General features: G+C 34.6%; 1 long non-coding RNA gene across 1 annotated transcript; it reads right to left on the bottom strand.

Moving 5' to 3' along the window:
• Positions 1 to 17519: 17519 nt before the first annotated feature.
• LOC145242479 (uncharacterized) lies at positions 17520 to 62947 on the bottom strand. Its single transcript, XR_013862744.1, has 2 exons — positions 60216 to 62947; positions 17520 to 17952 (listed from the first exon to the last, which is right to left on the bottom strand). It is a non-coding gene; the product is annotated as an uncharacterized LOC145242479 (long non-coding RNA).
• Positions 62948 to 72089: the final 9142 nt, after the last annotated feature.

Raw genomic sequence — 72089 nt, 5'->3', positions numbered from 1 at the left:
GTGTACCTCAGGGGTCAATCCTTGGACCTTTATTTTTCCTGATATTCATAAATGACCTCGCTGATAAAATAGACTCTAAGATGAGTATCTTTGCTGACAACACCATGCTCTATAATAAGCACTAGGGGAAAACGAATGAACACATATGCAAGGCAATGGCGGAAACCCTAGAGGAAGATCTCCAGTCTGTAGGGGAATAGGGTAAAAAATGAATAGTAAGGTTTAATGCTGCCAAGACTAAACTTGTTTCCTTTAATAATTACAAGAAACCTTTTCAACCACCAATAGCTATGGCTAAAGATACATTAATTGAAAGTACTTCGTCCAAACTCCTTGTCTTAACGTTCACAGGGAACATGAGTTAGAACAGATACATCGAGAGCATTGCCAAGGCTGCTGCGAAGAAAGTGGTCTCTCTCTAGTGTGCTGGAAAGTTACTCATGCCTGAAAGTATTCTGTACCTCTACAAGGCGACCATTCGCCCATGTATGGAGTATTGTTGTCACATTTGGGCTGGTGCATCTGCTGCTGGTCTCTCACTCATGGACAGAGTTCAAAAGAGTTATCAACCTGATAGGTCCTGAACTGTCATCTAAGCTTCAACTTCTGTCCCATCGATGAAATGTTGCATTCCTCTGCCTGTTTTACAAGTATTTTAATGGTGGATGCTCTGACGAACTACAAGCTCTCATACCCCCTTGACGTAATTTCCCCCCCGACAAATCCAATGAGCAACAAAGTTCCACCCCTACACAGTAGATATTCCTAGATGTAAGAAAGCCTTCTACTCTCATAGTTTCTTCCCCAGAACTGCTAGACTTCCGGGTTCCTGCTTCCCCAACTGTACTGACATGCAGAAGTTCAAATGTAATCTGAACAGACCTCTTGCTACTCAACTCCCTACATAGTATCCCTACAACTTATGTTCCTGATAGTAACTCCCTACATCAAAGTAGCACTGTGCTTTGTTTGGGGTGAAAATGTAATAAAAAAAGAAATTTGTAAAAGCTCTCAAACTGGGACCTCACCAATCGATGTTAGAAATTTAATTAAAATTTTAAAATGTAAAAATGTTTGGCAAAAATAAATTATAAGCTGGGGCAGTTAGGCGTTAACAAACACTTTGCCCAGGGTGTCTGAGATAGTTTAGTTTTGCGTCGAAGACCTTGAACTAGGTTTTAAAAAATCTGAAAATGTATACTTTGTAACATAGGACTCTTCCTCCGCTTTCTGCCATTAATTGTAGTTTAGCATCATAGGCTTCCAACTGACCGTCACCATGCTTTAAAGTTTAAAGTTAAAGTTTGGGATATCTTCAAACATACATTCTTTTTCTTTCAATGTAAACAGAAATAAGAGAATGCACAATCAATCATGGCCATACTCGTCAATTGAACATATGCTTTTTAGCCGAGGTAGCTGAATATTATTATGCATTTGAAGTAAATTAAAGGACTACATTGAGGAACGTACGCAAGCCTTTTCTAGTCTCACACAAAAACATGCGTTCACATCTCAAGCTATATTTCTTGTCATATACATACGCGCACACAAACATATGCGCACACGTACACACACGTAGATATATTCACGTTCATGTAAATACATCCACATTCATGGGCATGCACACACACGCACACGTATGCACACATGGGCAACGTCACTTCCCCTTTCAAAGGAAATCCACACATCTGCAAAAGACCATCGGAAACAACTATAAAAGCAAGAGACAAACTGTTTCCTACCCTTTTCCAATTCGGCTTCCGAGCTGAGAGGTCACCGGACCAGCCGCCTCTGTTTCGGCACCCGCGCGCCTTACACCATCTGCTACTATATGGGGCAAAAGCTAACAGACAGTACGTACACTTTATACACTTTCTCTCTCCATGAACTGGATTGACTTTCTCACTCTTTTTTCCCCTTTTGCTTTGGTCCATCAACCAGACAACTCTTCTACAACTCGCGCCTGAAAACACCCCCGCGTAGTTGACTGCTAACATGGCGCGCAACTTTACTGGTATCAACCCTTTCTCTCTCTTTCTCTTTCTACATGCCGGACTGCCATTTCTCGTTTCTCTCCTCCATTTCCTTTTCTTGCCACGCGCGAACAAACGTTGGTGACCCGAACGTGAGATGAACACGCATTTCCTTTTCTTTCTATACCACCAGTCCCGCAACAAACAATGGTGACACCCGAATGCAGAGATGAACACGTGTTATACCTAAAACATTCATCTTTCAACAGAAAATAAACGACACGTCTATTTTATCCAGCAATTGAGTTTTTGTTTCCTTCTTCCCATTCGTTTCATTATTTTCTTTTGTAGCGAGTTAGGATATTTATATCCTGGCCCGCAACAAATGTCTCATGATCAAATTAAATCCATCAGAATGTATTTCGTTTCTTTTTAAATCTCCCCCCCCCTTTCACTCACACACCAAAACCTTAACCTATATTATACGCATATAAATCTGGTATTTTACATGATAATAAAAAGTCGAAATGATTTGAACATTAACTGGGGAGCAAGCCTCAACTTGTCTGTTATCTACTGATCATAAAACCGCTCATCCGACCCCCCTCTCTCTACTTCTCCCACCCCTAGCAAAGCTTCCGGCACCTTTTGCACTTTACCCCACCCCTACCGATCGGCTGCCGACGCCACCATGGGGCCATCTGTTCATTGATACTTTCAGTTTTCTTTGTTCTGCTATTTTGCTTTTTCTCTGCTTTGATCGGAACTGGAACAATATCGATCAACATTGCTACAACCGCAAGTGAAAGGTCCCTACATGAATAATACCGGTTCATCTGTCTGTGTGTCTGTTAGTCTGCCTCTCTTATATTTAACATGCTGTTATTTTGTGAGATTTTAAAAGTTGGACCTAAATAGCATTTGAACTGACATATCAAACTTTCATTCTGGTTCGCCAATTCTCATGCTATATTGTTGTACCATGTCATTTGCACTATAATAACGCACTTATTTATAAAATTATGCAACCCTTTAATGGGCAACTGGTCATACGGAATCATTTTTCAATTATGATTCGAAAAACAAAATATCAAATCAAAATCAGTAAAGGTAATAATTCATATTTTATTATTGAATATTAGAAAAAAATTGTCTCTCTTACAACTAAAATTTTATCTCTTTTTCTGTATAAGTTTGAAAAATATGTAAACAAATGAAATAATAAAAACTAAAATGATTGCACTGTTTCGCACCATTTTTATGCCCCTTTTATGAATATTAAAATGAAGATATAATGTTATTAAACCTTATTTCTAGATTCAAAGGCTGATCTTCATAAGAGAACATAAACGTTGTGCAAAACTGTTGTTTTGGTAATTAGTTTGACAGTTTTCTAATATATATATGCGTGTGCGAATGTGTGTTTGTGTGTGTGTGTGTATATGTGTGTGTGTGTGTGTGTGTTGAAATTTGCTTGTCTGATTGATTAGATCATACATTATTACAACTGTTCAAGTGTATCAAAAGGTTCTACCTTAGTAAGCTATTGATTTCTTTCTCTTTCTTTTCTCTCTTATCTCTCTCTCTCTCTCTCTCTCTCTCTCTCACACACACACACACACACACACACACATATTAGTTCTATACGTTAGCTTGATTGATTAGATCATACATTATTACAACTGTTCAGGTATATTAAAACATTCAACCAAGTAATATATTTATCTGTTCTCACGCATATATATATATATATATATATATATATATATATATATATATATATATATATATATATATATATATATATATATATAAAATGGGTTAAGAAATTCCAACGAAAGAAAGATGTATATTTAAATAAGGGAATAGTCACCAACAATGTGGATTTTTTAACATTATTTTATTATTCCGTGTCTTGGTTTTTCATTGAGAATTATGTTTGGATCATTGTAATAATGTTTTTAAGTCATTGAAATCGTTTTTACGCGCGTTTCAGACGTTCTGTGAAGCGTCCTCGTCAGAAATTATTTTCAAATGTGTTGGAGATATAAAAATGGCAATTTTTGTAGTTCATTTGAAGTGTTTCCAAGGGGTGGAGGCTTGTAAGTGTTTATTATTCATTGGCATGTTCAATTTTTATTGCTCTTTTATTGGGCTTGTCCAGGCCGCTGACCTGGTTGTAGTCACTCTCTCTTTCTGCTAGTGTTTTTTTCTTATTAGATGATTAGTTCTATTTTACTATTACACTGAATTTTATTCATGCATAGTTTTTACGTTCTGCATAATCGCATAGAATTTAAGATGAAAACATTCTAGCACACGGAAATCTAATATATAGAAGCTTTATGTCTGTCTATCTATCTGTCTGTCTCCATATATTCGAACTCTATCTCCTCCGAAACTAAAAGTCACAGAGTGGCGCTAGGAGACTCAAATGATTTTATTTTTTTATGGACCGTCCTTCAATGGGTCTTTAGCCGGTTAAAATAGTTTGTAAGGGGTCAAAAATGGGTCAAAATTGAGAAAGTCGTTATTTTATGAATTCATCTTAGTTTATTTTTAATTTTTAATCAGTTCATATGCGTGTCACGTTGGACAGTGGTAACGTCACCAGCTTTGAATGCTACAGTTTTATTTTCGGTTTCGATTTTAGCTGCTGGCACCCAAATTTTTATTTTTTATTTTTGAAATCATGACTCTATAATAATATATACGAAATCTGGACACACACTTCTGCTGTTGTCGGTACCTGGTCGAATTTATACTTTGCATGTGGATGTAGTTTAAGACACAAGAGCCTTGAACGGTAAGGAGTTTGTTTATTTTTTCTCTCAGATTGTGTTAATTTCTGTGTTTTAACTCACGGTAAAGAGTTATCTGTCTAGGGGATATGTTGACTTGCCCGTTTTAGATTAATGCTGATAATTTTGTGAATATATTTGAGTAAAAATTATACTCCCACGGTGTCCACTGAATTAATTATCCTTGCCAACACACGTCCTAGGAAACTCCTGAACTGTGATGTTCACATTTCAGACTTGATTGTTTTTAAGCCGAGTAGTTCTGTCTAGTATTTTTCTTATTAAAATCAATTGTGGATTATACTGATAGCATGGACACAGAAAAAACAGTTTTTGATGCCCTTGTATGTGTTAAATATGACTGATTGGTTTTATGTTAACAAAGTTCGTTTTCAACGCTGCTACTGATGTCACCATCGCTGCTTCTGCTAATTCTGTATTTTGTTGGTACTGCTGTTCACGTTTTAGGTATGCAAATTTGAGATATGCAATAAAACAGACCCCTATACAGAGAGACCTAGACATATAAGGAGAGTCCTAGCATTCAAGATCTCTCCTGTGAGCCTTCAAGTTCTCTCCAGTAGGCATTTAAGTTTTCTCCAGCACTAGAATGCAATGTGTTTAGACAAACTTGCTGCTTTGGTTCCCTCTCGACAATCAACAAAATCCCCAACTTAACAATCAACAAAATCCCCTCCATTCACACATTTTGAAAGATTTTCTACTCTAATAGATTCTTTCCTCAAACAGTTAGTCTTTGGAATTCCCTCCTTACTCTTTGTTAACCTAACTGTATCATGTAGAAATTTAAATGTAAGATCAGCAAACATCTTGCTACACAACTCCTCGATTAGGATAATAAATCAGGCTCTTAATTCACAGTAGCTACTTAGATGTCAGTGGTAAAAAGCCTTGTTCAGAGTGAAGTATTTCCTGTTATTCTTGACTTAATTGCTGTCTTGACTAAAATATACATTAGCTGATCTAACCCGTAACAATGATGTTATACAGTATGAAATAAGTTGTTTGAAAGTAGTGCCAAATCCTATTCCACTGGAAATAATAACCTTAAACAAGAAAATTTGTTTATCCAACATTTGGGCGAAATGGTTTAGAAAATTCAACAGTTTTCATAGAAGCCAAAAATGTAAAAATAAACCAGGACGGAGTAATTACAAATCATGGATTGTTTTTATAATCTTCATCAAATTGAAATTATCTCCGCAATAACGACTAGAACGACGATAATAAGAAATAAAAGTAACTTCTGATATATTTCCCTTCGTTTTAAATATCTTTAAAATACCAATAAATAAATATGAATTAATTTTGAAAAGACATGTTCTTTCACCTTGTTATTTATTTGCCTTAATTAGAAACTCGAGATTATAAGATTAAGGAAATAAACAAATTACTTAACGCTAGAAATGAAATCATGCTAAACTGCAAGCACTTCAGAGAACATAGGCTGAACTAGTTTTGAACAACCAGCATTAGTTGCCCACAACTGGAAAAACACCTCTCCTCCCACATGGAGAGATAATCAGAGAAGACTTGAAAAGAGCAGGTGCATCGTCTTTGCTAGAGTTAGGGATTTGTAACTATAAAATGAGGTGTGCTAAAAGGAATGCTGGCATGCTACTTGCAATAAATTGTAATCTACATATAAAATAATTATTTTTTGTTTTCGATTTCTTCATTTCTGTTGCAACGCCTTTTTGATTTAAGGCCAGTAAAGAACACAGGGACAAAGTGTTTTTGTATTGACTGTTAAGATTCTCTGGAAGATCAGCGGAAGGTAGAGGCTTGAATAGACGATTTTTTTCAGACAGCTACGGCACTTATCCAAATAATGGTCGCTCGCATTACTGCTCAAGAGATTCCATATGTAACTGACATACAAGTTCAGAGATAAAACATATTCTCTGCACATACAAATCGACGTAGAAGGCAAAGTTATCAGGTTGTCATCCAGAGGCGATTTAGAAGGGCAGCATGAGGGAAATCTGTTTCCTCCTATTTATGTGTGACTGCAATACTATAAAAAGTTCCTTACGATTTATAAATCTGATTATTTGACCACTTAAAATATATTCCTACTCAAATTATCAATAATTTTCCATAAAAAAAACATTTTGAAGAAATTCTAATACTTCTAACCTTTTTATTTTTGCTTTTAGATTCTTTGTGTGGGGAGGAGGCAAACAGGTTTTATCGGGTGTAATTAAAGTGTAAAACAGTAAACACAAAAAAAATTTGGTTTAAGAAAAACAACATGACCGACAACGATTAAAGCACTGAATTAAAATAATATCTTTTAAAAAGTAAATTAAACATTTTTGTTTCAGGACAAAAAATATACAATTTCAGAAAAAAAATCAACTTTATCCAAAATATGGCCGAAATAGGCAGGGAAATCCATTTTTATTTGTGTTTTTTATTTACATTTTTGTCTTTTCTACCTACTTGTTTTAATGCTTAACAAAATTTTGTTTGTCTAATTAGGTGATTGAGATAAGATGGGTTCGTTAGATTTTTTTTTTTTCATAACACAAAACAAAAACAACTAAAATGGCCCGAGGACAACTAAATGAACATTTTAAAAGAAAAATTAATTCATGAAATCAAAAAACAAAACAAAAAAAAAACATGAATGTGTGTGGGCATATGATCGAAGACAAAATGCGGAGGATGGGGATATCGTCTGCACAAGATTTTCAAACAAAGTTCTCATTCAAAACAAAAAAGAATAAATAATGAATGATACGAAAGCATTGTAAAATCTGGAAAGAAAACAAAAATGTTTAATCTAATTAAATTTTTAATGAAAGAAAAAGTAAAAAGAAAAAAAAAAATCAAACAAAAGAAATTATTCTTAAATTTTCCCTCCTTTTTTTAAACCTTTTATCCATTATCTCTACCTGTAATCAACGATTAAACCTACACGGTTTTTTTTAAAACAATTCGATTGTCTCTGTATTTTTAAGGTTCCAATTTCATGTCGTCAGAAACAAGCCAAATATTGTAAAATATATTTTTCATATTATCTATTGTAATGGTAAGAGGTGGATATGCCATTAAGCAAATTTCAGATTGGAATTTCTGTCGTTGTGCAGACGAAATATTATCATACAACCCATCTATACTCTCTTGATTCGTGCATCGCTGGTCTTTCCTCATTGTTACTTGTTGATACCTCTCTTGAGTGTCTCCACTAATATGTGAAACTCGGCCTTGGACTTTTTATTGTATAAGATCTCGCTTCTTCTAGTGATAGTGCCGCTCTAGTATTTCCCACTGAGTGCATGCAGTCTTATACTACGTTCTTATGTTACAGTTTTGAGAAGTTTTAAATGGAAAACTCTGCCCAGCACTACCTTCACTATTGGAATGTTCAAGAATTACCTTCTCCAGTTGTGTTACAATCAGAGTCTGCACATACTTCCTCTAGACTCACGATTAATCATTGACAAGTATTCACCTTCACAATACTGATAGTTAACCTCATCCAATTATTCATAGTTTCAATCTCACCAGAATCATTTAGGGTTAAGGCAAGGTAAATCGATTGGCATTTGACACATTTTTTTAATTCCAATTTGATTTCATGGACAAAGCATAAATGTTCAGTCCACTCGATATTAATCTGCCTTCTGTGAAGGTAAGATGTGATACTAGGGTCGGAAAATGATATTATAGAGCCAAAAGAGGAGCATGCTAGCCTGCAAAAAACGCCTGGTAGCCTCGTTAGCATTCCATGATACAAGCACCTCAAGTGATTAGCAATAAACTAACCCCTTCTCAAAGAGTCAAGGTAAAGACTGAGAAGGTGAACCTCCTAGAACTGCACAGGACTAGCAACATACCACAGTCAACATCAAAAGGGCCATTTCAGAAATGATATAGAATTGATTTTAGTGCTAAAGAAAAAAAAAATCCCCGGCCACTCTGATATGGTGTACTCTTCTAGTTTGCTATTATAATAAATACAATATACTAGTTTGGTTTTGTTTATTTTACGGCATATCAAGCCTTTTCGGGTTATTTAATGCCAAATTCAGTAATTATGGAAAAAGGTTTTAATTCTTCAAGTTCTTTACACCTTCAAATATTTATTCATGTGTTTATTTGGTTATTTTGTAAAGGAAAATTGTTTTCATTATCGACATTGCAGAACATGATCAAGTTTTTCAAAAGAAAAGGAAACAACAATAACATCAATGCTTGGTGCATTTTATGTCAGAATGGCAATATTTTCAGACAGCCTGATCTGGTAGCGGTAGGAGACAATATACTGAAGTTTCTTTCTCAGCCTTAATGACCAACAATCTTTTCATTTTTTTCCGAAAGCATAAAGATTGTATTTATTTATAATCCAAACTTTGATCAAATTCAATCAATATTCCCAATCTTCGTTTCACTATCACCATAGAGTCTACCAAATTTAGTACTGTGACTGCGAATGAATGTTGTTTATTACAGCATCATCTATATTATTATAATCATCCTTTTTTCTGAGCTAAGCTTCATCTTCTATCACGAAACCATAAATTTCTAAGGCTATACCTGTACCAACATTTTTTTTACAAAGGAGTTACCACTTATCAAGGCCCGGAGGCCATTCGAGAATAAAGATTAATGAGTGTACAGTAGTCAATGAGAAAATATCGTAGTAATGGTTAGTAATAGAAATTTGGTAAATTGGATTAATTAAGGGGATGGCTCATCAAGAATTTGTTTATGTTAAACTTGAAGACGACCATATTGTAGTCAGTTGGAAAGCAAGAAAGCGGAACAGATGAACACTGGCTATGAAAATAGTGATAAAGCAGAAACAGGCTCGCAGTGTCTCTTCTGTGGGAAAGAGGTCGCAGGGAAGAGAAAAGGGCACCCCCTCCACTAGGCTACAAAGTCTATTTTGAACTCTGTCAAGACAGGATAAGCTGTTTCTAGCAGCTCCTGCCAAGGTGTGGCAGCACTACTCTATCCTTGGACGTACTTGGCTCTTATACAGGTAAAGAATTGTATCAGCAGTAGAAGGAGCGGTAGAAGGATCCCACCATTTTTCCAGAAGCCTTGGCAATGGATTTGATGTACATGTTCCATTTCAGATCAGGAGTAAAGGTTAGGCCCAGAAGTTTGTCAAAACATGGAGTCATCCCAAGTCGAGAGCCATTCATTTCAATTGATACCAGATCAGAGCATTGATGATGTAAAGATAGAAGCTTGGTTTTAGATGCATTAAAATTAACCAGCCACCTCTTTCCCCTACATGCTCAAGACCACACTACACCTGTTTTTGATTCAGAGATGTGCCAAATCTCATTCATAGTCATCTCTCTTCACCTCTGTTAAGATTTCTGTAGTAGTTTCATCATCAACTTTAAATTTCCCACTGATATCACATGCTTTTCTTTTCGTAACTGCATGCTGGTTGCAGCCATTCCATAAGAGGATAATGCCCACCAGCTTGCCACAAACCAAGAACAATAATCACCTACTCATCTCCTAAGTCAACTTAAGTACCTCATTGCTTTTCCCAAATACGAGCTCTCCTATTTTTCATCTCTTCCTTCTTGCAAATGTTCTGATGGTTTTATCATTAACATAAATTTTAAAAAACGATCTATCACTTCCTGTTGTAAGCTTTGTATATCTGTGAAAATAGCATCAGTATACAAGTCAGTTGTTATATAATGGATGATTCTATATTGGATAGCAAATACTTCAGCGAGTGTTGATCTTGACAAGTGTCAAACTAAGTGCAAGTTAAAGTAACACAAAGTTTGGGAATATTTGGTATGTCTCAGAATGCTGCTACTAAGTAGATTACTGACTAGCTTGTTGTTGGAATTCATAGCTTCATTCCTCATCGTTAATTTCATATGAAATCTTATTCTCATCCCTAGTTTTCATCTGTTTGTGCTTCTGCCATTGTCCAACGTAATCATTACTTTAATTAGTAGCATCATGGTGGTTTTGAGATTTCTAGGCAATCCTATAGAAGGGCTAGCAATGATGCAAGAGAGCAATTTCTGAATCTAAGTCTAGCAATTCTCAAATGATTCATGATTCTATCTCATCTTAAAAGGCAGGCTCTTGTGATTTCTGGAGAATAGTGACAAATCTGCTATTCCTTCTCTTTTTGATTTTGATTTGATTCCTGTTGTTGTGCTTAAATGTTGTGCTCCTGTACTTTCCATAATCCTCTCAAAATTATTCAATCTCTATTTTTTTCAGTTCTGTGTCTCTTCTTATTTGAAAGAGTTCTCTGCTCTCCCTAACTTTAAAAATGCCGGTAGCCGGCCTGACCTAAGTATCGTCCTTGTGGATTATTGGTAATTGCATCGGAATCAGGAAAATATTGGAATCGTCCTATCACTATAATTACCCTTTTCTATACAAATAAATATTCATGCATTAAGATATTTTTAAATAATGAAAACCTTACACAGGTCATATCACCATTCATCGACACAGTTTTTAGGACTATTTCTATGATTTTTAGTGTGCCGTAATCGTGTTAACACACTGGGCATTGCTTATGAATTTGGTACTCCCGGTAAACTTCCTTTTTCAAAGGAAGTCAACATAGCCCAACCAGAGCTAAAATACTACACCAGGTATTATCTGTCCATTGACTTAAACACCAACCAAGCTAGAAATTAACTTTGGACCTTACATTGCACCAAACTAGTATTGCTATAATTTCCCTGCAAGGTGTAACTGCAGATAGGTCAACTTCAGGTCCATGATTGTAGTTTTTCCTGCCATCTGTCTCGGTACACACATATATTATGTCCCTCCCAGTACGACAGGCTACATAGTTGTGTGATGTGGTTCCTGGCCTTCTACAGCCATTTTAGATGAAAATAGCGTTTTTAGGTCAACTAAGAACGACACTAACATTTAATTAAAAGTATACATAAAATGTTAGGTTTTTGCAAAGGAAGAAAACGAAGAATATAAACAAGCATGCAGATAAAAATGGAAATAAATGAAGCATTAAAAGAATAGAAGGGTCACCAGGTAGCAAGTGCTACATAAAAACCTAAACAGAATTTTGTAAATGAAAATTTGAGAAAAACGAAATTTATGTATTATGTAACGCCTCCCTCAAGGAGGTGGCTAGGACTCTTACTTCACTGGATCTCGGCACGTGTCGTCTAGGCTCCTCGGAGGTTGTTACATAATCTGGTATGCTGAAAGCAAATATCAAAGCGGCAGGCAGGAAGAAAGATAATGATTGTAGTCTATCTACAAAAGCTTAATTCTCATAAAATTATGTACAAATGTTTTTACAATTCTCATTCAGATTTTGTAAGTTCTTTTCAAAGTCTCAACTCTCTTCACAGACAGCGACCGACGGATGGATGAGGTGGGGAGGGGTCCTCTCTCCAGGGAACGGCGTGTTTATACGACCTGTTCTCCCCGAATTCAACGAGCAATCTGTTTAATTTTAGAGCACATCGACCCGATGTGGTAAGGTGGAAGTCTCCCCAGCCAATCAAATCACGCTAAGCCCCAACGATCTGAGACCCCCATTCAAGACTAAAAATCACATAACCTCGAGGTCACCAACCATCACTCAGCCAGTACAATATGTCCATCTGACATCCTCGCATTTCCTGTTGTTGAGTTTTTCACAAATAACAAAATATCTCAGGTCTTCCAACCCCCAAAAAACAAATATATCCATTTCGACAGTGAATTAAAATATATCTATATTTATCTTCTCTATCTTAAATCCTTGGGTTATTTGGCGTCACCCAGGAATACAAAGCTACCTCAGCGTAATTCCAACGCTCCTCAATGGGGAATTACGTTACATTATTATTATTTTTTTTTTGAGTGCTTTGAGATGGGGCTTCATAATTTGTGTATCCATTCTTTTTGAGGACTGTTATCCTCATCTTCATAGTTGTTTTAGTTTTACCATGTTTCGATTAACTCATCCTCTAGCCTTTTCCAGGTTGTTAACCGCGATTGGATAGGAATGCTAAGTCTTGTAACTGTATCCCAAGTAATTACTGCCTTCCATAGTTGTTGTTGTCTCACCACGTTTTGGGCAAACTAATCCTCTGGCCTGCTTTGGGTAGGATTGAAACTGCTATTTTCAGATAATGCACCATGGCGCAGTGGATAGAGGCATTGCATCTCTACGGTTCCAGATGCTGAGTTGGCCGAAATGTGGTGAAACAATAACAACTATGAAGATGAGGATAACAGTTTGCAAAAAGAAGGAAGATGAAATTTTATATTTATTAAACATTATTATAGAAGAGATAAGAATATAAAAGTTATTTTCAGTCATTTCTATAAACAGTGAAGAAAGTTGTGTTTATAATTCCAACATGTTCATCGTGTGAATACATACATTTATAACTAATATATCAACAGTACTTGTTTCTCTTAACTGGCATGCAATGAGGCATCTTAAATTCACATCATGTGCCTATTTAATCGTTATTTCTTTATGCGTATTGAAATGATAATTATTTTTTAGAAATACACAAAACGCCATTGTAGTGATATCATGGAACTATTTTCATATGCGCAATAATAGTATGAATATAAACAAAATAAGACACTCCACGCTTGGGCATGGGTTGACTAACATGCACGCTTCTACCCTCATGTATAAATATATATAAATTCTATAAGTTCTATAATGATATGTCTTTGTTACATTATACCACACGTCAATACAACAACTAAGCATCTTTATTTTACATGGTGGCAGGAGGGATAAAACAAAACATTCATTTAGGATAAACGAACATCAGTGACCGTTAAAAAAATCACTTCAACTGGAAGCCGACATCGAATGAACGAAAACAGAAAAGAAAAAAATTCTACTTGTAATAACAGGCAATAAACATTTCAAATGGAAGTCGAATAAATAATGAAAAAAAATGTCCTTCATGGAATATGCAACTCAACACGTGTGAATTTTATTTTTTCGTATTGACCACCATTTTGAATCTTCTGTTCAATAATGTCCACAATGTCTCATAACGATATCATACCAGTAAAGGATTGGGACTCCAAATCCAATAGAAACTTTTAAGTTTTTTAAACAACGTTTGCAACTGTATTTTATTATTAACAAAATAAAAACAGAACAACAAGTAAACTATATACTGTAATGAAGAACTTTAAAGATTTTACACATGGTCTTTAACGGAAGAAGAAAAAACCTTCTCCTGAAATTATTTTTAATAGGTTCATAGAACAGCTAGAATCAAAAGAAAATTTCAGAGTGAATCGGTTAAAACTAATGTCAAGAAGATTTTGTAAACAGATGTAGACAACTCACACAAAGATGTTTGTTATCTGATACTGAACAGCAACAGGGAATAATTGAAGTCATCATTTCTAGCACTCCAATTCCAGATTTTCAAAAAGAATTGTTAAGAAAATACAACACTTTAACACTGGAAGAAACTGTTCGTATCGGCAAAATATATGAAGCTTCTAACATCCATTTAAAACAACTTAGGCTCATGCTGAACAATAATGAGGATAAAAGTACCACTATTCAAGCAATAAGAACGCCAACAACACATTCCAAGAAATTTAATAACTGTTTCAATTGTGGTAGAAGTCATGAATTTCGCCGTGAAGCCTGCCCAGCATGTGGTTCAAAATGTGACACATGCGGTAAAGCTAACCACTGGGCAACAATTTGTTTATCAAACAAATCAAGACAAAGACTAAGGTCACGAAGTAGAGACCATAAAAAATCAACGTCAGAACATCAACGACAATTTCAAAGAAACGAGTCCAAGAAAAGATAATCCATCGAAACCGATGCAGTATATAGGAACAATATTCAGGAATTAGACAAACAATTTGAAAGATTAACACTGTCTGTTATTCGGAGAGATGAAGCCTTTGTGTATATCAACATAAAACTGCCAAACAGATATGGCGTTCATAGGTTGCGAACAAAAATTGATACAGGAGCTCAGGGAAGCACACTTCCAATTCCTACATTTTGTAGAATGTTCCACAGAAACTAGACATTGATGGTTTTCCAAACCTAACAAACCAAGCAAGTATAATAAGAATCTGGTAGCATATAACGGAACACCAATAAAATGTTATGGTAGCATTAAAATACCATGTAAATATAATAATTCCGACTGGCATAATAGCACTTTCTATGTTGTAGATATACAAGAGCCAGCAGTTCTAGGACTAACATCACTAGAACAGCTTAAACTAATTATCCATCATTTCACAGCCCAAAAAGATGCAACCCAAACTTCTTCTGCAGCATTAAGTATTGGCCCAGCAACAAACACTTGTTCTTCAACAACAACAATCTCAACAGCAATCTCAACAGCAATCTCCTATGTTAAGAAGAAGAAGAAGAAGAAGAAGAAGAAGAAGAAGAAGAAGAAGAAGAAGAAGAAGAAGAAGAAGAAGAAGAAGAAAAAAACTTTAAGCCAACAGTAATCCAGCCTAATTGCTCAACAACAGAGCTTGGTGCAAAAACAAAAGGAATTTAACTTGCCCAGCAAAGACAACAAACAATGCTATCCAAACAGCAACTTTCTCCTATTGGCTAACATCAAGTTCTTTTCCAGCAGCAGGATCCACTGGCCCAACAGGTACTGGGGCAATAACAACAGCAGCAAAAGCAACAACTAGCAGCAGACACTTGCACAGCAGTAGGCACAACAATCAACCACAACATTCCAAGTCCAGCTGAACTTTTAAACAACTGCATTTTGAAATCAAACATAACATAAGATTTTCTGATCCTGACCATATCCACGACAAGCTAGAACATAGACAAGACATGCAGAACATGTATCATGACAAAATAGCTCATCATTTACCAGCACTTTTTCCTGGACAATATGTATGCATACTGGATAACAAAACTGGGAAATGGAAACCAGCCACAGTTTGGAGTAAATGTGCAGAACCAAGATTCTTCAACGACCAGACAGATCTTCAAAAGATGAAACAGAGTCCAAATCCGAGCAGATCGAAAATTCATCTAAAACAGATTCCCTTCAATGATCACATCACCTCATCACAAACTGGATTCAATAGCACAAACAACATCTCACACCAATTAACCCCAAAAGAATCCACACACAATATAATATGTGACCGTGACCATAGGCCAAAAAGATTTAAGCAACAAATGTATTAACAAATATCTGAAGAATTTTCTTCTTTTCTATCTGGTAAGGGAGATGTAGTGATATCATGGAACTATTTTCCTATGCACATTTTCTATAAGCCCTTGGCGTATGAGATATAGACAATACGAGGCACTTTATGCTTGGGCATGGGTTGACTAACATGCACGCTTTTACTCTCATGTATATATTGTATATGTAAATAAACCATTAGTTCTATAATGATATGTCTTTGTTACATTATACCAAACCTCAATGCAACAACCAAGCATCTTTATTCTACAGCCATAACCAACAAATGCGCACATGACATGAAATTAAGAGGGCTCATTGAATTTTGTCTGATTTCACGATCCAATAATAATATTTCTCAAACTCTTGTTTTTTTATGCTTGACACCACAGCTAAAAGAATCCTTGTGCAAAATAATAGATCAGTGCATCATTGTTAGACTGATTTGAAGAAGCTTTGCCTTGAATATTGCCGAAACATGTCCGTATATGTGTAGTCAAAATAATTGTATAAATAAAATTTTTTATTTAAAATATTACTTTACTTATTGTTGAGCACTGCTACATAAAGACAGCAGACTTATGAGATTAACTCCTATGAAAAAAATAGTACAACTATATATATATATATATATATATATATATATATATATATATATATAAAGTGGTAGTAGGAAGGCAGGCTCAAACACGTACCACAAAGGAGGAAAAGAATGGGGAAAAACCTGACGTCTTTGCTGTTACGACCACCGCCAAACTGGAAGTGACGTAGGTTTAAATTAAGGCTAGGCAATCGAAAAAAGGGGATGACTTTCGAAAATATGGGCGAAAAAAGCGACCCCTCTCTGTAGAAAAGTGCCCAGTTGAAGGTGAAGAAATTAATGCTTTTAGCCAATTTGTCTGAAAGGTCGAATATTAAAACGATACTGATCTTGTAAAAATCCGTCGCCTCTGTCGAAAGTTTTAGGCAGACATGCAAACATACATACATACATACATACATACATACATTTATATATTGGTAGCTCAAATTTTCGACCCAAATCGATTAAAAAGCTTGCTCTATCTCTGAATACCCTTTATATAAAGTTTCACATGTTCAGACCAGAAATTGTCTGAGTAATTTGGTAGAGACCGCAGAGGTCAAATTTTTTTAAAATTTGACCCCTATTATGACCCCTTAACATTTATTGTTTTGGGCTCAAATCAAATTATTAAGTTAGATCCATGTCCAAGGAACCTATATCCAAAATTTCAAGTGTTTATACCCAAAATTGTCGGAGGAGTTTGGTAGAGTTCTCAAAGGTCAAATTGTCGAACTTTGACACCTTACCAGCCAAATTTCTGGTCAAAAATGGGTTCCAAAGATTTTTCCCAAATCTCAGTACCCTGTATATCAAATTTCGAATCTGTAGACTAAAAATTGACAGTTATTCTGTAGAGAAATGTACACAAACAGACAGACAAACACTTTCACTTTTATAGATATATATATATAGATAGATAGGTAGTTGGAATATAGGGTGGAATGATAAAAGTGTCGCCCCCCCAAAATAACAACACTACAGCTTTATTTAAAAAACTTGTATTGAAAAAATCAATTCACATAACTTGATTATATAGTAGAGCTGGCATATATTCAATGTAACCACCTTCAGCTTCAATCACTGCCTCAATACGGGTATGGTACAAGGAGCATGCCTTTTCCACAAGCGCCAGTGGGAGCTTGATGAAAACTCAGCAGATGGCCGCGATCAGGCTGGTTTTGGTGTTGTGGGAGGTCATGTTGGTGATGTTCTCGATGTATGACCAAATGAAGTAGTCCAACGGGTTCAGGTTGGAGTCTCCTTGGACTTGTGGGCCGGCACCAAGTCCTGCTGCCACACCCAGGTTCTGCCAGCAGCCACTTGATTGCACCAGGAGATCACCACACTTTTCAGCACATCCAGGTACATATTGGTATTGACTTTGTAACAGACTTCGAAGTCAACTAGTAGATGGTCTGCAATAAAAAAAGAAAACCGATTTTCATGAAACGGAATGGAATCATGTCGCCTTTTCTATGGCGACAATTTTATAGTTCCACCCTGTATATCAATGCTCTATCTTGAATATTGAGTTTTTTCATCTGCTTAGGATTATCCCATAAATATTAGTATTAATATACTCACTTTAAGTTTACAGAATTATTCTATTTGTACACTTGAATTTTTTTAATACACACACACACACACACACACACACACACACACACACACACACACACACACACACACACACACACACACACACACAATCATGCTATCAAAGAATATATATTTAACAAAGCAAAATTTATCAAGATAAGAAAAACTCAACACTAATAAGAGGAGCAAACAAATATATTAAATAAAAGATGAGAAATATAAGGTATATAACTTTATTATCTTTATGATATTGTTGGGGACTTGCATAAGTCCCATGAAACAAATAAATAAATAAAAAATACACTACCAAATAATGTAAAATAAACTTTTGTTTATTTTCGTTAAAAGAAAATAAATTACATTTTTAGTATGTGCAAAGGTGGCAGCCTGTGTGAAAGAAGGAAGGGAGGAAAAAGGTGAAGACTTGAGAGCGTGAGAGAAAAAGTCCGACCGTGTTGTGGCGAAGTGAGAGAAAGAGAGAGTCAAGTAATGTTCTCTGATGTGCGAAAAAAGCTGTCATTTCAGCTACTGAATTCGCTGGATGAGTGTTCGACTTGCAACGTCTGATGTCCCTCTCTAATGAGAGAAGTTTTTTTTTGCCTTTTATTTTTCTTTAGAGGCTCCTAGAGGCTTGCAAAAAATGTTTTTTAAATCGAGCCCTAATTGGTCAAAGATTCATATTTTTGACGAAAAAACCGTGTTTTCAACTATGTCGGCCATTTCTCGAGCGTCCTGCTTTTTGAGAAGTTTGGTGTGAGTGAATGCTCTAATTCCTGCGCAAATGAATTTATAAATTTTAATGTGTGTGTGTATATCTTAAAAAATAAAATAAGAAACAGCAGAATATCACCAAAACAATAAGGAGAAGTAAAAGGGGAAATAAAGAACAAGAAACCTCTTTCAGCCATGCTATTTCAAAGCTCAAAAGGGAAAGGCCAGAATTATACAAAATGCAAATATAGATAAAACCTGGCTTAATAACATTTAGATATGAAATGAGTAAAAGGAATAGGATAAGATGGTAAAAAATAAGAAATATTAAAAGTAGGTACAATATATAAGTGTAAATTGGAAGGGTAGTATATTTGTAAGTAATAGTAAAAACAATATGGGCCACTATGAAATAATGGAGATCATTAAAAAAGAGGAAATAATAAAAGAAGAAAAGAAAAGTAGGGAAGATCGATGAGAAAGTGGAAAGGAGATATAAAAGGTAAACAAAAGATACGGAAATACATATATAAAACTAGCAGTATCTACTAATTGGCGTTGCCCCGTGGAAACGTACCCCCCCCAATCGAAAAAAAAGTACCGTTATTGTTGTTGTTGTTGTTGTTGTTGTTGTTGTTGTCCAATCTCCAACTCCCAAGCTCCTCATGTTACGAACGGCTTTCAGAATAGACACCCCTTACTCCTCATGGTAAGAATGGCTATCGGAATGGATACCCCCCCCCACTTCCCCTTGTCAAGAACTGATGGTGAAAGGTGGTTTAATAAGGACATTGAGCAACCCCCAGCCGTAAAAACAAAGAAGAAAATAATAGCGAGAGAAAAAAGAAAAAAAATTAGACGTAGTATGCAGTCCGGGTGAAAAGAGGTGAAAAAAAGTAGTAGGCAGGCAGGCTGGTCCAAATCTGTATAGCGAAGGAGGAAAAGAAGGTGTAAAAAAATAAGACATAGATTTAGCCGTCGCAGCCACGGTGACTTACGACGTCACGGGCGGTCCAAATAATATTAGTCATCGCAAGCTGTATGATGACTTTTGAGAGAGAGAGAGAGAGAGAGAGAGAGAGAGAGAGAGAGAGAGAGAGAGAGAGAGAGAGAGTCTGTAAGTTGTGATGAACTAAATTCGTGTTTTTAAAAAAGAACAAAAGCAAATACTTTATCTGACAGTTTTAAACATGGAAATTAAAAAAAAAAAGAAAATGTGGCTCATTATATATTTGTTATTACATAGTTTGGGTGAGGGATCAAGTAAAGATTAGATACCCCGTAGCAGAAGACGAATATTGGCGAACATTTCAAGTGACACCGGTTGTTTAACTTTGACATTGCCGTTGGTTGTTTGTAAACACGTCAAATAGCAGACATGGTCGAATGTTCGCGAGCAAGATTTTTAAAAAATATAGTTACAAAACTTTTTAAGATTTAAAATAAAAAATATATATTTACAAAACATGTTTTTTTATATTAAATATTTACAAAATTTTAAGGATTAAAAAAAAAACAACCTTTTTCTATTTACACAAAACTTTTGAATGTAAGTAATAAAACGAACGTATTCAAAAAATATATTTAAAATAAATAGGTGTCGTTCTGAGTGCGTTTTTATATATTTACAGACATTTTTGATAAAACTAATAATAATAATAATAATAATAATAATAATAATAATAATAATAATAGAAATAAATGGTAAATTTTTACGACATGCTCCAGCGTATTATAAACACCCCAACCTCCCTATGTTCAGAATAAACACCCCCAACGTCAAAAGCCGTTCTTAACATGGGGAAGTTGGAGGGGGTTATTCCGAAAGCCCTTCTTAACATGAGGTGGTCGGGAGTGTTTATACTACGCTGGGGCAGGTTGTAAAATAATACCAAATAAATAAATAAATAAATAAGCCAACGTTTAAACTGAGACGTTCGGATGATGTCAGTTAAAAATACATAATTTCAAAAAAAAATTAAAGAAAATTATTATCAAACTTTTTAATGGCAGAAACAAATATAAAATAACTGACTTGTTCGGATTTTTGCGACCAAGATTAAATTTTATGTGTTTTCGTTTTTTTTTTTTTTTTTTTTTTTTATCTTTCTTTGTGTGTGTTTTAATACAATTTAATATTTATTTAAAGTGCGATGTATGTAGGTGGTCAGTGAAGAAAAAATCCTTCTAGACTGAGGCAATTTTTTTCATAATAAAATCACAAGTATAAGCAACAAGTATAAACAATCGAGATTTAAAAAATATATTTTATTCACATATCTTTTATAACTTTTATTTTTTTATAAAGATGAAGTGTACTATCACAAGATATAAATCTTTATAATTTTCATTTTTATTTTAAAAAATAAAAAACTTGCTATTTGCTTACTTCTCGACAAGGGCAAATTAAATACAAGTAAGTTTAGCGTCCGAAATTCAAAAGTTCTAATGTTTTGTAATTTATATAGTCCATTCTTTTTATTAAAAAAAAAATTATTATAATTATAATTAATATTACAGAAAGGCAGCCATTTATTTAAATATATTTTGTTAAATTTACGTTCGTTTTGTTACTTACACTAAAAAGTTTTGTGTAAATAGAAAAAAGTTTTTTTTTTTTAATCCTTAAAAGTTTTGTAAATATTTAATATTACAAAACATGTTTTGTAAATATATATATTTTTCTTTTAAATCTTAAAAAGTTTTGTAAATATATTTTTTTTAAATCTTACTCGCGAACATTTGACCATGTCTGCTATTTGACGTGTTTACAAACAACCAACGGCAATGTCAAGGTTGAACAATCGGTGTCACTTGAAATGTTCGCCAGCATTCGTCATCTGCTACGGGGTATCTAATCTTTACTTGATCCCATAGTTTTTAATGCTTTCTAGTTGATCCCAAAAAATAAAGTTATCACGAGCGGTTTGCAGAAACATTTTTATGTTTCCCTTCTCATTTGTTTGGCTGTTGTGCGTGGTTAATAGAGGTTAAACAACGATAGAACGTGTATAATTTAATAGTGTCTCTGCAGTTTAATTAACCGTTGTTCCGTGAGTAGCGCGCTGAAATTTATCGTTTAACATATAAAAAAATTACGTGTTTACATTTGGGGGCGGGCGACCATAAAAAGAAAAACAATTGAAACTGTAGTAATGTTGACAGGTTAATTACCGGCTTCTTCGACTAAAAATAGTTCGTCTCAAATTTGTATTAAGAAGCAGAATTTATTTAAGAACAAAAACATGAAATCCTATACTAAGGAAATGAAACGAAACTTCTTGCTTTTTTTTTTTTACTTACTGCGATACTTGACGTTAATTATTTCACTTTTCACCGCAACAAAAACTAAAGTAGGAAAATAATTTGTAATAAAAGAAATTAGGTGCATGCAAAATAATGAAAAATAACAAATCACCGTTTTAGTTAGTTCTGGTAATAGAAGCACACAAAGAAAAACGTGACAAAGACAAGATTTAGAAGTCATCATATTAAAGGAAAATGTTAAGGTGGAAACAGTAAGAGTTTACAACTATTGAGAACTATCATTGCCGGTTGATTGGTTTTGTGTTAGGCTACCACAATTACCAAATCCCCCCCATACACAAAAATTACCAGCACCCCTCCCTTAAAAATATGTAGCCATAAAGTGGGTGCTAATTTTATATTAAATTAATATAGAAAAGTGTTCCACCACATTTTATAACTATGAATTCATTATATCTTAGAAAGTACTTGTTTCCTGTAATTTTTCTCGTTATTATTGTTTTCCGCGTCACTGTAAACCTAGAATAGTAGTAATTTCTAAGACTGCACCTTTAACAAAGAAATGAAATAGAAATAAACAAATGAAAATCAGCCCAAAAAATAAATAAAAGGACCGCCCCCCCCAAAAAAAAACAAATGGTCCCCAACATTTTATAACTACCTACAAAATGAAACAAAAATAAACAAATGAAAAAAAAAACCCAAAAACAAATAAGAAGGAAACATAAAGAAACAAAGCTTTTTCGTTTCATTTCGTTAAAATCATAAACAAAGAAGAAAATTGAAAAAGAAGAAAAGAAAATTGTTTCGTTTCATTTCGACAGTAAAAAAAAAAATGAGAAAAATGGGAGAAAAATACGAAATGGTATCGCTTTTTAATCGCAAGGTGTATGATAACTTTAAAGAGGGAGGTAGGGATATATATATATTTCAATATAGAAGGAAACACGTTATCGGACATTTATAGATATGTAAGCTCCCTCCCTCAAAAAAGAAAGAAAAACTAAGGAAACGTGGATCATATTTTTTTTTTGTTACGTAGTTTTTAATGCTTTCTAATTGAGTTCACAGAAACATTTCTATGTTTTCCTTCTTATTTGTTTGTGGGGGTAGGGGATACTGTTTAACATTTCACATAAATTCTGTGTTTACATTTAGTTGGGGTGCATAATCTGTATAAAAATCTAGATTTATGGATGTTTCTGTACCGGTAAGAGATTTTATAGTTTTCGAAGTGTTCGTTTAATACCGGGATTAGTTTTATTCTAGAATAGGAGAATGGCACGTATCAGCCAATCAGAAACACCGGAATATGTCTGGGGAGACGTTATTGTTTTTTTGTAGGGAGGAATGGAAGGTGAGTGCTATGTCTATGAGTTTAAGGATCAGTTACAAAGGGTGTGGTTTCAATATATGTACCCTGTGTATAAATTTATGCGGTATAGAGAGGTGAAAGTGGGAATTACTTCCTCTGTGGATTATTGTGATGGTGATGCTGTCACTCCTAGGATTTAATCTAGGATTTTATTATAACGAATAAATGTGTCTAAAATGTTGTTCTACAGTTACATAAGATAGTGGCTAATACTGTAGACATAATAAATTTGTACGTGGCTTCTGTTCTTATAAACCTACGGTATTTTGGTCCAGAGGGGAATTTCTGCAATCAAATTATTATATATAGGATAAAACGATCTGAAAGTAAAGAAAATAGGATCCAAAGATTTTTTAACATCCATATTAAAAAACTTTAAGGTGTTCGAAAAATGAAAAAAAATAACATAGAGAGAGAGAGAGAGAGAGAGAGAGAGAGAGAGAGAGAGAGAGAGAGGGAGGGTGGAGCATTTTAAAAGTAATAGTCAATGTTTATATAAAGATATTGGAGACATAATTTACGAGTGCTGGTCCCGTGGCCTTGGTGTAGAACTACCGATTATGGACTAGATAGATAAATTCGATTTCTGGCTTAGAATGAGTGCTAGTCTAGCTGTACTGAAGAGGTGTGATACAGCGAAACAATCTGTCTAGGGATGACTATATATATATATATATATATATATATATATATATATATATATACATATACATATATATATGTGTGTGTGTGTGTGCGCGCGCGCGCGTGTGTGTGTGTGTGTCTGTGTGTGTGTGTGTGTGTGTGTGTGTGTGTGTGTGTGTGTGTGTGTGTGTGATTTTGTTTGTATCTACCTATCTCAGTCTGTCCATATCTCTCTATCTCCCAGTTTGTTTACGTCTGTCAAATCTGGTCACAATGCGCTAAATAGTTTTACTGAATAAGAATAATGCAATCTTTTGGTCAACCTATGAACACATGTGCCGTGTGCTCGCAATAATTATGCGTAAAATAAAAAAGAGTTGTTTAAAAATCAGATTCTCGGCATTTCTGAACAAATAAATGTTTCACGTTATTGATTTTATCAATTGTGAGCAAAAAATCTGTTGTCACTTTTTTATGTCAAGCAATAAAAAAAATAAAGTGCGGGGAGAGGGAGATAATTTTTTTTTTAATTCAAAATCCTACTAAGCGGATTGGATTAACCTGTCACATGACTTCATTACAATACTATGCCTATCAGGACAGATCACGTGATCAATTTAAAATTTAAAAGTAACTGAATTTTTACTGACCAATAGGAAGCGTTATCATCTAATTTGACAACAGACACATTGGCTTCTTCTGTAAGCCTACTAAAAGAGTATAAAAAATCAAATAACAAAAATAAAACAAGTTTTTCAGTTCTAGTGTGATTGTTTATTACAAAAACCAATAACTCCTCGATATCAGCCATCTATCACGGACAGATAATCCACTATCTCTTCTTCCATCCCACTCAAATACATAAAAAAAACAGCCTTTCTTTTCCTTTACGAACTCTACCTTAAACCATCGGATTATTATTGACTGTCAATGGACGACTCACTTCTATCATATGTTTCTATTTTAAGAGAATCTTTTATCACCTAACATCACACGCAAAAAGCAGTTATGCGTTCTATGAATAAATCGTGTATTATTGCTTGTTTTCATATAAAATTGTGCAGAGGTTAATGGTGGAGAAGCTTGTTTAAAATCGCCATTTTGAAATAGGATAGCGGCGTCTGTATTTTTCTTATTGGCGTTGTTTGAAATGAAGAAAAGGGTTCTCACAGTTTTCAGTTAAAAGGAAAAACTGTCGCATTCATAAATAAAGACTTATTTTCTTTCAATGATAAATGTCCCTGATAGACGATACGGCTACACACTGACCAATCAGCTTTAGGGTGCATTAATTTCCTCTGCCCTCCGAAGAAATTCTTCAGTGTCTTTGAGAATCACTGTCGATAAGCAAAGAGAACCCTGACAGCAATGAGAAAAAAATCTCTCTCTCTCTCTCTCTCACTCTCTCTCTCTCTCTCTCTCTCTCTCTCTCTCTCTCTCTCTCTCTCACACACACACACACACACACACACACACACACACACATATATATATATATATATATATATCTTTCCTGTCCACTGAACACTCCAGCATCGACAATCTTCGCCTGTAGATAATTTCTTCACTTGGGCGCTCTCTAACTTTCTTCGAGTTAAATAAATCTGTTCGTTGTGTTAAAAGAAAATCCCTTTCCTTTACAAGCTTTACCTGAAACCATTGCATTGGTATTGACCGACAACGATTCACTTCTATCATATATTTCTTGCTTTTTGTTTTGTTTGTTTTTTGTTGTTTTTTTTCTTTCCGTGCGATGTTTTCGTTAATATATCGAAGTGCATCTCATATTTCTACAAAACTTTACAATTTGAATCAACTTTATTCTATAGTCTCATCAACTCAACATATGATCCGGAGAGAGTCATGGACACAAGAATATAAGACAGGTTTGTACAGCCGGCATATATTTTGTTTTATAAAAATGAAATTGAGTTCCCTCTCATCCAACAAAGCCATTGCTAAAGGTAAAAAGGGCGATATTGAAGACATTGCCATGAATGGTGCAAAGAAGGTGCTAGAAAACTACTCACATCATCCATGCATGGAGTATTGTCACATTTGTGCTGGTGCATCAACCACTATATTTTCTCTTTTAAACAGGATGCAAAAAGGAGTCTACAATCTAATAGGTCTGGTACTGTCAACCAAGCTCCAACCCCTTTCCCACTGCCACAATGCTGCCTCCCTGTGCCTGTTTTACAAGTGCTTTAATTAAATACACTTTGACGAAGTCATAGCATTGTGCCCCCTCAACATAAACCCCGCCTAACCCGACAAGCAGCAAAACACCATCCATTCACTGTAGGGGTCCTTAGATGTAAGAAAGCTTTCTTCTGTGATAGTTTCTTCCCTCCAACTGTTAGACTTTGGAATTCCCTCCCTGTTTCCTGCTTCTCTGCATTAACATATAGAAAATCAACTGCAATGTGAACATACATCTCGCTGCTCAATTTCCTACATAGTGTCGCTGTATGGTTCCAAATAGTAGCCATATCGATATGCCTCGTTTGGAGTGAATAAGACCAAAACACTCTATCTATATCTATGTATCGCCCTGTCTATATATATAATGTATGTGTTTGTGGGGGGGGGGCGTGGCTCAGAGGCTAAGGAATGAGAGTTGAGAGTTGAATGTTTCAGTTTCGATTCTAGTTGATGGCACCCAAATTATATATATATATATATATATATATATATATATATATATATATATATATATATATATATATATATATATATAAATATATATATATAAATATATATATATATATATATATATATATATATAATTTGGGTGCCATCAACTAGAATCGAAATTGTAGTCAGTTGGGAAGCAGTAAAATGGAACAGAGTTTCACAGACGTGCAGTTCTAAAAAAGAAGCTTTGTTCATGGAATCTATAGTTAGGTTAAGGCACAGATAAAGAGTTGGTGAAACTATTAATAGTGGTTTCAGTTAGACGAGTATTTTTCATAAATGTACGGCCAAGGTGGACCATAGATTGAAGCTCAGATGAGTATTTGTCATGAAAATAACGATAAAGCCGAGACAGGCTCACAACATCTCTTCTGTGGGAAAGAGGTTACAGAGAAGAGAAAAGGGCATCCCCCACTAGGCTACAAAGTCTATTTTGAACTCTGTCAAGACAGGATAAGCTGCTTCTAGCAATTCTTGCTCAGATGTGGCAACAGTACTCCATCCTTGGACGTACTTGGCTCTTATACAGGTACAGAATTGCATCAGTAGTGAGATATCTATTGGAATGGTAGAACCATCCCACCATTTTTCCAGCAGCCTTGGCAACAGATGTACATTCAATCTCAGATCAGGAGTAAAGATCATACTTCTGACATGTTTAATGATTGCTGTATGCGAAGTGAGTTGAATATTTGTGAGAGAATCTAACCTCTTGCAATTTAAAAGGGCCTCAGAAAGTGTTTGAATATATAATTTTGAAAATCAATACAACACAGGACTTTTTAATGTAAACATTTATTAGTTTACTAGCTGTACCCAGCCACGCGTTGCTGTGGCTCAGTTTGTTAAAATGGAACACATGTGAAAGTAGAGAAAAGTTTGATTCTTTTTTTCAAGAGAATGTACAAATTATTTTTTTTAACAGATGTTAAGAAAATAAACAGAAAAATACTTCCATCATTAATTATGCAAAAAAATAAATAAAATGTTGATTTAGTGTTTCAATATGCTCATAAATTACGATAAAACTTGCTGAGTATGCACTGTTTTACGGTTGTTGTAAAAATGGAACGGAAACTTAAATTTCGCTTCATTTTAATCTTTCTTAATTTTTTAATTGTGCCCCCCCCTCAAACGAATATAATCAAAACAGTAACATTCAACAATTGTACTTTATGTATATAAACCCAAAATATTTATTAAAAAAAAAAAAATTTAAAAAAAGTTAATAACGAAAGGGAAATAATTCCATTTTTAAACGAAAAAGTCAGTTTACCTAACTTACTGTATTAATGCTATTTTTTTTAAGCAAGAAAAAGAAAAAGGTAAATATCCAGATACGCTACTACAGAACACCGACCACTCTAATTTGTTTTTTTTATAGGTAATTGAGGTCGCTGACAACGAATCTGATAGTTAAACTTGGGGCAAATTTACCGTTTGCGTGGTATTTACCCCTGAACCCACGAACTTCTTTCCACCATTTTGCAGCTTCCGTTTATGCTACGCGCATGCACGCTGTAGCATAAACGACGGCTTCACCAAGCAAACTACGTTGGGGGGAGGGGATTTTTTTTTCCAGGACATATAATTTTCGAATTTTCAAAAATACATTATAGTGCTTTTTGGGTGGAAAATTTTAAATTAGCTGAAAAAGAAATAAAATAAGAAAAGGAAAGCACACCAAGTTGGAGTAGGGGGGGGTAATTTATCTGTTTTTTTTTTACCTGGAACATCGAATTTTCAAATTTTCCATAAGTAACGCACCGACATTTACCAATTAGAACACCATTTAACATTTTCCGAAGATTTTACTTTGTACATTGGGGGCGCAAGCGGGGGGGGGGCGGATGTGATGTTGGGGCGCACGCGTGCCCCAACATCACATTCCCCCCCCCCCAAACAAATTAGAGTGGTCGGTGTTCTGTAGTAGCGTATCTGGATATTTACCAAAAAAAATATTTAGGTTTGGCTATAAATTCCTAAACTCATTTCACCCTAAATAATTTAGGTGACTGACATAGGAATCTAATTAAATCTTTAATTTCCTGAATAGTATGCGAGAATTCATTTTTCTTCGAGTTATATCGAATACATTAATACGGACTTTAGGGGCTTTTTTTCGTAATGTTACTGTAAAAATTATTTTCTATTGTTACAAATTACGATGCTTTAAAAAAAAGCAAAAATAAATTCTTGCGTTTTTTATTTACTACTGAAAACCATAACTTTAGTAAAGGTATTTTTTGTTTAAACAAAATAAAACATTTTCACTAAGAGTTAAGTAAAAATAATTAGTTCATTATATTCTGCGATCATTATTTGAAAAATACTGCAATTTTCATTAAAATTCGTTAATTTCCTGATTTTTGGTGAATTTTTAAGTAAAGGGAGGAGTCAAAATGTGTATACACTTTGAGCGTCGGCATTCATTTTGTGTGGTTAATTTAAATTAAAGTTCAATCACATGGTTACATTATCAATAATCATGTAATTAAACCCATTGAAAATTTACCGATATTGTAAACACATTCTGTTTCCAGTAGTGTTTTTTCAGTGATGCAATGTTGTCAACTGAGATTTAAAAAAAAACCCCGCGAGATCAGGAGAAAGAAATGTCCAGAAAATCGCTAGATTTTTAACTTATCGTCTGAAATTTTCAAAAATCGCTAATCCCCCCCCCAAAAAAAAACTCCATAATGTTCCGTGTTTTCTTACTATTTGTTTCAGGAATTATATTGAAGCGGTTAGCTCCCCAGAAGGCTTACATATTTTATCAGCTAGTTTTGCCTGTTTTTTTCAGAGAGGGTATTTTTTTTTGCGGGAAACAAATCATAAACTTAAACTTTTTATAATAAAAGTTAAATTGAAATATACTGCAAATTAAACATTACAATAATGGTGCAACATATTTTGAAATTAGAAAAATAAAAAACAAAAAAACTTTGTTTTAGCATATTAAAAGTATTTAGGTTGGTAGATAATTAAATTCTACTGTATTGGTATAAGTTTTTTTTTTTGCTGTTGTTTCTTGCTTTTTACACTTTTAGATCGTATTTTAAACTAAACTTCGGAGGTTGGAATGCCCCCCCCCACCTAAAATGTACTTGGAAAAATCGATTTTATAGTGAGATTTAAGAATGGTTAATCGAAAAAAAAGGTGAAAAACAAAACAAATGATCAATAAATAATTGTTACCAAAGGCAATAAATGCTACTTTTTTTACTTACATGAATGAGTTTATTTTATGTTTTAAAGTATTTTCAAGCGCTTTTCTTTATTTTTTAATAATCTAAAATGGCGGGTGTGTGGGTGCCAAATATCTCCAGATTTTCTAGAATTCCCTGCTAGATTGCAAACGCAATCTCCAGATCTAACAGGAAAACCGCAAAATTGTAACACTGGTCACGTGACAGGAAGCGGTAATAAATAATTGTCCCTAAATAAAAAAAATGGCCTCGCGGTACAAAGAAAAAAACTATTTATCATAGAAAAATTAAGTATAATGTTATAATTAAAAAGAAATATATAAAAACACACATGGATATAGTAAACATATTATACCAAAACGTGGAAGCCATCCGTCCAGTGGTTTTTTAGACAATTAATTGCGAACGAACCAAGAGTTACATTTTTATATATATAGATTAAGAAATTATTTTCTAAAATATTTTGTTTATATATGTTTACATTTTGATAATATAGATAATCCAAATTTTCGGTGATGTTTCTCACCTTCGTCACCTTCCTTTTTTATTTTCATTCTTAAATGTGACAAACAGTCAAACAGACGACCAAGGGAAAAACCGTTTAACAAATTCACACTGCCGCGTATCCTTCTCGAGACTTGAAGATTTAAAATTATCACCGTTTAAACAACACACAGACTTCGCTCTTCTATTTTACTTTGCCACACAGAGGCATGAAGAGAAAGAAAAACAGGAGAGGAAAGTCCCTGACAAAGATGGGAGGTGTCACTGTAAATTTAGATTATAAACTAATGTTTATTTTAAAAATCCTGCGTTGTTATTGGATTTCTAAATTATAGATTTATTTAACTTGAAACAATGCTTCCTAAGAGAAAAAAAAATCCTCATCTGAATTACGAAACAGGTGTTGCCAAGAAATTGACCATTTCAACATACTTAAAGAAATAAACAGTGAGATAGTCAACATCTTGAAATTTGGAATATAAACTTTTGTCATTTATATATATACTAGCAGAAGTACCCGTCGTTGACTCGGTTCAAAAACAGCCTACAGAAAATGGACTGTGATTGATGAAAGTATGATAGGTTATGAAAAGGAGGGGGTTGTAAAGAAATAGGTTTTGATACTCAAAACTTTTATCCTAAGCAAAATATAATGAAAGTAAAGATAATTTTCGCGAAAATATATTTTTTTATATCAACTTTGTTTCCATTTGTAGCCAAGAGTGACCGACAAAATGATGTTTCCTTACAAAGAGAAAATGTTATGTATATAATAATATAAATATACAATAAATAGATGTAACCATAGTCATTTTTTTTGTATAAAAATATATAATAAATAGATGTTACCATAGTCATTTTTTTAGTCAAGTTACTTTATGGTAGAAAAGTTCATTGGTTTGTATTTTTAAGTAGTTTGTAAAAATTGTTTTTTTAATTCATGAACCGGTTTGGAAAAAAATCAAAATGGCAGCAACTTTGAAATGGAGAGCCCCGTTTTCAATTTGAAGGAGGGGCAGCTGAGCATTCTGTGTTAACAATTTAAGAGAGTTGCGTCAACGTAAGGAACATTTATAAACATATTTTAATGTTTTCCGTAATTTTTTGCTTGAGGAATATTCGATTATGGCATGTGTAGTTTATATAAAAATTCATTTAAATAGTTATCGCCTCAAATTTCGTTTTAATTTCGGTTCGCTGAAATTATTACAAGTAAAGAGCATTAAAATCTATTTCAAAACAAAAAAAAAACATGAACTGAACTTTTATTGACTATAGTAATATTTATTTCTTGTATATTTATTTTTTCGGGTAGTCGTTTGTTGGCTTTTCTGCTAAACACTCTTACTAAATAATATTAACGAAATATCGAAAAACAAAGAAACAAAAACAGTTTGGAAAAATAATGAAGCTTTACTTACTTTAGTAAAATAACATGAAACAGCAAAATGGGGTATTAAAAAAGTAAACACGTAATTACTTTAGTTTTTTAAAGCAAAGAATCGATATAATTATGAATCAGAAGAAAACGGCGTCATTTTCAAGCAGAACAGTTTCGTTTCAGTTTTATAGAATTGAACGGTGTAGTATTGCGCCATCGGATTCAGGGTTGTACTATTGTAATGTAAAGTAAAGAACACGCAGAAAGGGTTGTCATCAACTGAATTTCTTCTAGGTCACTGACAAAAATAAAACTTAAACAGATATATAAATAAAAATAAAAAAAAATTATGCAAATGTTTTTAAAAAGACACGTAATCATGTGAGCAGGAGTTTTTCCTTCTTTTCACACGATAACAAGTAACGTTTTTATTTTTAATTAGTTATCTATTTTCGAAAGAGTGCCACGTGCAAGTGGAGAAGGGAAAAACCAGACTTATGCAAAATTTGTATCGAGAATTGTCTAAAGTTCCGACTTTTTTATTTTTTTGGCTTTCACTTTAATAAGAACGTGAATTTATGAGGTGAATTTATTCGACACAATATGATTCAACTCAAAAAATAAATAAAAGCTAACTTGAATTAAGATTAAAGTTAAGGTATTATTGTGGCCCTCCACCCCTTTTAAAAAAACCTTGTTAAACTTTGTGACATATTTACATTCTATGGAGGTCAGGTGCGAACGAACACCCAATAATTTTATTATACCATATTTCTTCAAACTGAAACATAATTATCAAAGTATACTTACGCAAATAGATATGAAAAGTCTTTCTTAAAGTTAGTGCCATATTTCCATGGAGTACAGGCGCGAATGCAGACCCCACAATTTTATTATACCATCCCTATTTAAGTTGAAACATATTTATCAAAGTATTCTTATGTACATCTATATCAAAAACCCTTGCAAACGTTTTTTTTTTCATTTTTTATTTCCATACTTTGGGGGCTAAGCGCGAACGCAGACCCCACAATTTTTATGAACCACCGTTCTGCCAGATCAAAAATACCCATTCCGGATCCTCGATACATCTATCATTATACGTAATCAGTTTTTTAAAATAGTCAACCATATAGGAACCTGTTCGTGACCAGATACACACACACACACACACACACACACACACACACACACACACACACACACACACACACACACACACACACACATGTTCCGCTTTATATTATACTAGCATGGGTATCCGGCGTTGCCCGGGTGTTTGGGGGGTGTATGATGAACAAAAAAAATAAAATAAAATAAAATAAAACAAAAAACAAAAAAGGTCAATTTTTTTAACTTTGACCCCTATTATGACCCCATAACATTTATCATTTTGGGCACCAATCGAGTTATTAAGTTAGATCCATGTCCAAGGAACCTATGTCTAAAATTTCAAGTGTTTAGACCTAAAATTGTCGAAGGAGTTTGGTAGAGTTCTCAAATGTCAAATCGCTGAACTTTGACCCCTTAACAGCCAAATTTCTGGCCGAAAACTGATCATATCGATTTTTGCAAATCTCAGTACCCTGTATATCAAATTTCGAGTCTGTAGACTAAAAATTGACAGAGGTAATGCGTAGGGAAATGTACACAGACACACAGACAGACACATAGACAGACAGACACACAGACACGTTCAGTTTTATAGATATATAGACTAGCATTTTCGCTTGGCTTTGCCCGGGCCCTATGTACTGTTCCTAAGGTTATGTGCATATGTATATATTAAAAAGTGTGAATATGTAAAGTAATGCCTTTCTGTATAATAGTCTCCCTTAACTACCATAGAGAAAAGACAGACAGACATTTTCACTTTTATAGATATATAGATAGATAGATAGATAGATTGGATGCAATATATAGGAATGATTTAAAAAGTATAAAAAAAGACTCATGCGCCACCACCGAGAATCGAAACCAAAACGTTCAGCTCACGATTTAGTTTGCCTCTGCCGTAAATGACAGGGCTCTGAAAACATATTTACTGCAGGGCTAAAAATTAAAACATGAATCAATAGCTATTATGTTATGCATTCGTAATACTGGCGTTCGACCTTCACCTGGCAAATTTCGTTTTTTTTTAATTTCCACACTTTTGCACCGATTTCTCCGGGCTAAAACACAAATATAAAGTTTTGCATGGATTCACATACCTTATATGTGAAGTTTCATGTCTGTAGACCAAAAACGATATGAGGAGTTTGATAGGCAAAATTTGTTCAACAAAAATATATACGTATGCATAAATATATATGGAAACAATTTTGTGTTTACTATAAAGTTTTTACGCAAATATTATGCAAGTATAAATCATATAGAATATCCCCTATAAATTATTTGGGTTCTTTTGTGTATTGATATTCATATTAAAACCCTTTAATCTATTTATTTCAAAAGAAAATACAACTTTGTTATATATGGATCGTGGAATTGCATTAATCTGCAAAATATCTAGCTAATTTGCATATTCTTTTAAGCATTCATTTTAATTAATTTCCTATTAGTTTTTTCGGTTATCTTATGGGATGATCATCTTTAGTTTACTATTACGTGTAATTATATTCATGCAGATATTCTACATGATTTATACTTGTGTAATATTTCCGTAAAAGGTTATAGTAAACAGAAATTTCTTTCTATATATACATCTATGTATATATATATATATATATATATATATATATATATATATATATATATATATATATATATTTGTTTAAAAAATTTTGCCTACCAAATTCCTCTGTCAGTTTTCGGTCTACAGACATGAAACTTAATATATAGGATATTCGAACCCATGTAAAACTTTATATTTGGGTTTTAGCCGGGGAAAATTGGTGCAAAAGTGTGAAAATTAAAAAAATGGAATTTGCCAGGTTAAGATCGAACAACGGCATTACGAATATGCATGTGCAGTGGTTCATGTTGTAATTTTTAGCCTTACAGCAAACATGTCTTCATAGGTCAAACGAAAAACTAAATTGTAAGCTAAATGTTTTGGTTTCAATTCCAGTGGTGGCGCACGAATCATATTTTTTTTTTTACTTTTTAAATCATTACAATATATATTGGGTCCAATATAATACAATAATGAATACGAAATCTGCATTAATCAAAATATCATATTTAAGCGTATTTTACGACCGGGCAATGCCATGCGGCCTGCTATATATATATATATATATATATATATATATATATATATATATATATATATATATATATATATATATATAATGTTAGAATTAGTAAGTATATTAGAAGACGACATCCTGAAAAATGTCAGGAGACATCGCGAATGCTGCTGATGTTGTATTTCGAGCTTGTGTCATAAACAAGGTACCATAACCTTTACAGAAACATTGAAGTTCACAAACTGCATTCGTACCTTGGTAACTTATTGCTCTCCTTGTACGTGTCTTTGTGTGATTCTTTCAGACTGAAGATTCTTCCAGACTGTTTAGTGCCTAAATCAAAATTCTTTATTTACACATTTAAAAGGATGAAAAACTACCCCAAGACAGAAGAGGTATATTCAATTCGATCTTCATCCTAAATTACTGATCAATGTGGTAGGGGTGGAGACAGAGGAGATCGATAATCACTCTTTAATTGTCAGCTCAGTTTTATATCCATACGTTACGAGCTTTCAAATAGAATTTCCTTCTCTCTCACACTTTGTCTTTGGGTCATCATATCAGGAAACGACACCGAATCCTGCCAGGATGATTAACAATGCAAGAGATGATATCCGGAATCCTTCTGGGATGCTTAAACGAAATCCCGATCATGATAGAGTTTCTATTTACAATGCCTCCCCATGAGACAGCGTTAGACACCAGGGTCGTTTTTTAACGTGGACAAAAGGAGCAAAAATAAAAATTGTCAGGACTTCTCCTCCATTGAGAGAGAACAAGAAATTGAAATGCAGCATCTGAAGAACATATACTACACTTTGATCTTGACCCGAAGGCCAACTCAATATCAGATGACAACATCCTGAATTATGTTAACCTTTTTTTTTTTTTTTTTTACATGGGGATCACCACTTATCAAGGCCTGTAAGCCACTCGGGGATAAGGGTTATTTTGTGTACAATAATCAATGGGATAATATCGTAGTAATAGTTGGTATTGGAGATTTGATAAAGCGTCTTACTTAAGGGGCTGATTAATCAGGAATTTGTTTATGTTGGACTTGAAGACGTCCAAGTTGTAGTCAGGTGGGAAACAGGCAAACGGAAGAGAATTCCACAGGTGTGCACTTCTCAGAAAAAAAGCTATGTTCATGGAATCTACGTTTTGAGTTAGGCACAGATAAAGAGTGAGGGAAATTACTGACAGTGGTTTTAGCATGACGGGTGTTTATCATGAAGGATTGGCGAGGGGGGACCAGAGATTAGAGCTCGGACGAGCACCTGCCATGGAAATAATGATAAAACAAAGACAGGCTCGCAACGTCTCTTCTGTGGGAGAGAGGTTGCAGGGAAGAGAAGAGAGCATCCCCCACTAAGCCACGAAGTCTATTTTGTACCCTGTCAAGGCAGGATAGGCTGTTTTTTGAAGCTCCAGCCTAAATGTGGCAGCAGTACTCCATCTTTGGACGTACTTGGTTTTTATAGAGATAGAGAATTGCATCAGCAGTGAGATATCTTCTGGAGCGGTAGATGGATCCTACCATTTTCCCAGCGGCCCGGGCAACAAACTTTATATACATGTTCCATTTCAGATCAGGAGTAAAGGTCAAACCCAGGAGCTTGTCAAAACATAAAGCCTCCCCAAGACGAGAGCCATCCATTTCAATTGATGCTAGATGAGGAACAGAGCGTTAATGATGTAAAGTTAGGAGCTTGGTTTTAGATGCATTAAAAGTAACCAGCCATCTCTTCCCCCACTGAACGACGCGCTCAAGATCAGAGGAGAGGGAATCAGAGAGAGCTTTGTCATTTATGGCCTTTGATGTGTTGCTGTAGATGGTCGTGTCATCAGCATAGATGTCAACGAATGAATTTAGTATGTGTTTTGGGATATCATTGATGTCGATCAGGAAGAGAGTTGGGCCCAGGATGGATCCCTGGGGGACTCCAGCATTAATACTGTGGGCCTCTGATTTCTGCCCATCATCCACTACTCTTCTGAACCTATCAGAGAGAAATGATTTAATGATAGAGAGAATATTTTCAGTTATACCGTAGCTGGAAATCTTGTGAAGTAGACCCTTATGCCAAACCTTATCGAAGGACTTTGATATGTCAAGAGCAATTACCCTAGAAAGGAAGCCTTTGTCGAGAGATTCACTAATCCTATGGGATTAGCACATCAGCTGTAGATCTAGCAGAATGGAAACCATATTGCATGTCACTAAGGAGGTTATTTCTGCTGAGGTGGTTGACTACTGCTTTATTTAATATGGATTCATGACACACAAGAGACTTATTGGTCTGTACTGAGAGGGAGATGATTTATCACCTGAGTTCTTAAATACAGGCATACTGACGAGGTTTTCCAGGGTGTTGGAAAGCACTTCTCCTTAAGGCAACGCTTAAACAGTTTTGTAAGTATGGGGACAAGTTCTGGTCGAAGCTTTTTCAACACTATAATTGGAATGCCGTCTGGTCCAGTTGCTTTACTGGAATCAAGGTTCTTGATTAGTTTGGCGACCTCGTACACAGATATTTGTATGTTGGACAGGGTGTTGTCTGTTGTAGGAGGAAATATAGGGAGTTGATGGCCTTCGTCGCAGAGGGTAGAGTCAGGTGCAAAGTTCTTGGCAAATAGTTTGGCCTTGTCTGATGCTGATGAGATGACCTCAGGTCCATTGATGATGGTTGGGATGGAACGCACGTTTCTGTTCAGGATCCTGTTTGCTATTTGCCAGAACTGGTGGGAACCAAGCCGCTGCTCATCTACTTTGGATTTGACGGACTGAGCATATAGCTCTCTTGCATTTTTTATTACTCTTTTACAGTGGTTGCTGGCAGTCCTGAAGACAGCTTTAGTCTCAGTATATCTATTACGTTGGTAGCTATGGAAAAAGTGATTTCTGTGCGTAATGGCAGCGGCACATTCTGGGGAGAACCATGGGTGGCTGTTAAGTTTTGTTGGAATTTTTTAGATGGTATGAATCGGTCTATGCCTACAATTAACCATTCGGTAAGGTCTGATACTATAGAGGATACATCCTTTTTAAACATGGAATGCAGAGGTAGATCAGATATGAATGTACGGAAGCTATCCCAGTCAGCCATAGAGTATCGATATACAGTACGCTGGAGAGGTATATCTGAAGACTTATTACATTTCATTTTTATCTTAACTGATACAACTGTGTGATCGGAGGATCCCAGGGGAGATAGGACGGAACATGAACATAGCTCAGGGGAAGTTGTGAGAAAAAGGTCTAGAAGGCTTGCATACTGACCAGTAGTATCGGGCACACGGATGGGTTCATGAACAATCTGAGTGAGGTCATAGGCAATGGCAAAATCATGACAGAACCTCTCCTCATCATCTGTCTTATTTGAGTGGGTCAGTCATTCCACATTATGGACATTGAAGTCACCGCAAATGTGAATGGTAGCCGAAGGATGAGCAGACAGGATGAGCTCAATTTTCTTAAGGACAGTAACTCCCCTGTTATGGGGGCGATAGAGAACAAATATGAATGTGGTGGTGTAAGCAAGTGCAAGCCGGAAGCACATATAAGGTAAATTAGGGTTTTCTCTGTTTCAAATAGTACAAAATGAAGACACACATGAAATAATGTTAGAATATGAAAAACAAAACGAGAGCACAAATTCAGTATAACGTCTGATATTCAGTGCCTTCATAACCTCTTTACCTGCTCTTCAATTGAATATGTCTGATTAATGATGTCTCATTAATGACGTATGAAAGAATCTGACTTCAGAAATAATATTCATAAATTGACTGATATTTGATTTAACCTTATCTAATATAAGAACAGTAGACCTCAATTACACCTGATCTTCTTTTTGTAAGTTATTTTTATTGCATACCGAATTATTATGAAACTCAAAATTTATGAATTAGACATTTCTGAATTATTTTTAATCCCGTTAATTGATTGAAGAATGGAGCAAATAGAAAAATCTATTGAAATCAGACTTCAAAGGAATATTTTTTTAAATGAAGATTTAACCGGATTTATTCATAATTTTTTTTGTGCATTTTTATTTACTTTCCATGTTTCAATTTTTGTTCCTTGCACTTTTTTTAACATTTATAAATAAGCGTTTTTATCGTTCATTTATTTCTAGCATTTTATGGCTTAACGTTGCTTTTAATCCGACAGATCAGATCAATTTTTTTATGCATATTTAATGTTAATTCTAACAAACCTTTCAGACACAAAAGAAAAAAGAAAGAAAAAGACGAAAATTTTTAGAAAGAAACAAGAAAAAAAAATAGATGAAAGAATATGTTTATGACGAACACTAAATTTAATACAAAATAATATAACAGTGCAATTCGAAACTACAAGCATGGACTGAAAGTTTATGGGAATAGGAACGTCATCAAGATCACGTCATGTAATCATTCAGTCATAAAATACATTTAATCTAATGTATAATTTTATCTAATAATATCCGTACACTTTAATGAGATTTAGAAGAGAGAACTGCAAAAAGACTAACGAATTAATTAGCTCTCATACCCATTGAACGCCATTCAATTTGAAGATAGTTTCCATATAAGCAAATTTTTTGCCTCTCAAAAGAGCATCCTCATCTTTAGTGCAATCCTCTATAAAAAAGCTTATCAGAGCGTTATGAAAACTTTCGCCTCCCTTCAAATATTTCAAATCAGCCACTAATCCCTCCATTTGCCTTCGATACAATAGACAAAATATAATAGTTAGTCATAAATGTATCGTAAAAACAATTCTTTTAGTCACAGTCATTACATTTTTTATTTCAATTTCGTTTCTATCTCTGTTTATGTAAAGTTAAGTATGTCTATATATAGGATTCACTCCTAAACTCATTAACCAATTATTACGAATTTTGGAACACAACTGCTAAGCAGAATGTGGATAATTCGTCCTTTATTTAGTAAGAGTTTAATGTAAAAGATGAGGTGGAAGATTTTTGTGAAAATTCGCATACCTTTGATCTTTGTGAAATTTAAAATATATATATAGACACCAATTAATAAATTTCAGTTTTTTGCTGTTTTTTAAAGAGTTTTAAGTGGCATAATATGGGCATAATCTTCGATTTGAATATTCAATTATTTCCAAACTGCATAACATTTCGTCCATAATCAGTAGACATCTATTTATTAAGATTCTCCGAATTTCACTTTCTTCTTAAAACCCTTAAGCCTTAATTTTTAGATATTTTCTAGAATCGAACTCATGTAATGGATTTTGATTAAAATTGGAATAAGGATTCTAGACATAAAGTAAATTTTATAAGAAGAAACAAAAGTGGTGTAAATCTATTGTTTTCTTTTGGAAATGGGTTTTACCTGTCCTGAGACAGATATTGTTCCAGTATATATATATATATATATATATATATATATATATATATATATATATATATATATATATATATATATATATATATATGGGGGGGGGAGCTGGATGTATTCCTCAACACACACACGCTCCCGCAATTAATCGAGTAAACTTGTAAAAGAACTAACGAATTAACTAGCTTTCATCATTGTAACTTCACTGCAGTTTGATATAAGCAGAAAATGGTTGCATCTCAAAATAAAATACTTCGCTATCACTAGAGACCCTCTAGAGCACAACTCAATAATCCTAAAACTGACTCTATGACAAAGCAGTAGAGATATCAGTAAAATTTTCATTTCCAACACAATGTCTGAGAGAAGTTTTATTTCATACAAGTTGTATTCAGTTTCTGTAGATAAACAGATTATGTTAAAACCAGGAATGCATCAATTAATCGGCAAGTAATCGATAATCGGCCTTATCAACCACTTTGCCGATTAATCAGTGATTGGAAACGGCCGATTAATTACTTTTCTCTTTCCTACTAAATTTAAACCATTTCATCAATACCAAGTGACTCATCAGATAGCGTTGGCACATTAACACAATTTGACATTTGTTAAGTACCTGGCTACTATTATGGCTTTTTGATTTTTTTCTGCTTTATTAAATGAAATTACAAAATACAATTTCCAATTCTTAAATGAAATATGATTAAACAATTAAATTAGAAATAAAGAAATTACAAACAAACTATGAAGTAGAAATTCCAATTCTTAAGTGAATAGCTATAAGCTGAAGTTTTGCTTCCACTGGAGTATGTTGTAGTGGTTACGTCTGCTCTGCACCTGCTGCTGCTCTGCATCCTCTTTTATTTCCGTTGCTTGTTTTTAGAGTAGAGAGGAGATGATGCGGAACTCGACGGCAGAGATGAACACCATTCCAAAAGAAGACTTCCAGAGGTGTTTCTAGCAGCGGAACGATCGGTGGGCTAAGTGTGTGCAAGCACAAGGGGCCTATTTTGAAAAGGATTAGAGTCCAAACTCCGTCAGGTATGTGAAATATTTTTTCTGACCTAAGGTTGAATACTTTTTAGACAGGCCTCGTATGGATATATTGGGACCAGATCAATCGACCCCAAAGCTATCAGAGTGTAGACCATTGTTGAAATGGCTTATTCTTTGTTGGTTGAAGTATCGTTCTGGCCCAGTCCAGTCCTAGGAGGTCCAACCTCTTAGGCTTTGCCGCCTCACTGTTTGAGGAATGCTAATGGAGCTGCCCAGGCATTTTTTATGTTAAGGTGTTATTCCTTTAATGTGCTGGTTTTTCATCCCACTTTTTTTGTTATGGAAAGGCGATAAATATTTCTCTTTCTACATATAATAAAATAACTATCAGGAGGTCCACAAGCAAAATAAGGTTGGGAACCCCTGATGTAGATAAATGTTTGAGAAGCATTTGAGAATTCTTTTTTCTTTGTTGGCTGAAAATGGCAGCAATTGTTCCGAGAGGAAATTAAAGATTACTAAGCCAAATAGATTTTGCCTGGATAAAGAAATTCTAAAAAAACAAAACAAAAAAAAACTTCATTCTTTTCTTGAACAAATACGAAATGCAATTCGATATTTTGCAACAATTGTTGGCTTATCTTTTTCATTTTTTTTTTATGCAACCTTAGATTTGAAATATTCTTCTGCAGCCTCTTTTAAATTTTGCCTCAAATCAAATTTCAGAATTCTTTTTTTGCTAATCCGGCCGACTTCCATAAACTGATTCAGACTCTAAAAGGTTCAACAATGAAGTGTTTAATTCTTTTCTTTCTCTCCAGGTTATGTACGTTCTTTTATTTATTAAATTTATGTAGTTTTTTTTCCAAATGAAAAGAAGTTTGTATTGTTACAAAATAAAATAGGTTTCGATTCTATCACAAAATGTTTAATCCGAAGCTTGAGAATCTTCTAACATCGTGTAAAATTCTTTTTTTTTTTGGGGGGGGGGGCATCTGATTATCATCTTTAAAGTGATTTTTCCGTGTTTTTGACGTGCCCTTCTCATCTTTTCTGTTTGCCTTTATTCCTTTTTGTTTTGTTTTGGAAAAATGTGCTTTTTTTTTATTATTAATAAACGATCATCATAAAAAAAAAAACAGCCTGTAAAACCCAAGATAGTATTTTCATTACAGGTTGCGAAAGGGGCGTAAGGCAAACAGAGAAAAATATTGGGATTCACCCAAATAAAAAATAAAATAATAATAAAAAATGAAAATTGTGAACTGATTCTGTCTTTACTTATTGGGATGCAACTAATCAGTATATAATATTTAAAACATCATTTCATTGAATTTTTTAAAAACAATTTGGACTATATTATAAGCGATATATACCTTAAAATATATACTTTTTATATAAACTCAGAAATATATATATATATATATATATATATATATATATATATATATATATATATATATATATATATATATATATAAACTTTGATCTCAGTTTAAGGCAGTTGCTTCTTTGGCTGCACTGAAGAGCATGATTAATACAAAACTAGCAGAACCTGTGGAAATTCCACAGGGGACTGATTCATATATAATATATTGATGTTGGCATTCAGCGTAAATGAAGACGCTCTGATATTATTATAGCTTTTTTGTTAAAACTGCAAAAGTATTTATCCAAGCTAGCAGGGACGCCCGGCGTAGCCAGGTCGTAAAATACGCTTAAATATGATATTTTAATTCTTGCAGATTTCGTATATATTATTATAGAGTTAATGTTCTATCGATTTTTATATATTATAAAGTTACGATTTCAAAAGTAAAAAATATATCTAAATGACTTGGGTTCATCAGCTTGAATCGAAACCGAATCCCAAACCCGACAGATCACCGGAGTTAAGCAACGTTGAGCCTGGCTAGTACTTGATGGGTGACCATTTTGGAATTCTAGGTGCTGTATGTGCTTTCCGCTTATCTTGGTATTGTTTCCAGTCGTCCTGAACCTCCGTTTGCCACTGGTATTCAACAGTGTCGATTCAGGAGAGATGTGGTTGGAGATTGCGCAACTCTTGCCACAAAAATTTCATGCGCAGGCACCCTTACCGTGGGTATTCATAGTCTGTCAAGACTGAAGGAAGCCTTTATATATATATATATATATATATATATATATATATATATATATATAACTTTAGTTCCTTCATCTATAATCGAAATCGAAACCAAAACTTAAAAAAAATTCTTGATAAAATTATTTTGAAAAATGGATTATTGGAGTGCCATCAGCTATAGTCGAAAGCGAAACCAAAACTCATGAAGAATTCTTGGTAAAATTATTTATTACAAGAAATGGAAGTAGATAACAATTAAATGACCCAGATGTAAGCGTGACACAGAAAATAACACACACGCTATCATATTAATATTAAAACTATCGGAACCTGTCGAAATTCCACAGGGTACTCATTGATACGTAATATATTGATGTTGGCATTCTGTAGATTTTCAGTGTAAATGGAGACGTTCTGATATTATTGTAGCTTGTTTGTTAAAACTGCAAAAGTATTTATCTAAGCAAGCACGAACGCCCGGCAAAGCCCAGTTGTAAAGTACGCTTAAATATGATATTCTAATTCTTGCAGATTTCGTATACATTATTATAGAGTTAATGTTCTATGATTTTTATATATTATACAGTTACGATTTCAAAAGTAAAAAAATAAAATCCATATGACTTGGGTGCATTAGCTTGAATCGAAATCGAAATAAAAACTTATGAAATAAATATATCTATATATATATATATATATATAACTTGAGTTCCTTCAGCCATAATCGAAACCGAAACCAAAACTTATGAAGAATTCTTGATAAAATTATTTATAAAACAGTACAGATTGCTGGAGTGCCATCAGTTATAATCGAAACTGAAACCAAAACTTATGAAGAATTCTTGGTAAAATTATTTATGGTAAGAAATGGAAGTACATAACAATTAAACGACCTGAATGTAAGCATGACACAGAAAATAACACACACGCTATCGTATTCATATATAGATTAATAGCACCTTAGATTCGTTTGCATTTGATCTTGGTATAGGGCTTGGTTTTCAACTGCATCTGCAGACAGCGTGAAATATCATAAATATACAAGGTGATTGGAACTTAACTCTCTATTAAGTGATTGTAATTCAATACGAAAATATAATTCTTATAAAAAATGAATGCGATAAGAATCTGGTTTTATTTAGAATTCACTATTGGTGCTGGAATTCGCCATCAGCGTCTTAAATCGCCTGGGAACCGCATCAAGTGATTTTGCAAGTAAATCTTTATTTTTTTTTTTTACTAGTTGAATGATTACTACTATGAGAGGTTTAAAAATGATGATGATGATGATGATGATGATGATGATGATGATGATGATGATGATGATGATGATCTAGGATTAGTAAAGCAGGTCAGGTGCTTGATTGAATCATTATTACACCATTACACCAACATGAATTTGAATAAATACAGAAGCTACTGCTAAGCCTCCTGCAAAGAAGGTGGGCTCCCTCTACTACAAAGCTTCTCTCACCTGCCTGTATCCTAAATCTTTCTAAAGCCATTATTCACACATACATTGTTGCCACATCTGGACTGGTACACTAACCACTAGTATTTCACTCTTGGACCGGCTGCAAAAAAAAAGAAGAGTTTCTAACTGTTTACCAATTATCAGACATATTCCTATCATCCCAATGTTGCACCCCTGTGCTTGTTTTATAAGTACTTTCATCGAATGTACATTCTCAACGTGAATATCCACAACCAACCCAACAAGTAGCAAAATCCCACCCCTTCACTGTAGAGATCTCAGATGATAGAAAACTTTTCTACTCTAACAGCTTCTTTCCTTGGATTGTTTGCCTTTAGAATTTCCTCTCTGCTTGTTATTTTCCCGACTGTTCTTAAGACGCAGTAAACATAATGTGTACGAACATTTTGCTGCAAAACTCTCTACCTAAAATGCCTGCTTTACATCTGGTCCCTAATCACATACTCAGCATCAGTGGCAATATGTCTTGTTTGGGGTTGAATAAAAGTAAAAAAAAAACAACAAAAAAACATTGAGATGGTTATATAAAAAGTGGTTGTCATTTAAAGCTATGAAATCTGAACCTCGTTCAGAAGTCACACCAAGTAACTTGTGTAGTTCCACATCTGATTGCTGCACTACATCATGAGCATCGGTTGGTAAGACAGGTTGTACGATTTAGAGATCCCGGACTGACAAGCCTTAAAACTATGATAATCTCTGCTCAGCTATGCTGAATAAGTCACGTGATCGTCTAATGGATGAATAATGATTGCCCAGATAGATTCTATATGGAGAAAATTGATTAGTTAGTTAGATAATATCAGCAGTGTTTCATCGCTAAATATCATAAACTAGTTGTACCTATCCAGCGTTGCCCGGGATTTTTTAATATAATTTTTTTAGCTTTATTTTAATATTCTGTTTGGTTGGAAGGAGGAGGAAACTTTTTATGAATAGGTATCCAAGAAAATTTTATTCCGAGTCTCATGAAACACTTCTGAGACTGGTGAATGTTAACGAACTATACCAAACAATCTACATTATACAAACCAAAGTGTTTTTTGTTTTAATTTTTACCCTAGCACTAGCTTAACCCTAAACTAACCCTAACCTAACCTTGAACTAAGCCTACCCCAATCCTAAACTAACTCAAACCTAAGTCAATTTCTCTTTCTTGGACAGTGTGCAAAAACAATTCTTTAACCTAACAGATCTTGCACTGTCTATCAAGATTTAGTCCCAACCCATAGCTGCAATGTTTCATCCTTGTGCTTGTTTTATAAGTATTTCCACAGAATATGTTTTGACAAACTTCCTGTACTTGTACCTCGTCTGTTATGTAGCTAGTTTACCGGAAACCACCGGAAATTATTAAAATGTTCGATTATAATGAAATTAGAATAGTTGATTATTATAATCGTTGTAATATTTGTGAAAATAGAATGTTATTCTCGTAAAATAAATATTTACAGAGAAAATGGTTTATGCAAAGATGTTTAGCAAATGAAGAGATGTAGAACACAAACAATAATTTAAAACATACTGACCTCTAGAGTCTGACGAGATCAGGGATCGATCAGAAAGATCGGAAAAAAGAATAACTCAGTCGTGTTCAATCAGACGTACCTGAATAATGACTTGCTGCCAATATATATATATATATATATATAAATATATATATATATATATATATATATATAACTTTATATTATTTTATATTATTTTATACAGAAAATGGACTCTGATTTATATATAGGAATCATATATATATAAACATACACGTAGAGATACGCATATATATATATATATATATATATATATATATATATATATATATATATATATATATATATATATATATATATATATATATATATACTAGCAAAAGTACCCGCGTTGACTGGGTTCAAAAACAGCCTACAGAAAATGGACTCTGATTTATGAAAGTATGATAGGTTATAAAAAGGAAGGGTTGTAAAGAGATAGCTTCGAATTTGGTGGTATCAAAACCAAAGCAAAATATGATGAAAGTAAAAATAAAATAGATAAACCCCATAATTTATTATACCATACCTGTTCACATTGAAACACTTATCACAATATTCTGTGGATCTATATTAAAAAAAACCTTGTTAAACTTTGTGACATATTTCCATTCTGTAGTCAGACGCGAACGAACACCACATTATTTTATTATAACATATTTCTTCAAACTGAAACATAATTATCAAAGTATACTTACACAGATAGATATGAAAAGTTTTTATTAAAGTTTGTGCCTATTTCCATTCGATGGAGGCCAGGCGCGAACGCAGAGTCCACAATTTTATTATACCATCCCTATTTAAGTTAAAACATACTTATTAAAGTATTCTTATGTACATATATATCAAAAACACTTGTAAACGTTTTTTTTTATTATTTTTAAATTTTTTATTTCCATACTTTGTGAACCAGGCGCGTACGCAGACCCCAGAATTTTACTGAATCATCATTATGTCAGATCAAATATACCCATTCCTGTGTCTCGATACATCTTCTATCATTATATGTGATCAGTTTTCTATAATAGTCAACCATATAGGAGCCTATTCACACACAGACGTTCAGCTTTATATTATAGATATATAATTTTTTTTATATAACGTCATATAGCCGTTAATATATTTAAAAAGATATAATGCCATTCATATTCTTTTTGGAACAAATATGCCCGTTATAATTTAAATATAGATGTGTAATTGAAATGGTATAAGTGTATTTTGTTATGTAATTTATTGACTGATTTTATTTATTTATTTAATTATTTATTTATTATAGGTGTTTTCTATAGTGTGAGAGAATTAACCTGTGTCTAAAATTAAATTATGTTCTTTTAATAAAAGTTTACTTATTAATGGAGCTACATTATAGAAACCTCCACGTTGTTTAATCCTGCTTGAATTTGCGATAGGCGCTGATTCAAGAAGTCTCCAGCGCGGTTTATTTGAAATAAATTTAACTATTTTTGTTTGTTTGAAGTCAAAAGGATGTAATGAATGAGAAATGCATTCAGAGAATATATATCTATTTTATGTTCATATATATGTTTATATAATATGTTCATATATTATGTTTATATAAATATATCTATTTTATGTTCATTAAGCCTTTTCTCTAATCTACGTTGGGTTTCACCAACGTATATATAATGTCAATTTTGGCAAGGAACAGTGTATATTCCTGCATTGGAAATTAGTTTGTTTTGGAGATGTTTTGTTGTTTTTAATGTTTGTACGATTGGAATTCCTAGTTTGTTTAGTTTGTTGCAAATTATTGTATCATTACTGTGTGTAAGTAAAAGATGTCTGTTTATGAGAGAACTGTCTGGTGTATATCATTTTTTTCTCCAACTATGAGTCTTATAAACGACGTAGCACGTGTCCGTGGATAATTACATACTTAAAGTTGAATTACATTAAAAAATAATAATATATGTTGATCCCTACTACGAACATTACTGATGGGGAAAATTATTCTCAACTAGTTTTAAGGTAAAAATGCTTTTTTCATATAAATAATTAAATTTCTTAAAAAGTATCACGACCAACATGAATAAATAAATCTCACACACATACACATGCTAAAAAATATACTTGTGGCAAGTGAGCTACGTAGAAAGGTTTCTTCCATTCCTAAATGGATTCATCAGGCTCAATACACGGATTTACATTCTACAGTCCTTTTTATAAGTAGTGTTCACACCATTCTCATCAAAATCATTTATTTTATTTACCAGAGTCACACTAATCTCTCCATACTCATCTCCATAAACCAATAAAGTTTTGCAGCATTTATTTAGGGGTTAGTCACTATTTTTTAATTTTAAATCGTATATATATATATATATATATATATATATATATATATATATATATATATATATATATATATAAATTTATACAAATATAGCATGGTTACAGATTTCCAATCATGTTTCAGTTATAGGGTTATAATTAGCTCGACATCCTCAGGCCCTAAAAAATGGACCCGTTCTTTACGACTTTCTGTTGTAGAACAATATGATTAATATAAGTTTTAAAATATGGAGGTACAAATAATGGAATTGGGGGGGGGGTCAAGATAATTATAGCTACAAAAGGAACATGTTTCAAAATGTGTAACCATGCTATCTATGCATAAATAAAGCTTTTTTGTTACAAATAGCTCTGTTTATTGGACATTATTGTATAACACATTTAGAAATCTCCAGATTTTTACCCTGTGGATGTAATAAAAACCTTACCTTGATTACTCTGTCTCTCTCTTTCTCTCTCTCTCTCTCTCTCTCTCTCTCTCTCTCTCTCTCTCTCTCTCTCTCTCTCTCTCTCTACCTATCTATCTATATATCTATATATATGTGTGTGTGTGTGTGTGTGTGTGTGTGTGTGTGTGTGTGTGTGTGTGTGTGTGTGTATACATTAGAGAAAGGCGTTGCTAGATTTCCGAATATATAGATAAATGAGTTTGCTAATTGTGATAAATTACAAGGAAAAAACAAAGAAAAATTAAATTGATCGAAAAGGACATTAAATATGTAAATCGAATCTAAAACTAGAGAGAAGAAAATGAACGAAAGGGGAGTGAGAAGGGGGGGGGAGAAAGGAGAGAATGATATGAAGTGAAAGAGAGGGAGGGGCGTGAGATTTAGAGAGAAAAGGCGAGAAAGGAAAAGAGAGAAGAGGAAAGAGAGAAATGGTTAGAGGATAATAAAGAGAAAAAAAATGAAAACAAGAAGAACTGGAAAATAGGAAAAAGAGTGAAGAGGAAAGATGACAGAGAGAAGAAGATAGAGAGAAAAGAAAAAAGAAATGTAGAAAGATAAAAACGAAAAGATATAAGGGAAAAGAAAAGTGAAAGAGATAGAAGAAGGAATGTAGAATAGAAAATAGGAAAGAGAGAAAGGAAAAGAGATAGACGAATGGAAAAATAGAAGAGGAAAGAGAGAAGAGATAAAAGGGAAAGGGCACGAGAAAAGGAGGACAAGGCTGTTAGAAAGAGAAGAAGATATGAAAGAGAAAAGAAGAAAAAGAACAGGAAAAGGGGGTGATGAAAGAAAGTAATGGAAAGAGAGGTAAGAAGAAAAGAGAGAATAGAAGAAAGGAACAAGAAAGAGAGGCAGTGAAATGACATTAGTACGAAAAGAATAAAAATAAAAAAGAAAAAGAGAGAAAGCAAAGGGCGAAATAAAGAGAGAGAAGAATTTAAAGTGAACAAAGAAGGAAAGAAAGGAAATGTTAGAAAAGAAAAGCGAGAGTGTCTAAAAGTACGAGAAAAAGAAGGATGCCAATAGAACGTTAAGAAATATACATAGAGAAAAATAAGAGAGTAAAATAAGTTAAACATAGAAAATGAGTTAGAGACATAGAGAGAAATATATATAGAGAGAGAGGTAAAGAAAGAGAGAGTGAGTGTGTGTATGTGTGTGTGAGAGAGAGAGAGAGAGAGAGAGAGAGAGAGAGAGAGAGAGAGAGAGAGAGAGAAAGAGAGAGATGTTAAAACTAACAGAAATACTGTTCTATTTAATGATAGAGTTTAGTACAGAATCTGCCTGTACGTGGATGCGTGCGGTCGGGCTGTGCTGCTACCTTATATGGTATTTCACGAAATAGTGTGTCCACCTGACCGACAGTGAGATCATGTGCACGTGTGTGCACGCCTCTGTGTACACATAGGTGTGCAGGTGTGTGTGTGTGTGTGTGTGTGTGTGTGTGTGTGTGTGTGTGTGTGTGTGTGTGTGTGTACGTCTAGAGGTACATGTGTGTGCAGATTTGGGGTACGGCTGCTGCCTTATATGGTATGGACACTGCGATGTACGAAAGGGAAGCTTTAAAAGCACATGTTAATACGGAAAAAAGAGAAAAGGAGCTCCAAACGAAGAAGTAAAAAAAGTGAGAATATATATATACGAGAGAGAGATAGATAGATAGATAGATAGAGAGAAATAGATAAAAAGTAAAAGAGAGATTGAAGAATATAGGCCTATATTCTGACAGTTTACAGCCTTGTATTCATTCGTATCATGAACATGAGGCAAGAAACTGCAAGCCACCGATTCTTCGATGCAGAGCACCCATCTGTTTTAAATGCGGCAATCAATACAATAATATATATATATATATATATATATATATATATATATATATATATATATATATATATATATATATATATATATATATCCATACTTATAAGTCTTATTGAAGGCGAAACAAACTTTTTTGAAGATATTAAAAATATTTATTACTATTATTAATAATAATCTAAAACGGAAATGTAGTTTGCTTGAAGTATTGCTGTTAAACAGGTATGTGGGTATAAAAATATACAATTATCCACATATCTATAATATATATATATATATATATATATATATATATATATATATATATATATATATATATATGCGCGCGCACACACACACACACACACACACACACACACACACACACCCATACGCACATAATAACGTGTCTGAGGATGTATGTATACAAAAAGAGAAAGAGATGGGGGGGGGAGAGGAAGAGATTATCCTCAGTAAATAGGAAAACAGTTAACTGACCAGAAAGATAGCTAAGAACCAACTGACATAAAAATTGCCGAATAATCCGTTTGGGCTCTTTCAGACACGAAAGGATTCTGCTACAAGAATTGAACTATAAAAAAAAAGTCAATGTTTTTTTTTCTCAACCTTGAAAATCGGAAATCATTGTCTTTAGCCGGATTCGACTGAGAATTATAACATTTTGTTAGAGAATGTCAGCATGCAACGGGAAAACTCAGGGTGGATCGCTTGATCGATAAACATACATTAAATGGCAGGGGAAGTGACGACTACCCGAGTAGTAAACGGGTAACGAGAAAGATGAAGACAAGAGAAAAATCGATTGCATGCAGGGGAATGGGAGTGCAGACATTATTTAAGTGCACCAATGTGTGCATCACTGAATATGTGCGTTAGTGTGTGTGCGTGTGTGTGGGGGGGGTGGAGGAAGGCTTATGCGTGTGTGGACTTATGTGGGTCTCTGTATTTATGTGAACAGTGACATGTGTATGTGAATATGTAATTGCACAAGTTAATGTGTGTGTGGATCTGTGTGTGACAAATTTGATGTGCGTGTACATTTGTGTGGTGTGCACGTTGTTGCATGTGTGCGTTGTACATGTGTTTAGTGTGTGTGTGGGGGGGTCATGGTATACAAATTAATGTTTGTGTAAATTAATATCTACATGTAGCTGTGGTTATTTAATGTGCGTGTATGAATATGTATGCATTCAAGGTAATGCGTGTGCATGTGTCCCTGTGTATGTTAATATGTGTGTGTCTATGTGCATAAGTTTCTGCATGCCTGTGTCTATATCTGTGAGCAGTCAATGTGTGTGAACGTTTCCGCATGTAAATTAATGTATGTGTGCGTGCAGTGCCGGTGGAGTGCTAGGTGTTCATGTCCAACTCTCTCTTCAATCTATGTTATGTTGGCACCCACTAGGACACGACACTTTATAAACTAACCAATTTGTCAATTCGTTTTAAGCAGTGTCCAATTTTTAATAAACAAATGTTAGATTTTATAAGAAGGAATTCAAATTTGACATTATAATGATTTGGAATAAAGCAAAAGTTACAGAGTTTATGTTTCGGTCACATTAACGCTTATGCCCAATAATGTAGGTGAGGGGAGGGTTACTAGTCATAAACCTACCCCTATCTTGTGGTGTTAAAAGGTAAGTTGCACCAGTTGCATGTGTATGTGTCTGTGTTTGCATGAAAATTAATGTGTGTGCACATATGTGGATGCAAGTTCACATGTGCTTGTGTGTGCATATACGTAGTCTCAGTCAATAAGATAATTGGATAGTTGCCAGTTGTCACACCAGCCTTAATTCGACTTGGCATGATTCTACCAACCTGGAGACTGAGTTGAACCATCAAACTTCTTCTTGTTGGAATGATGTATGGTTCAGCTCGGTCTTAGGAAGTTCACCCTCCCAAGCATTACTACCGCATTAACTCGACTTAGCATTGTTCTGCGAGCCTGGAGGCTAAGTTGAACCACCAGACTACTCCTTGTCGGTCTTAGAAGATGTACCTTCCCAAGCATTACCACCTCCTTCATGAGTGGGGGTTGGTTTCAATGCCCATTACTGGCTATGTTTGCATAAAAAACGGCATAGATTAAAAAAAGATGAGAGCAAAACATTACAATTAATATCTTGGAATATTATATAAGCACGTTTTATATTAGTATCTGAATTATTCAATTATGAAGTTGACTAGAAAGTTCTTGCGGAATTTTTAATTTTTATTTCAAATTATGTATTTTCAAATAAGTCTTCATTTAAAACAATTACGTTTTCTTTTCGGAATGTTGAACACAAGATGTAAAAAAGCAAGTTCGCACAATTTTCTTATTTCAATTCAAGCTAGGCTGAAAAGTTGCTGAAACAACTAGCGATATCAATAAAATGTTTGGCCCAGGAACCACTAGTAAACGTACACCACAATGGTGGTTTAATAAATTTTGTAGCAGCGACGAGTGTCTTGAAGATGATGAGTGTAGTGGTCGGCCATCAGGTGTTGACAATGATGAAGAGCCTTAGTCAAAGCTAATCTACGCACAACTGTTCAAGAACTTGCTTCTGGATTAGACATAACATATACAATGATTTCCAACCACTTGTGAGAGATTGGAAAGTCATAAAACTTGATAAATGGATGCCTCATGAATTGAACAACAACCAAAAGAAATGTTGCTATGAAGTGTCATCTTCCCTTCTTTTATGCGACAAGAATGACCCGTTTCTCGACTGGGTTGTAACTTGTGATGAAAAGTGGGTTCTTTACGACAACTGGCAGCATTCAGCTCAGTGGTTAGACACCGACGAAGCTCCACGTCACTTTCTGAAGCCAGAGTTGCACCAAAAGCTAATTATTTGGTGATCTGTGATCGATCTTATCCAGTAAATTTTTTTAATGCAGTCAAAGTCCTGTCAACAAATGGATGAAATGCATCAGAAACTTCAACAACAATACCCAGCATTAGTCAACAGAAAAGGCCCAATTCTCTACCACAACAATGCCTGACCGCACATGACTAAACTGACCCTGCAGAAGTTGAACGAATTGAGCTACGGAATTTTGCCTCATCCACCATACTCTCCAAACCGACTACAACTTTTTCAAACACGCCACTAATTCACTAGATTTTTATGTTACTTGCATAAATACATTTGTTTTATATTGGTAAAAGTGTATTGATTCTGATAGTGCTTATTGCGATGAATAAATTTTTGTTTGAGCCGAGATATGTTCATCCGAATTTAAAAGTTAAAAACCGCAAAAATCTTTCTTGTCAACCTGATAAGTCGTCCAACATATGCCAGCATCTAAAAATGTGCATTAAATCCATGATGATGATGATGATGATGATGAAGTAAATTTGTCCTGAATAAAAGGTGCTAAAATAACATTGTAAAGAGACAAAAGTGGAATTACAATTGTTTTTTTTTAAATTGATTGTTTTTTTAATTAATTTTTAATACGTATCTATCTATATATAAGAATAAGTTTGTCTGTTCTCTAAAGAAATGAATATGTTTGCCTGGAATAGTGATTAAATTCATGAATCAGGCGTAAAGTTCCATAAGAAATCCAATGGTGTTTATAAAACTTTCAAAATGGCGTCTATGAGGAGGTGGAACGCTTTCAGATTTCAATTTTTTTTTTTTTTTTTTTAATTCAATTTTCACCCCAAACAAGGCACAGTGCCACTTTGAAGCAGAGGGCTACTATCAGGGACTTAATTAGCAGGGCCATTATGAAGGGAGATAAGTAGAAAGATGTTTGTTCACATTACACTTGAACTTCTGCATATCAGTACAGTTGGGAAAGCATAATCCTGGAAGGGAGTTCCAAAGAGCTGCAGTTCTGGGGAAGAAACTATTGGAGTAAAAAGCTTTCTTGCACCTAGGGATTTCTACTGTAAAAAGATGAGACTTACTAGCTTGTCGGGTTTGTCGGGGGTAGTTACGTCGGGGAGGTACAAGTGTTTGCAGTTCGTCAGAGCATTCACCATTAAAGTACTTGTAGAACAGGCAGAAGGATGCAACATGTCGTCGATGGGACAGAGGCTGAAGCCTAGATGACAGTTCAGGACCTATCAGGTTGGCGACTCTCTTTTGAACCCTGTCCAGGAGCGAGAGACAAGCAGCAGATGCACCAGCCCAGATGTGACAACAGTACTCCATACATGGGCGAATGGTGGCCTTATAGAGGTACAGGATACTGTCAGGCGTAAGTAGTTTTCTAGCACGGTAGAGGGAGCCAACCTTCCTTGCAGCAGCCTTGGCAATGCTCTCAATGTATCTATTCCAGTTCATATTCCCTGTAAACGTTAGGCCGAGGAGTTTAAAAGAAGTACTTTCAGGCAATGTGTTCTTGGCTATTGCTGTTGGTGGTAAAGAAGGTTTCTTGTAGTCATTTAAGGAAACAAGCTTAGTCTTAGCAGCATTGAATGTGACCATCCATTTTTGCCCCCATTCCACTACAGATTGGAGGTCATCTTCTAGTGTTTCTGCCATTTCCTTGGATATGTGTTCATTTGTTTTCCCTTCATATCTGTTATAGAGAGTGGTGTCATCTGCAAATATACCCATCTCCGAAACAATTTTATCAGGGAGGTCATTTATGAATATCAGGAATAATAGAGGTCCAAGGATAGACCCCTGAGGTACTTCCGCATTTATGTCATATTGTTTAGATGTACGACCGTCGAGGACAACTTAGATTTTTCTCTTACTTAAGAAGGATTTAATTACATTATGAATTCTTCCAGTGATTCCATATGATCTAATTTTCCTTAGAAGACCATCGTGCCATACCCTGTCAAAAGCCTTAGATATATCAAGGGCTACCGCTCTACCCTCCCCTGTTTTGTCCAATGAACGGTATATACGTTCAGAAACTACAGTTAAGATATCTGCTGTTGAACAGCTTGCCTGAATCCATATTGTTTGTCAGTCAGGAGTTTAGCAGCTGTTAGGTGCTGGACTAAGGCTTGATTAACTAAGGACTCAAATATTTTGGCAAAAAGCGGGAGGAGGCTAATGGGGTGATAATTTAGTGGGTCAGTTCTTTCACCAGAATTCTTGAAGACTGGTACCACAGAAGCGGTTTTCCAGCAGTCGGGAAAGCAAGATTCGTTAAGGCATTTATTGTAAAGTTTGGAGAGAATTGGAGCCACCTCGGCAGAGCATTTTTTTAATAGCACAGCCGGGATGAGATCTGGTCCACATGCATTTGAGGTGTCTAGGTTTTTTATAATAGCATATACCTGAGAAGGGGTGATTTTCAAATCGTCTAGTGTGGCGTCTGTTCGCAGAGGAAAATCAGGGAGGGAGTGGTGTACCGGGTTCAGTGTGGAGTTTGAGGCAAACCGACTGGCAAGCAGATTAGCCTTGTCAGTTGCCGTGCAAGCAACCTCATGATTGTTTGATAGTGGGGGGAATAGTTGACTGTCCATTATTTACTACGCTGTTGTAGATTTTCCAAAAATCCCGGGTTCCTAATTTCTGCGCTTCGATGCGTTTTCTGGTGGTTTCAGAGTAATCTGTCTTAGCTGTCTCTATCACTCTCTTACAATTATTTCTAGCTTCTATATACTTCTGTTTATTTGAGCTGAACTTATGTCAGTTGAATCTGCAGAACGCATGCTGCCTTTGACAAATGGCAGCTGCACAGGCAGAAGTAAACCATTGGGGAGGGTGGGGATTGCTATAGAATTTCCGTGTGGGAACATGTGCTTCAATTGCAGTTTTGAACCATTCAGTGGTCTCATTTGCACACTGTTCCGCTGGAAGAGTAAAGATATTTTGCCTTGGACATCTCTGATGAGTTCCCTGATGGCTTCCCAATCAGCCTTTTTGTAATACCTCGTTGTTTTGAGTAGTGGGTCTTCAGTTTTAGGGCGAGAATTTAGGCTGATTTCTACCATTATCACAGCGTGATCAGCATTCCCGAGTGGGCTGTGGGCATTTGTTGTACAGTCATCGGGAACCGTTGTCAGAAAGAGATCTAGAAGTGAGGCATGTTGATCTTGCTGGTCTGGGAAACGTGTCGGAAATGTAACCAACTGAGATAGGGAATGGGATATAGAGAAGCTATGTGTTGTACTACCAGCTACATCTGTGTGTTTAGAGAATCCTAGCCAGTTACTGTGGTGGACATTGAAGTCACCAAATACATGTACTTGTGCGCTAGTATCAAGGGAGAGTGCTATATCTATGCTGTCTGAGACTTTGTTTATTAGGGTACAGTCTTGGTTTGAGGGAGAGCGGTAGAGAAAATACAAGTAGCTAATATTGTGTTGCATATTTAGTCTGAAGCACATAAAAGCCTGGTCGTCTGATTCTAGTTTTATTTCTCTAGTCAGGGGGGAGGGTGTTACGAATATAGACTCCAAGCCCATGCATATGTCTGTCCGAGTCCTTACGGTAGAGTGGGAGATAACCAGGCATGTTAAAGTGGTTAGAGGGAATGGAGGGGTGAAGATTAGTTTCACTTAATGCTAAGATATCCGGGGTGTTTACAAGGAGAAATGACTCAACATCATCTAAGTTAGTTCTAAGCCCGCGGCTATTCGTAAATGCAAGCCTCAAGGAAGGAGGCAGGTTGGTTTTCTTTGAGTTTGGTCCTGGTTTAAACGTAACTTTTGCTTGAGCTGTCATTTCATTTTATTTAAAAGTTTCAGTTAGGATGAGTGAGTGAGGGGGTGCTGGACAAGTAGTTGTGCAAAATACCAGACATGCAATACAGGTAGACCATCAGCTGTCCTCACCCACAGGATTGTGACCTCAGGAAAGCCCACCGGGGATGAGTGCAGGGTCCCTTTCCATGCACGACATGGCACTACAAACATCCCAATATTATACAACTGTTGATGGAGCAACCGCTCTAAGCGCTACCAAAGAGTTAGGGCTCCTGTACTATCAGTCGGAAACAGCAGCTGTCAATCCGGTACCCTCAATCCATTAGGCAAAGCCAGCCCAGTCCAACTGCACCGACATATATGGCACTGAAGCACCCCACTGTGTCCAGTTAAGGGGGATGGGATGTGGCGGGAGAGGGGAAAAGCAGCGTTCATTGCCCTAGTCAGGAAACAAGGTCAACCACTGGGTGATTCAGACGAGTCCCTGTGATAGTACCTCTACACCTGGCCAATAGGCAAAGAAGGAGTACGAAAGCCTGGTGATAGACAGAGCCTATCTCCTCCTTAAGCAGTTTAGGTTTGCCAACCGGTGATTTGTTTGAGTCACCAGCTCTAGGAAGGTTGTCATCCAGGATTGAAGAGGCCTCCCTCCCCTAGGTTTAGCTTCAGAGTTTTCCTTCTCCTAGATGGATGACCTGGGAAGATTTACGGATCCATCAGCTCCGAGGGGGTTCACCCCGCGCCTGGGTCCTAATCCAGGTATTTCTGCGACCCCACATGGGTAGTTAATATTAATTGGTTATTTAGGTTAATATCTCCTGAAAAAAATCGGGTATTTAGGTTAACATCTACAGAAAATTTTCACGTGGTTAGAAAAGGACATTACTATGCTTTCCATTTTCATTTTTACTGGGAGAGGGTATAGGTAAAAATTCATGCAGTGGAAGCAACTAAATTTGCAACAGCATTGGATTGAGAGAGACGAGTTAATGTATGGTTAGATATAGTTTTGTAAGTTTAGGAATATATGGTTAGATATGGTTTAGTAAGTTTAGAAATGTATGGTTAGATATGGTTTAGTAAGTTTAGAAATGTATGGTTAGATATGGTTTAGTAAGTTTAGAAATGTATGGTTAGATATGGTTTAGTAAGTTTAGGATTAGGATAAAGTGTTAAAGTATGATTTACTTGCTATTAGAGATTATGATTTGCTGAATATTTAGTAAGACTAAAAGATAAGATATATGCTCAGTATAGATACAAGAGAACATTTGATATGGAGTACAGTTATATCTGATAGATATAGGTTATTGCGTATTCTGTAAGTAATGTTAAATATAGATGTATGGATAAGTAGCATGTTTCATTGTATACGAATGCATGGAATTTTAGACAATTTGAGTAAGTTGCCTTCAAACTTCAATGAAGTAGGATGACTTCGCCTTTCTTTTAAAATCCGGAAGTTTGTATTTTAATGAGTACCGGTTTAGTTTGTGTAATAATTATTGCAATACTATCGCTTAACAAAGAGATATTAAAGGTTGCTGTTCATTATAGATTACTTTAAATCTATGTATGGGACTATGGCTAGTAAGTATTTACTTAGAAGCTGTTGTTGTCCGAAAATAGCATTGACCTGTTATTTAGTTATGGGGTAGGAGTTATAATCAGGAGCATGCCTAAGAAATCTTTAGGTGTTAATGCGTATCGATTTACGAGTCTGTTAGGGTCAAGGGCGGAGAGCAAGGACCCCTCTAAGTTACGTGAAACGGATTAGATTTAGTGGCAACTTAGGAAATAGAGCAAGTTGATTTGTTAGTGATCAGAAGAAAGAGAATTTAAGTAAAAAAAAAAAGGTTTGCCATGCAAAACAGACAAGGCAGTCATCTTGGAGGTAAAGTATCTATAGGATGTACTTAGTATACAAGCAGCGGTAATTTGCAGTTTTGAGAGGAATTATAAGTACAAGAGTTTCATGGTTTATTGTACAAGTCCGTAGTCTAGGTCAGGGACGAATCATTTCTAATATTGTAACTGGGTTTATCTAATTTTAAAAGTAGTTGAATAGAGTATTATGAGGTGTTCTACTTAGCTTAGGGATAGAATGAAAATTTAAGGTAATATTCAAAGTGATATAAGGAATTTCATGAGGATTAGATATATGATCACTGGATGTTGAACTGCTCAGGAGAATTCTTGTATCTATTTAGAAGGATGTCTTGGTGATATAAGATTTGAGAAATTAAACTGCAGTTAAATCACATAAAACGATCGTATTCTGCGAATTTGAACAAATTTTACTTTAAAACATCATAATAAGAGCATAAAATCGCAAAATTAATACTCTTCTCAGCCCAGAAAGTCAGTCGGGCAATCAATCCAGAAGAAAGAAATCAGTCTTTCTCTGCTCATCTCAGAATTACTTACCATTGTCCTGAAGTTCACCAGGACACTCGACTGAATTAGGAGACGTGTCGTTGAAGTTTTCACAAATCTTGCTTCGTGATGAGCTCTTCAGAGAGTATCCGTTGTCTCCTGAAATAAAAAGAGGTCAGTCACAGAAAGAAATAGTGCAATTTGATCATACGCAAAGTGTAGAGCTGGTATAAGTTCAAATAAATATTTCACCAACCTTTCAATCATCTCTTTCATTTTTGTTGATTTGATAGCGTCTGCTTCCAGAATGCTCAGCTGTTTTTATGTATAGCATTCACCATCTATTGTCATTACTCCATTTGCTCCAGAGAAAAAAATCGCATTGAATTATTTGGAGGTCAGACTTCTAGCACTTATTAAAGAAAATATAAAGCTCTCATTGGCTTTTGGAAACACAATTTCTGGATTTATCTGATGCAATTTTTTGTGGCTTATCCATTTTTATTTGTGAATTATATAGTGACGGTCCTAGAGACTTAGAGAACCATATCCATTTGCCAATCTATGTTATAGTCAACTCATCTTCAAAAACAATGAAAAGTGTTTATTATTGTCTTACCAAATACTTATCCACTTGTTCATAATGCACTTTTAAAATTATATATTATGTGCAAAATGAAGCCAGTTTGCCCCCATATTTTGTGATTAATAGCTTTTTTGTTACCACAATTTACATAATTAAATCTGCTATCAGTTGTACCTTGAAAATATTGGTCTGTGTTATTAAAAGAAAAATTGTATATACAATCGACTTTAATATTAAAACTATAGTCAATATCTCATTCTTAATTTGTCATGAATAAAAAAAAAATGGCAGGGGAACTTTTACCCTCAGAGTCAGAAGTCCTACCACTATCGCCCATCACACTGGGAACAAATTTAATAATAAACAATTTTTCAAAATTCATCGGTAGTTAATCATATTTCAACCGTTTTCATTGTCTGTTACTCTCCCTTCCTCTCCCTTTTTTGATAAGCAGCTGATCCTCATTGGACTGTAAAGAAAGAGAGGGATAGAGAGAAAGAGGGAGTAAAGTGAGGGAAGAAAGAAAGAAAGGATTCAAGCCAAAACAGCAGCCACCTGTTTTGGTTTATGAAGTTAATAGTGTCGCCATTTTTTACTTGTATCGGTGGCTCAGTTAGTTAGTGTGTCATATTTACAGACAGAAGTTGTGAGTTTGAATCTCATAAGTGGCATAAGTGTTTTTTTTCAAACATTTCAAATTAAAATACTAAGCAAAGTGTTACTGAAATTAGAACTCGAAGCGACGTGGATAGATCTGCTGGTATTTTTATAAGAATCAAAAGTTTTACAATTTGACATCAAAAGATTGGAGGTTTCACAGATTTTAAGTTTGCATCAAGCAAGTCTGCATGAGCAGTTTTTTTTTTCTAGCAGGGCTACCCAGCGTTGCCTGAGGCAAAAATGTAACATATTTCTATCAAAACTTTTATCTCCCTACCTCTCTCTATCTACCTCTCTTTCCCATTTCTTTCCCTCTCCCTTTCCTTTATTGTGACTATGTTTTTATTTTCAGCAACCTATACCTAAGAGTGTACATCACCTAAGTTAATAAATTGTTTTTATTTATAGAAATCCTTTGTTTTCTTTTCGTTTGACGACCTGTTGCCACAAAATATTATATGAGTTTGTCTTAGAGTCCATGTGAAGATTATCTCATATAGAGCTCACATCAATTCAAATAAATAAGCAAAAGTTTGCTCCTCGCATTTCACCAACTCAGAAGTGTAAACTCAGAGAACTAAACCATACTTCCTCTTCTTTATTTATTTGCACACATGATTAGATGTTCGAGGAAACGAATTTTGTTTGCAAAAGTTCCATTTGGTTTTTGGTACAGATGAAAGATAGGAAAGTTTTTTTGCTGTGGTAGTAGTTAGACAAATTCTTTTTTTACTCATATTCACCCCGAACAAAGTATGTTGCCACTAAGATATAAGGGGCTACTGTAAATTAGGGATCATGCCAATAGGAACATCCTAAGTATAATGAGATGTTTGTTCACATTACATTTAAACTCATGTTTATATAGTCGTGGAAGCCGGAAACAGAGAAGGAATTCCAAAGTCTAGCAGTTCAAGGCAAAAAACTCTACAGTGACGGCATGGGATTTTTCTACTTGTTGAGTTGGTCTTGATTTTGACAGGCACCATTGCTGTAAATGTTTTGCAATGGGAGGTAATCAGGGATTGTAGCTCAGTCGATCACCTACCATGAACATAATGATAGAGTAGAGAGAGACTAGTGATCTCTTTTCTGTGTAAAAGAGTCTGTAGAGCTGCGAAGTTGATTTTGTACTCTGTCCAGAAAAGAAAGAATGCTATGATTTGCACGTCTCCAGCTATGAGTAGTATTTCATTTTAGGACGTATCTGGCTATTATAAGAATGCTATCACTTATCAAGGCCTAAAGGCCACTTGAGGATCAGAGTTAAATTAGTGTCAAGTGAACGGCACGATAACAACATGATGATTGGTAATGATAATGGGTAGAATCTGATTATTTAAGGCGGCCCAACAGAAATTTGTTTACGTTGAACTTGAAAATAACCATGTTGTAATCAACTGGAAGCAGTACCATGGTATTGTATTCCACATACAGACAGAAAAGTAGAGGATTGTATCAGGAGTTGGGTGCTTTCTTTAATGGTAGAATAATGCAACTACTTCTCCAGCAACCTTAACAACAGATTTGATGTAAGTCTTCTATTTCAGATCTGCAGTGAAAGTCAACCCTTAAAAACTTATCAAAGAAGAGGGCTTCCTTGGTATGTGTGTGTGTGTGTGTGTGTGTGTGTGTGTGTGTGTGTGTGTGTGTGTGTGTGTGTGTGTGCGTGAACGAACTAAAACAGAATTGAATAGCTTTGCATATAATCTGATAAATATAGCGAGATATTTTTAGAGCTCAATAATATCCCAGATAGTTAAGTTAATTCGATAAGATCTACATCTACAAATGCTATGATGCATCAATATTGATAGCTTTTCAGTAGTTTAATGAACTCGTATTTCTGATGTCGATGAAGATACTTATCGAAAGATACGTCAAATAAAATCAGCATCTTTCCACCTCCACCATGCATACATATTTGTGAACAGGGACAATCTTTTCCTGCTCTCCCGATATTTCCCTGCTAAATTGGATCACTCTACTGCTTCATGAAATACGTGATTCCTGACGCAATTCTCTATCTGTGTAAGACTCAGATACGGCCCAAGCTGGAGTATTGCTATCATATTTAGAGAGACACCACACTGATCATTCTTTCTTGCCTTGACAGAGTACAAAATCGACTTCGCAATCTAGTGGAAGATGACCTCTTCTCTTCCCTAAAATCCCTTCCCCACGGAATGTCGCTAGCCTTTCTCTACTTTATCAGAATTTCCCTGGGAGATACTCAACTGAGTCATAAGATCTAATACACCCTCCCAGAAAATCTTCTCAGCAAGAACTCATCTTGCTATAAACATTGCAAATAAGTCTCCTTTCTTCTGCTGTGTAATTAAAATTAAACAAAATTTCCATGAACAACATATTTTTTTCAACAACTTCCCACTTGTAGAAAACAAGTTGGAATGTTTCCCTACATACTACAACACGGTTATTTTCAAGTCTAATGTCAACAGCTATTTCTCATGTCATCCTGTAAATTAATCATAGTTCTCAGTTCTTTCATAGTTCTGTTCCATCAGCCAATTGAAAATCTCACTGACCGTTATCCTTGAGTGGCTTTTGGCCTTGGTAAATGGTGAACTATTAAAAAAAATATAATACAGGTATAATAAATCATTGTTACAAACACGAAAATATGAGTTTGGAGGAGAGGGAGAAATTATGGCTTGTTTCTATATTTTTGTTCTTTTTCTGTAACAGAGCGCGTGTGAGCACATGGGAAAATATCAGCAGCAGCAGAAAGATGGATGGCAAGCAATTGTATTAGCAGCAGGAACAGCATTTGAACGCGTATGAAAATTGGCAAGTGCGCCTGGGCTTACGTCTGAAGAAAACGAAAAAAAAATACCATGCGGTTGGGGGAAAAGTTGACGCCAAAGGAGATGGACATGTAAAGTGAAGGTGAGAATGAGCCGACTGTGGCCAGCGTGGGGTCAGAAAAAAGAGAAACACGGCCAGGTTAGATAGTCATGTGGGAGCGAGAGATTTTTTAAGTGGCGCCAGGACGGGAGAGTAACGGTAATAAATGCTTTTGTTAAAAAAGTTTTATTTTTATGTGTAAAGTGTAATGGCCACGTTACACTTGTATTTCAATTTAGCTGTGGTTATGTAATGTTGTTACTTTTAAAAAAGTTTTATTTTTATGTGTAAAGTGTAATGGCCACGTTACACTTGTATTTCAATTTAGCTGTGGTTATGTAATGTTATTACTTTTATTTTTATGTGTAAAGTGTAATGGCCACGTTACACTTTTATTTCAATTTAGCTGTGGTTATGTAATGTTATTACTTTTATTTTTATGTGTAAAGTGTAATGGCCACGTTACACTTGTATTTCAATTTAGCTGTGGTTATGTAATGTTATTACTTTTATTTTTATGTGTAAAGTGTAATGGCCACGTTACACTTGTATTTCAATTTAGCTGTGGTTATGTAATGTTATTACTTTTATTTTTATGTGTAAAGTGTAATGGCCACGTTACACTTGTATTTCAATTTGGCTGTGGTTATGTAATGTTATTACTTTTATTTTTATGTGTAAAGTGTAATGGCCACGTTACACTTGTATTTCAATTTAGCTGTGGTTATGTAATGTTATTACTTTTATTTTTATGTGTAAAGTGTAATGGCCACGTTACACTTGTATTTCAATTTGGCTGTGGTTATGTAATGTTATTACTTTTATTTTTATGTGTAAAGTGTAATGGCCACGTTACACTTGTATTTCAATTTAGCTGTGGTTATGTAATGTTATTACTTTTATTTTTATGTGTAAAGTGTAATGGCCACGTTACACTTGTATTTCAATTTAGCTGTGGTTATGTAATGTTATTACTTTTATTTTTATGTGTAAAGTGTAATGGCCACGTTACACTTGTATTTCAATTTGGCTGTGGTTATGTAATGTTATTACTATTATTTTTATGTGTAAAGTGTAATGGCCACGTTACACTTGTATTTCAATTTAGCTGTGGTTATGTAATGTTATTACTTTTATTTTTATGTGTAAAGTGTAATGGCCACGTTACACTTGTATTTCAATTTAGCTGTGGTTATGTAATGTTATTACTTTTATTTTTATGTGTAAAGTGTAATGGCCACGTTACACTTGTATTTCAATTTGGCTGTGGTTATGTAATGTTATTACTTTTATTTTTATGTGTAAAGTGTAATGGCCACGTTACACTTGTATTTCAATTTAGCTGTGGGTATGTAATGTTATTACTTTTATTTTTATGTGTAAAGTGTAATGGCCACGTTACACTTGTATTTCAATTTGGCTGTGGTTATGTAATGTTATTACTTTTAAAATGGACCAAACTAGAAACTCGCAAAGAAACTTTCTTTTTCTTCCGATCTTGATACTTATATATGCATTTCACTCCATGATGTCATGCTCACACCATGCTTTAAAATGTTGGTGCAACATTATATCAGCACGTGAGTCACCAATATCCGTATGTGTTCTGCCTTGGTCATTTAATGATGGAGCTAGTGACTACATTACAGTTAGTCAGTGTTACCTGATTAGGTTGGTTAGTTTCTGCATTCAACAGTTTTCTTCAATATTTCGGCTATTTTCAAATTGCAATGGTTTTATAGTGCCAACCCTCCCGTTGATTCCAATTTCTCCTACGTTTATTATAGTATAGTAATTCTTCCTATCCCATATTTCAAATTCCAAATATCTCTCAGTTTTTTTGCAAATTGCATGTTTTTGCTTCGTCTTTCTGCCTCCATGATCTTCACTCTGTGATCTGCTGGGTAGGCGAAATCTATGATTTGACAAGTTTTTTTTTCTTGTTGATCATTATCATATCTGGTCTTTTTACTTAGATGAGCTTTTTCATTTGTACTTCTATGTCTTAGACCATTTTATATCTTTCATTTCCTAAGACTGACTCTAGTTTATGCCTATACTATTTGCCCGCACGTTTATGTTTTCAGTGGACTGACTTCCCAAAACAGTCATGTCTGTTTTGTATTTCTTTTGGTTTAGTTCGTTGCATTTACTTATAATGTGGTTTTGTGTTTCCTCTCTTTGTCTGCACAGTGTACATTTACTGTTTTCTTGGATTTTGTCTATCTTAACTTTTATATAATACTAACGGGTTGGTGTCTGGCATTATCCGTGCGCTGGAACCCCTCCCCGCAATAAAATCAAAACAATGGTGACCGGGCTCGAATGTAAAATGCAAAAGAGGGAAAGAAGGCAAAAACTTACAGCCCATGACGTCATAATGTTGCAAAATAAGCGTTTTAAACAGTTTTAATTTAATACATATGCATGACTTGTGAAAAAAGAGACGTAAAAAACAGCCCAGTTTACCCCCACATAACGAATCTTGTTTTTTAATTTTCACATATTATGCATCTGGGGTATTGCCTTTTAAGATGGTACCAGTTTCATGCCGATCAGATGCAGATGACAAAAGTTTTAGCAGACATACAAACACACACACACACATACGCACACAAACACACATACGCGCAAATATTTGAGATTTATATAATAGATGTTCTGACCATGTTATTTTGTAGAATTGTTAATAATGATTCCATTTCTCTGTCGATGTGTTCTGTTATGTTTTCATTAGTCATGTCTTTGGTCATTCTCATAAATCGTTCATGTAGCTGTTTCTCTTATTATTGTTTTCTTGCCTTTTTTTTCAGTTACACTGCTCTTTTATTGTCCATTTTGGCAGAGCATTTTGTAGCAGCAATCAGTTTTTTGTGTTTTTTGCTATTTTTTTTAATCACATCATCTACGCAGTCTTCTTTGCTTATCAGTTCTCTTCCCTCTTCATTCGTTTTTACATAGAGTTGGTATCATCCCATTGAAGACCTAAAATGCACCAAATATTGATGTTATTTTTTTTTTTCATTTGCAAAACTCCAATAATTTTCCTTTGCAAAACAACTAAATTAAACACCATAAATAAATATTCAACTTGAAGCATAAAAACTTTTAGCAAAATGTCTTGATTCGGCATTAAATACACCAAAAAGTTGATATGCAGTAAAACAAAACAACCAAACCAAACAGCATGAATAAATACTTGATTATTTTAAGAACTTGAAGCATACAAATTTTAACAAAAATGATTGGATCCGATATTAAATTACTCTAAAAAGCTTGACATATCATAAAATAATCAAATCCTCTTTTAGGTGCAGTGCATGATCGTTAGGTTCCTTGTTCGTTGGTCGACGTGTCTGAATTCTTTTCTGTTCATCCAATGAAAGGTGTAAAGTATCTTACTAAGATATGTATTTATTATATTACTAGCAGGAAACCCCGACGTTGCCCGGGATTAAATGAGAATCAACAAATATTTCACCCTCCCATATTTTATTGTTATTGAAATTGATGAAATCACCTATTTTTTCAATCAAATTGATTAATTGCTTGCTCTAGTTAGGGAATTACCATGGCACACCAGGGCGAAGTTTCATATGCCTCCCCACAGTGACTCAGTCTACAATATATTGTATTTTGCATTGCACTGTAGAAAATGTTCTGTTGATTTTATAAAATTATTTTTATATAATGGCTTGAAATAAAGTTTAAAATGCAAAAGCTAAGTATTATGGTCCAGTTGTGCTGTAAACATTACATTTTGAATGCACCCCTGTCATATCAAAGAACCTACTGTTGATTTTATATAGCTGGCCTTTCTGCTTGTGAAGTAATAAAACTTCTCATAGACGCAAGTGATATTAGGCTGTATAAAGTGTTAACTTTAGCCACAATCGCCTGCTCCTTCTTTCATTGGATTTTTCGATTATCGATTATCGATTATCGATACTTAGTGGAGACATTCCGATACAAAACTTATCTAAGAACACTGCTAGGCACATGAAGTACATTTGTTCAAAAATTTTTAAAAATCGGTCCAGCCACACACACATACACACAAAATTCCTTTTATATAATTAAATATATAAAAGGCTATTTGTTTGTCTGTCTGTCTGTCTGTCTGTCCGTTTGTCTGTCTGTCTGTATTTTCAAACTCTATCTCTTCCAAAACTAAAAGTGGCGCTAGGGGTCTGAAATGATTGCATTTTTTATGGGTCTTTAGCCGGTTAAAATAGTTTTTAAGGGGTCAAAATTGAAAAAATCGTTATACATTTTGTACATTAATAGTTTATTTTTAATCAGCTAATATGCATGTCCCGTTGGTACAGTGGTAACGTCACCAGCTTTAAATGCTACAGTTTTGCTTTTGGTTTCGATTCTAGCTGATGGCACCCAAATACTTTGTTTTTACTTTTGAAATCACGACATAATATATATATATATATATATATATATATATATATATACACACACACAAAATCTGGATAAATTAAAATATCATATTTAAGTGTATTTTATGACCGAGCAAAGTCGGGCGCGCCCACTACTAGTAGATAGATAGATAGATAGATAGAGATTACTCTAAAATGTCTATAATTTGGCCATTCTTTTCTGATCTTCTCTTTCAATTCTGTTTATTTGATTGCATCTGCTTCCAGAACTGCCACTATGATTAACAACCAAGATGAGAACATATAGATTACATGCATATATCCATCTATATGTGTGCATATAGATACACACGCACATACAGACATATGCATACACGCGCACGCGCACACATATATGTATAATATCCTTAGTCTAATTGATTGCGAGTAAGATTAAATTGAACAAAATATGTTAGCTAATTTTATCTTTATCAACTAACACAAGAGATTTATGTTTCTTAATGAACACAGCCCGACCATTTTCTTACATTAGCCTAAATTTGCAGACAATCGACTTCTACGAAGTATATATATATATATATATATATATATATATATATATATATATATATATATATATATATATCTTTGAATGCATGTTTTGTTATTATACAATTAATCAGTGTGGCTGAATCTAGCAAGATTCAAAATCAGGACCTCAAACCAGAGGCTCTACCACTGAGCCAATCGTCACTAATAATAAGTGTATCGCCGTTTTCATAGATGTTATTTATTTGCTTATTTTACCTGCAATACTTTTGAATGGAAAGCACTTTACCTAAATGCTAATTGGGACTACGTTTCACTCACCAATATGATGACCCCAGATGTGGAGACGAATCTTTTCAACAAAACAATAAGAAACATATCAACTGAAAAAAGAATAAATAACAACTTTAGTAATAAGGAATTTCTTGATCGTTTTCAGTAGTACTAACCGCCGTTTTGGAGCAGGGGGGGAAAAAGGGTCAGATCATGATATTTTTCCTATATATTTACACTGGAAGCCTCAGTTCCGATGAGTTCAGCTTAGTACATTCTATCTATATTACTAATAATGTTTATTTCAGCTTAATTGGTCGGTATTACTTGTTGGTTTCTACACTCGAAGATTTTTTCTTAATACTTCAGATGATTCCATCAATGCATTAGTGTGTTTGGTGTCAGTTCTTGCTTTGATTCCTCCAAGTTATTTTTCTCCAAGTCATATTTCAGAATTATTTCTAACGCTCTTACAATTATTAATATTAGAGTAGTTTTGTTTGGGTACTAGTGCAGTTACAAAAATTGAGGTTGGATGGGGTAAGTTCAAAGAACTACTGCCATTACTAACCAGCAAAGCGTTACTATTGTCACACATGAGACAAGTTTACTAAACATGTGGACAGTGTCAGAAAGTTATCTGGTGAGAGTTGAGGAAATAAGTTGCATGTAGATATATGATACGAGAATGATAAGATGGGTGTACAATTTTAGTCTTAAAGACATGCTTGTTTCTGATTACCTCAGAGGAAGATCAAATCTGAACAGTATAGGGGGATGTGTGCCAAACAGTAGGCTTCGAGGATATGGCCATGTTGAAAGAATTGACAATAGTTTTTTTTTTATGTAGAACAGTTCAGTTCATGAGAAAGACACAAAAAACATGACAGGGGTTGATAAAAATAGATCTGAGGGAAAAAGGGATAAATAAAGTCCTGGCAAAGATAGGTTAGTTTGGAAAGTCAATTTCTTAAAATCGCCCATGTCAGTTTGTAAAACGAATGTTACACTGACGACTGACGATGGTGATGATGATGATGATCATCATCATCATGACCACCATGATCATGATGATTCAATAATGTCTTTAACAAGCTCCATGTACTTGCTTAATTTTTCTGCCATTATTCGGCTTCACCTTGTGATCTCCTACTCTAGCATATTTAAAGTACCATAATTATCTAATAATCCCCTGGAAAACTCTCTCTCCCCCTCTAATGTATATCCTCTATACAAGATCCTTTGATATGCCTATTGCTAGACGTCACAGCTATATCTTGTTACTTAGCTCCTCCTCTCCTCTTCTGATGAGAAGCATTATGCTTCGAAATGCTTGGCATGAAAATCTCATAACCTCTACGGTCCTGGATATGACTTTAAACTATATCCAGTAGTGAGACCCCAGCTTGCGGGCTTTGGGGAGTGTGGAGCCACCCTTTAATTGCTATTGCTCCCAGGTCCACTCTGACCCGGAGTGGTAGTACCTGTTAGGGTCCCAACTATGGGTTAAATAGAATCCGACTTGAAAACAACAAATATATTCTATTAAAAATTTTTCTCCAAAATCTTTGGATTTGGCATTCAATAACCTGAAAAGGGTTGATATGCCGTAAAGCAAAAACAACCAAACCAAACCAAACCATAACCTTTACGCACTATATTGCATACCTGTGTTTAAATTGATCAATAACTCTATCTATCTATATATATATATATATATATATATATTTTTTTTTTTTTTTTACATAGGCATCACCACATTATCAAGGCCAAGAGGCCACTCAAGGATAAGGGTTAAAGAGTGTACAGTAGAAATTGGACAATATAGTAATCATTAGTAATGAAAATTTGGTAAATTTGATAACTTATATGGAACGGCTCATCAAGAACTTATTTACGTTAGACTTGAACACAACCATACTGTAGTCAGCCGGAAAGCAGGAAAACGGAAAAAAATCCACAGGCGTGCAGTTCTAAGAAAGAAGCTTTGTTCATGGAATCTACGTTTAGGTTTAGGCACAGATAAAGAGTGGGGGGAATTATTGATAGTGTTTACAGCTAGACGAGTGTTTCTTGTGAAAGTTTGGCGAGGGGGGACCATAGATTGAAGCTCAGTCGAACACTTTCCATGAAAATAACGATACATCAGAGACAAACTCGCAACATCTCTTCTGTGAGATAGAGGTTGCAAGGAGGAGAAAAGGACATCTCCTACGAGGCTACGAAGTCTATTTTGAACTCTATCAAGGCAGGAAAAGTCCTTTCTAGCAGCTCCTGCCCAGATGTGGCAACAGTATTCCATCCTGGACGTACCTAGCTCTTATATAGATAGAGAATAGAATCAGCAGTGAGATATTTACCGGATCGATAGAAAGATCCCACCATTTTTCCAGCGGCCTTGGCAACAGATTTGATGTACATGTTCCATTTAAGATCAGGAGTAATGATCAAGCCAAGAAGCTTGTCAAAACTTGAGGCCTCCTGAAGACGAGAGCCATTCATTTCAATTGATGCCAGATGTAGATTAGAATGTTGATGATGTAAAGAGAGAAGCTTGGTTTTAGATGCATTAAAAGTAACCAGCCACTCCTTTCCCCATTGTACTACGTGCTCAAGATC

This window comes from Euprymna scolopes, chromosome 21, assembly GCF_053919585.1.
Source record: "Euprymna scolopes isolate OS-2025 chromosome 21, ASM5391958v1, whole genome shotgun sequence".
Classification (NCBI taxonomy): Eukaryota; Metazoa; Mollusca; class Cephalopoda; order Sepiida; family Sepiolidae; genus Euprymna; species Euprymna scolopes.
The sequence above is the reverse complement of the archived record's forward strand: the minus strand, read 5'-3'. Positions and strand labels throughout refer to the sequence as shown.